Source organism: Physcomitrium patens, chromosome 2 (assembly GCF_059467195.1).
Source record: "Physcomitrium patens ecotype Gransden chromosome 2, ASM5946719v1, whole genome shotgun sequence".
Classification (NCBI taxonomy): domain Eukaryota; kingdom Viridiplantae; phylum Streptophyta; class Bryopsida; order Funariales; family Funariaceae; genus Physcomitrium; species Physcomitrium patens.
In genome coordinates, this window is record NC_143411.1 from 20,190,759 (window position 1) to 20,246,230 (window position 55,472).

The 55,472-nt window shown below is 32.6% G+C and overlaps 3 protein-coding genes across 5 annotated transcripts; 2 read left to right on the forward strand and 1 right to left on the reverse strand.

The window, feature by feature from the left end:
• Positions 1-24,528: 24,528 nt before the first annotated feature.
• On the reverse strand, positions 24,529-26,933 carry LOC112295511 (uncharacterized). 2 transcript variants are annotated; one of them, XM_024547239.2, is made up of 3 exons: positions 26,547-26,933; positions 26,162-26,393; positions 24,529-25,953 (listed from the first exon to the last, which is right to left on the reverse strand). In XM_024547239.2, the coding sequence occupies exon 3, from the start codon at positions 25,858-25,860 to the stop codon at positions 25,297-25,299; it is 564 nt and encodes a 187-aa protein (XP_024403007.1). In that variant the 5' UTR covers positions 25,861-25,953; positions 26,162-26,393; positions 26,547-26,933; the 3' UTR covers positions 24,529-25,296. The 2 variants fall into 2 exon arrangements, with proteins under 2 accessions (XP_024403007.1, XP_090104406.1); XM_090248280.1 differs by having other exon boundaries at positions 26,162-26,405; positions 26,547-26,766.
• Positions 26,934-30,430: 3,497 nt separating this feature from the next.
• Positions 30,431-35,023, forward strand: LOC112276168 (uncharacterized). 2 transcript variants are annotated; one of them, XM_024507281.3, is made up of 13 exons: positions 30,431-30,611; positions 30,832-30,937; positions 31,113-31,205; positions 31,364-31,428; positions 31,726-31,780; positions 32,016-32,096; positions 32,462-32,546; positions 32,793-32,888; positions 33,171-33,355; positions 33,454-33,542; positions 33,746-33,959; positions 34,233-34,573; positions 34,804-35,023. In XM_024507281.3, the coding sequence occupies exons 2-11, from the start codon at positions 30,887-30,889 to the stop codon at positions 33,753-33,755; spliced, it is 810 nt and encodes a 269-aa protein (XP_024363049.1). In that variant the 5' UTR covers positions 30,431-30,611; positions 30,832-30,886; the 3' UTR covers positions 33,756-33,959; positions 34,233-34,573; positions 34,804-35,023. The 2 variants fall into 2 exon arrangements, with proteins under 2 accessions (XP_024363049.1, XP_024363024.1); XM_024507256.3 differs by having other exon boundaries at positions 33,860-33,959.
• Positions 35,024-38,942: 3,919 nt separating this feature from the next.
• On the forward strand, positions 38,943-42,355 carry LOC112276163 (phospho-2-dehydro-3-deoxyheptonate aldolase 2, chloroplastic). Its single transcript, XM_024507243.3, has 4 exons — positions 38,943-39,071; positions 40,201-40,438; positions 40,587-41,716; positions 41,839-42,355. The coding sequence occupies exons 2-4, from the start codon at positions 40,246-40,248 to the stop codon at positions 42,127-42,129; spliced, it is 1,614 nt and encodes a 537-aa protein (XP_024363011.1). The 5' UTR covers positions 38,943-39,071; positions 40,201-40,245; the 3' UTR covers positions 42,130-42,355.
• Positions 42,356-55,472: the final 13,117 nt, after the last annotated feature.

Consider the following 55,472-nt stretch of genomic DNA (forward strand, 5'->3'; position numbering starts at 1 on the left):
ACAAACATTTTTAGTTTGGATGGTTGTAATTTTTTGATTAATATGGACAATACAAAAGCCTCCATCATTTAATGATTCATCCACTTGCAAAGTATATCTACCACACGGCCATAGTATGATTCTACTGCCTCTCTTGGACTCATTTTGCTATTCATTAATCTTTCTCAAAGTCGATCTTCAAAACCAATTGGGCAAAAATAGATTAAAAATATATTCTTTAATTCTTTCCAATTAGAAAACTGATCCACCAATTGGCAGTTATACTATTCCAACATCGTATCTTTTAAAGTCACCGGCAGCTATTACAACCAAATATCTTCAATTCTACTATTATTTGCTACACATGCAATCAGGAATTGAGACTAGTGTTGATCTAGATCTGCACTTGGCAAGCCCCTAAAAGTAGGTAATGGAACCACCCTAATTGTGCAATCATCCACGTCACCCGTTTGGACTACTATTGGAATTGTTGGACCACTCATCGTCATTGAAGAGGACAATGTGCCACTTAATCTCTTATTTAAATAACCACTACCTTCTCCAAATATTTTTTCAAACTTTCCAACCTCTTCAATTGAGTATTATTATCCTTGAATAAGTTTATTGATTGAATTAGAAGTGAAAATGATAGATTTTGAAACACACTAAATTGGCCTTTAGTAGTAAGCAATTTATACCATTCTAAGGTACTAGGTTTGATAGAATCATCAGTTTCTGCTATTGAAAAGGTATCCAATGGAATATCCAATTCTTTTGTATTTCTTCCACTTGCAGTTAACGAGCTCAAGAAATACATTGGACTATTGATAAAATTTTCTCCGAATACTCTTGGTAATTTTTTTAACAGTATATATGTTTAAAATATTAGAAGTCAGTCAGCTTCTAGGTATGCTTGGATATGTTGACATGCATGCAACCATGGCTTAATCCAACTTTATTGACACTTCTTTTTTAACTTACATTCTTGCTTATTTTAAAAAAAAAATCTTACTTATGCTCTTTCTTGTCTTTCTTTTGACTAGCGTATTTTCTTTATTAAAATGTTTTCATTCTTAATAACCATAATCTTTCATTATATACTACTGAATTTACTTCATATCTCCCATCTAACTACACATTTTTCTTTACTTTGGAATCAATTTCAATTTTATAACCTCTTCGTGCAACATCCAAAACTTACTCAATTGGCAATTAATTCCTAACACTCAATATTATTATTAATTCTTGGCAATGGCGCCAAAATATAATTATAATTTTACTTATTTTATAAATTTTTTTTAGAATAAATCTGTAGACGTAGATTTGAATGTAAGGAAAGACTAACCACATGAGCTTATATGTTAGGATCACATAATTAACTATATTTCAAACTACTAAAAATACGATTGAATACTACAATACTTTTTTCTATTAATAATACTCCTTCATCAACCAATAACAACAAAGTACAATCCTACACTCTCAAAATTCCACTCAAAATACATAAATCCCATCCAACACTGGAAATAATAGACTTCCATTCCAACTAATTTAGCTTCACACAATTTTTGTAATCACAAACTTATTCTATTGAAATATACACAACTCTCAATAAACAATCATAATCTTCCATCCATAAACCATCTCCGATACAATCTGATAACAAACTCTCAATATCTTCTCATAATAATTCATTCCTACATTACTTCAATTACATTCTCAATATCTTATAAATCAATCTTTGATTTATTCCTTAAATTCACTTCATAGTGATCAAAACCTAAAACAACAAATAAATAAGAAACAAGAGATAGCACCAAGTTTATCCCAACTCATGACTATCACAGTCTGGCCCCTCCAATATCTTCTTAAACTACTATATACTTATCCCTGAAATTCTAGATTCTAATTGTCATTCCCTACTTAACTGTTTTTCATAACTAATTCAATCATCCGACCTACTGAATTGACTATCTTAAGAATGATTAATCTACTTTATCAATATCTTATAAAAGCAAATTACTATCCATTCTACAGTGGACTTTACTTTTGCATCAATTATCGAGGTCTCAATAAGCAGATTGTTAAGAATGCGTATCCACTTCCACACGTAGATGATCTTCTTAACCAACTTTGAGGTGTGACCATGTATAATAAATTGGATTGTTAAAGTGTCTATTGACAAATACCTATTGAAAGAGAAGATGCAAAAAAAGATGGTATTTTGTATGCGCTATAGATATTTTTAAATAGTTGGTTTTACCTTTGGACCTCACCAATGCTCTAGCTATCACGGACATACTTATATAAGTTAGTAATTACATATACAAGTAGGTAAAAGTAATTTAATTCTATAGTATTTAATATAAAAGCTTCTTAGAAGCTTCATAGATGCTGCTTTGACTTCATAGGTGTCTTTAATTGACTTCTTGGATTAGAAACGTGGTCAACAAGTTGGCCATGTGCCACACATGTTGTTAGCTTGAAGAACAAGCTAACTATAACGCCTACACGTAGAAAAACTTGCCTTGTAAGTTAAGGCATGTGTCTTGTAAAGTCAACACATATTGGAGGTCCTATAGAATGTCGCCATGTAGTCCCTAGTTTGATAGTATATATAGAGACAAGAATGAAGCCTTCTTCACTCTTGTCAACTCCTTTCTTACTTCGAGTCTAGTTTCAAGGGTCTCTAGTTTTCTTGTCTTTTGGCAATAGCCATTCTAGTTTCTCTTTCAATATACATACTTGTTTATTTATATTTTGTTATCTTTCTTTGAGTAGAGGCTCACTTGTCTGAATTATTTTTCATCGAGTTCTTGTCCTTGACAGATTGACAAAGATACACCTACAATATGAGAGCTTTGTCTAATCTTGATTAATAGTGGATTACCCTTTTTTCTTGATAAGATATAAGCATATTAGAAATTGCGGATTACCCTCTTCTAAACTGATATTGTTTTTAGTATTTTTTTTGTTCTCAACTCCTCTCTTCTATTTGTCTTGAGTGATATTAGACATCTTTTCTTTTCTAAGTATTATCATGGCAAAACTTGTTGAAATGAAGAATGCAATGGTACAAATGCAAGAGCAATTGAGGGAATTAATGCTTGCGATGCATCAACTCAATTTACTACCACAAGGAGCAACAAGATTGGTAGGAAGTGAAGATATAGAAATGGTTGGAGCTTCTTCAACATCTGTACCAAACCATGTCCTTTCTCCTATGGTGGAACGGCCTTCTAGTGTTAGAGAACCAAGAATTGCCCTATCCAAGAAGTTTGATGGCACCAGATTTAAGTTTCGAGGATTTATCAATCAAGTGCAACTTGTGATTAAATTTCAATCCCAAAGCTACCCAACTCCAGGATCGCAAGTTAGATTCATTGGTACGCTTCTTTCAGGTTCAGCACTATCGTGGTTTTCATCTTTTCTTAAACAACGAGATCTAATATTGGATAATCTAGAGGTTTTTTTGACGAAGTTTCGATCCATGTATAGAGAACATGATGCAATTCGTGTTGCAATCAATAAGATCCGTATTTTATGACAAGGCAATCGATCAGTAACATTGTATGCTTCACAATTTTAACAACTTCTAACTGATATCAAGTGGGATGATGCTGCTTTTATTAGCAAATTTCTCTATGAATTACAATATGAGGTATAAAAATTAATGCTCAACTTACCTGATCCTCAAACATTGAGTCAAGCAATTAACTTTGCTGTGAAGTGTGACAATCGCCTTTTTGAATTTCGATCTGAGAATCGTACAAGTAGACCTCGACGTTACTATAATTCAATGGCAACACCAACACCTCTTCAACACATACCTTCGGAAGTAGAGAATATGCAAATTGATGCAGTACGTTTCAAACCTCTTACTGAGCAAGAAAAGACTCGTCGTCGTCAAGAAGGATTATGTTTATATTGTGGAGAACCAAAGCACAGTGCTCAACATTGCCCAAAGAAATGATGCAATTACAAAATGAGGAGTATGGCTGTAAAAGAAGACAATATGTCGGAAAACGAGTTTGTCCAGCTTCAATATGGACCGTGCGGCTGGAACCTTGCACAACATCTAATAAAGGTCCTATTCTTTCCTCAGAGCCCTCTCCTTGTTTTACATTAAATGTTATTTTAGGACCTAAATATTACAAAGTCTCTACCTTGTTAGATTCAGGAGCGTCAACGTATTTTTTAGATGAAGAATTTACTAAAAGACATAGTATATCTTTAGTAAAGAAAACTAAACCTGTTCATGTAGAAGTCATAGATGGTCGTCCATTGTCTTCTGGAGATATTATTCACGAAACCCTTCTTATAGAAGTAATAATCAATGGTCATAATAGTTTTGGATTATTTAATATCATTAGATCTCTCCCTAATCCAGTTATTTTAGGTTTATCATGGTTAAAAAAATACAACCCTCAAATAGATTGGATTTCCCGAAGTCTTATTTTCTCTAAAAGTATAACTAACAGTGTATATAATCAAGTAGAGAGTCATAAGTCCAGTTCAATTAAATCCATATTTATAGATATAAAAGCTTTCTTGCATGCAGCTATGAAAGAATCATCATATATTATTTATGCCACACTTGTTTCTACTGGTGAAAAGACTTCAAGTGGCATTTCAAGCCAATATGAAGAATTTCAAGATGTATTTGAAAAAAAGAATGTGGATACACTCCCGAAACATCGTTCCTATGATTGCTCAATTGACCTTCAAGAAGGAGCACAACTGCCATTTGGACCAATCTATAGTTTATCACAAAATGAATTGACTGAACTCAAGGAGTATATTGAAGAAAATCTAGCCAAGAATTTCATACGCCATTCTAAATCTCCGGCATGAGCTCCAATTCTATTTGTGAAGAAAAAAGATGGATCATTGTGGATGTGTGTTGATTATCGAGGACTCAACAAGTTTACTACCAAGAACAGGTATCCACTACCTTTAATATCTGGACTTCTTAATCAGCTGAATCAAGCTAAGATCTATACAAAAATAGATCTCCGGAGAGCATACAATTTAGTACGCATCAAAGAAGGGGATGAATGGAAGACTGCATTTCGAACTAGGTATGGATATTTTGAATACAACGTCATGCCTTTTGGACTTATAAATACACCAGTAGCTTTTCAACATCTAATGAATGATGTTTTTTGAGAGTTTTTGGACAATTTTGTGGTCTGTTATCTAGACGACATCTTGATCTATTCTAAGAATCCAGAAAAACATGAACTTCATGTTCGTCGTGTATTACAAAAATTAAGAGATGTAGGACTCTATGCCAAGATAAAAAAAAGTATATATTCCACCCTACTCAAGTCCATTTTTTAGGTTACATCATTTCAAATGATGGACTTATGATGGATCCAAAAAAAATTCAAACTATTATAGATTGGAAGATCTCAAAAATAGTAAGAGATGTCCAATGTTTTTTGAGATTTTTCAACTACTATCGAATCTTCATCAAGGACTTCTCTCGAGTTGCAGCTCCACTTACATATTTGACTTGTAAAGACAAACTTCAATGGAATCAAGAAGCGGAAGTTACTTTTGAATCTTTGAAGACAGTGTTTGTTTTTGCACCAATCTTGTATCGTGTTGATTTTTCCAAAGCATTCTTTATAAAAACAGATGCATCAGACTTTGCTCTGGGTGCGGTTTTATCACAAATGGGAACAAATGACAAACTTCATCCAGTAGCCTTTCATTCAAGAAAATTCTCAGCAGCAAAAATCAATTATGAGATCCACGACAAAGAACTTCTTACAATCGTGGATTCTTTTCAAGAATGGCATCATTATCTAGAAGGCGCTTCCAGTCCAGTCACCGTATATACGAATCACAAGAACCTCAAGTATTTTATGTCAGCACGCGTATTAAATCGTCGTCAAGCTCGTTGGAGCATGTCTTTATCAAGATTCGAGTTCATCATCACTTATCAGCCAGGAAAATAACAAGGTTTGTCCGATACCTTGTCTAGACATTCTTATCTTGCACCAAAAGAAGGAGATGCATCTTTTGAGCAACAAAGAACTGTTCTCTTGAAGCTGGAGTAATTTCATCTTCGAGCAATAAAATCAACATTGACTGTTGATTTAACTTTTTTTAAGCAAGTCCAATTAAGTATGTCTTCAGACCCTCTTGTTCGTGATATGAAGAATAATTCTTCTAAATCTCATAATCCCTCTAAATTTGAATTCAATAACAACCTACTCTATTTCAAAGGACGCCTATATGTTCCAGAAGGAGAAGCACGTTTACGTATCCTTCAAGCTCATCACGACTTTCCAGCAGCAAGACATTTTGGATATAATAAGACTTTGGAGCTGATATCTAGGGATTTTTGGTGGTCTCAAATGTAGAAGGCAATCAAAGATTTCATACAATCATGTGATATTTGCTCAAGATCAAAAATTCCTCGTCATCAACCTTTTGGACTTCTTCAGCCATTATCCATTCCAGAACAACCATGGTCTTTTGTTTCTATGAACTGCATCACGGATCTTCCAATCTCAGGTTCTTATGACTCTATATTCGTGATAGTAGATTATTTTACCAAGATGGTACATTTTGTACCATGTAAAAAATCTATCACAAGTAAAGAAACAGCTAAGCTCTTTCTTGACAATATCTATCGCTATCATGGATTATCCAAGGATATTATATCAGATAGGGGAACTCAATTTGTATCAAGATTTTGGCGGACTCTTTTCAAGATTCTTAAAGTGGATATAAAACTATCTTCGACATTCCATCCTCAAATTGATGGACAAACGGAGCATGTTAATCAAGTTTTGTAGCAATATTTAAGATGTACCATTAACTATCAACAAGATGATTGGACAACTCTTTTGCCATTAGCAGAATTTGCTTACAATAACACAGTATATTCTTCTACAAAACAAACACCTTTCTTTGCTAATCATGGTTATCATCTACGACTTGATACTTTTGACTTTTCAAAAGTTGATAATCTTGCTGCAAAAGATTTGACGATTCATTTATCAGAGCTACATGCAACGATGAAGGCGCAGTTAAAAGAGGCTCAAGAATAACAAAAGATCAATGCGGATGTCTATCGAAAGGAACAACCACCATTCCTCTTAGGTGATAAGGTATGGCTACTTCGTCACAATATCAAAACCACTCGTCCTTGTGATAAATTGGACTGTCGAAGACTTGGACCATTTTCTATTTCTATACAAATCAATCCAGTTGTATATCGTTTACATCTATCGGAGTTAATGAAAATCCATCAAGTATTCCACGTATCTCTTTTTGAACTATATAAGATAGTGGACATACCAAGAAGATGACAAGCTCCACCTCCTCTTATAGAAGTGGACAATAATGAAGAGTTTGAAGTAGAAGAAGTCTTAGATTCAAGGCGGTGTCGAAATAAATTGAAATATCTTGTCCATTGGTGCAGATATGATATTAGTGAATGCGCATGAGAGCCAATAAAGAATCTTGTAAATGCAACAAAGACGGTGGAGGCTTTTCATCGATGACATCTATCAAAATCAAAATAAAAATCTTCTTTATAAAAGACACAACATCTAGGTAAGATAACATTCTACTTTCAATCCTTGTTTGTAGCTTCTTTGTAGTAGTGATGCTCAGGAGATGGAGAACCAACAACCAATGGATTCGACTCAAGAGCCTTTATTTGCTGACCTGTTGGATGAGACATTACGATTGTCACAACCTTCAAGACGATGCAATCAAGATGAAGATCTTCAAGAACGACATGTTCTTCCTTGAATAGATGGCGAGATACAACGCGTTTGGTATCACAATTTGGGAAGGGACTCTCGATGTTTGGTGATTGTGCTAGAGGTAGAAACAACTCCTGATGGTATTCCAAATGTTCTATTCGAAGGAAGTTATGAAGGCCTCAACAATGATCAAATAACTGGGTTGTCTTCCCGCCCTGGTATGGAACACTACCGATGGTTGAGAGGCCTTATCAAACATCTTCGAAGAAAACAAAGATCAGAATATGTGGCAAATACAATTCGTCGCATCATAGATTTCCTCAACATATGATGACCGCTCTTCATGAAATTCTTCCTTAGAAGGGGGGGGTAATGTCACGGACATACTTATATAAGTTAGTAATTATATAAACAAGTAGGTAAAAGTAATTTAATTCTATAGTATTTAATATGAAAGCTTCCTAGAAGCTTCATAGATGCTATTTTGACTTCATAGGTGTCTTTAATTGACTTTTTGGATAAGAAACGTGGTCAATAGGTTGGCAATGTGCCACACATGTTGTTAGCTTGAAGATCAAGCTAACTATGTGGCCTACTTGTAGAAAAACTTGCCTTGTAAGTCAAGGCATGTGTCCTGTAAAGTCAACACATATTGGAGGTCCTATAGAACGTCGCCATGTAGTCCTTAGTTTGATAGTATATATAGAGACAAGAATGAAGCCTTCTTCACTCTTGTCAACTCCTTTCTTGCTTCCAGTCTAGTTTCAAGGGTCTCTAGTTTTCTTGTCTTTTGGCAATAGCCATTCCAGTTTCTCTTTCAATATATATATTTGTTTATTTATATTTTGTTACCTTTCTTTGAGTGGAGGCTCACTTGTCTGAATTATTTTTCATCGAGTTTTGGCTTTAACACTAGCCTCTTTCATCGATCATATGAAAAAATTATTTTAGAATCTTTTAGACAAGTATATAATTATCTTTATTAATGATATTTTGTATATAATAATCTTGTTGCTTACCGTAATCTTGTAATTAACTACTTTTAATAACTAAATCAATCATCCGTCTTCCTGAACTGATTATTCTATAGACTATTAGTCTATTTTATCAATATCTTATAGAAACAAACTAATATCTATTCTACAACAAGCAAAGGCAACAACATACTATACCAAACAACTTATTGTGGAGACTTGATTTGAAGAACAAATTAAAAGACAAGGCAAAAATCGCTACCATTAGTAGTGTCATTTCAAATCTAACTAAAGAAATAAAATTTAAAAGAGCTACGTATCAAGATATTTATTTCAAGATGGTTAGTGATTGACCAAAGATAGGCTATATATAATATGAAAATTATAGTCTTAGTAATGGCTTGCTCTATTTTAAAAAGTGGATTCATATACTTGACAATGCTATACTCCGAATGCACATACTTTAAGAAAGACATGATATTTTTATATCTTAACATCTAAAGCAAGACAAGACTTTAAAAAAAATCTCAAGAATATGATTTTGGATAAGTTTGGATTATGATGTTTAAGCTTTTGTATACTCCTACAAATCATATTAACATAATAAAGCATACAAAACAGCCTCTTATAGACTATTGCAGCCAATTTTGCTACTTACAATACATTGGAAGCAGGTGACTATAGATCTCACTATGTATTTATTATAGAAACCTCATAATCATACTGCCATTGCTATCTTCGTAGATCAATCCTTGAAGCAACTTTACTTGGCTATAATATGCTCAGATATTGATGCCTCAACACTTTTACGAGTCTTCTTTGATATTATCTTTCATTACTATAGATCACTTCATGTCATCATTTTAAATCAAGATCTACACTTCACCGAAAGTTTTTAGCAAGCCTTGTTCAAGCTACTAGACATACAACTTGTCATATCTCTAGTCTTCTATCTCCGAACAAATAGGCAAATAAAGAGTACAAATTGGAGCTTCAAAGATATGCTACTGGTATTTGTGGTCGTTCATCATAATAATTGAGATGAATACTTGACACCCTTAGAATTTTCTTACAATGATAGTATTCAAGCAAGTACTAGTCATTCACTATTTTTCCTTAACATTAATGAGCATACAATTATGCTAACAACTTTCCATTGTCCCGTCGATACCAACAATCTAACAACGGAAGAATTCATACAATGGCTTGTAATAAACTTACAAGAGGCATGGCACTCCCTTTTTATTACACAAAATTATTAAAAGTAGTATGTAGATAACTATTAATAGCACAAGACTTTCTGGAAGGGTGATCAGGTGTTACTCTCCAATGCCAACTTGCTACTTGCTACATTAACCCAAATCCTTAAATGAGTACTTTGATGGCTTAGACCTTTCTACATTTCTGTACTGATTTTTGATGTTACATACCACTATTGTATTATATGGCATTTGGCTTGAAAATGCACTGAGTACTTAGTTGTGGAAGATAAAAGGAAAATTGCAACAATCTTTGAAGCTCTAATAACCCTAATAGATTCTTAAATAAATTATAATTAAAGATTAGCAAATATAATAAAATATCAATCAAATTCAATTAAAATTTCAAACGAATTATACAAGAAAGACAAAGAATTCTTAGAGACCTTTTAAGGAAATTATAAAAGAATAACATAAAAATTTAAAAAATATATATATTAAAATAGAAATCTTAATAAAATATTAAAATAAAAACCTTAATTAAATTCCAATCAAAATCTAGTCAAACCTTGATCAAACCTCAATCAAATCTTCATCAAATTCTTGTCAAATCTTAGTCAATCCCTAAATAATTCCTGACCAAATCTTAGACAAATTCTAGTCAAATCCTAGTTAAATTCTAGTCAAATCCTAATCAAACCTTAATCAAATTCTAAAAAAATCCTAATAAAATTTTAATCAAATCCTAAATAAATCCTAGTCAAATCTTAAATAAATCCTAGTCAAATCCTACACAAATCCTAAATAAATTCTAATTGAATCCTAATCAAATCCTAGTCAAATCCTAAATAAATTCTAATCAAATCCTAAAAAAGTCTTAATTAAATTCTAATCAAATCTTAATCAAATCCTAAATAAATCTTAAATAAGTCCTAATTAAATCTCAATAAATCTTAGTCAAATCCTAGTCAAATCCTAATAAAATCCTAATCAAATTGTAAATAAATTCTAATAAAAGCTTAATCAAATTCTAAAGAAATTCTAAATAAGCCGTAACCAAATTCTAGACAAATCTTACTCAAACTCTAGTCAAATCCTAATCAAATCCTAAAAAAATCCTAATCAAATTCTAAATAAATCCTAATCAAATTCTAGATAAATCCTAAATAAGTTCTAATCAAATCCTAAACAAATCTTAGTCAAACTCTAAACAAATTCTAATCAAATCCTAACCAAATCCTAACCTAAAACAAATCTTAACTTTAACCAAACCTTAAATCAATCCAAAATCCTAACCCTAAACTTAAACCAAATCCTAATCAATCCCAAGTAATTCCTATAGCAGATTTAAATCTCAATAAGTAATGAATGAATTGTTGATTTTAACTCAAATTTTACACACTTCTTAACAATTAAGTTAACAACAAGCATTAAAAAAATTGAAATGGATCGGAATTACCAAATAGTTCATAACCTCAAAAATGTACTCGAGTATTGCTCGGCCTCTTTCTCTAACCTTAATGCCAATTTCTTAGAGCCAATTACTCCTAATTGAATTGTTATTTTGCTTTCAAAATTTAGATACTTGTTAAAAATCAAGCTAACTATCTTTATAAAAAAAATTGCCTTAATCTAATTGGTATATTAATAGATATCTAAAAAAACCTCATTGATCTTTAAAACCCTAAATTTGGAGATCATAATCCATAAAAATCTTTATGCCTTTCAATCTAAAAATTCAATCAAATCTAAATTCACACCATACATCAAGCACAACTATATCCACAAATCTAAAAATTTTCACTTGTAGATCTTTTGCCAAACTTACAAAATTCTCCAAAAAATATCACCTATTTTATTTCTCAAATTCAGAGTCATCCAAAACAAATTAAAACTTTGTAAAGCTCTTACAAATTCAATACATACTCAAATCACTCCAAATCAATGCTCAAAGACACTTCATTAAGTCAGCTCTTAGAACTTACTCTTTGATCTCCAAAAGAACCCCTAAACTGCTATAAGAGCTTCGTTTTGTACTATAGGATTTGATTTCAATCCAAGTTCATAACTAGTCCTCTCGGGGTATCATCTCTTAGGATTCTAAGATAATTTTTACTAAAAAATACTCTTTATTTATTTCCAAAAGTACCTATATTATTTATTTTTCTAATCTACATTATTTTGCTTTATTTGTGGTCCTACAAAGTAAGTAGAAGTCAATTTTGCAAAAAAAATAGCATTAGCACCTTTAATTTTTCTATCCCTTGACTATTTTCTATTTTTTTAAGATAATTTATTACAATATATTTAAAATAAGATTTTTAAAAATGTATTATTTTATTTACACTTTTATCTATTAGCCGTTTTACATCATAATATTGCCTTGAACTTCCATCACATATTTGGGTCTATTTAGTCTTTCATGTTTTATAACTCAAGGAATTTCATACCAAATTAAAGCGCTATTTGAATGGATACCAACCACCACCACCACTAGTTTTTGTTAATGAACAACAAGAATATGAAGTAAGTAATATTTTGGAGCATCGCTACCTTTGCCATGGCACTGGATGACTACAACTTCAATACAAAGTTCTTTAGAAAGGTTATTCCATCTATGATGCAACGTAGAAATGTACACAAAACTTCACCCATTACTAAGAGACAATTTGGAAATACCATTGGAAGTAAAACAAGGACATTCTCCATTAGTGGAGGAGGATTATTGATAACAAGGTATAGATAATATATTTGTATTATTGATACATAAGGATAAATAATTAGAACCATGTAAAATAATTTATGGAAGTTTCTAGAATTAGAATTAGGTTAGTCAACTAGATAGGATCCACTATAGAATATTTTAGAAAGATTTTAAGGTGGTTATTTAGGTAAGGCTTACCATAGAACCTTCTAGAAGAAGTTTAAGGTGGTTATCTAAGTGGAGTCCATTATCTAGAAACATTCAAAAAAGTCTAGGATAGTAGAATAAAGTATAAATAGGAATGGCCAAGGCCTTTTGCGACATCTAGTCAAGTATGGCTTTGGACCCTTTCTCTTAATATAATTGAGTTTTGTATCTTCTTATTTTTATTTTTATTTTTTTAATTCTAATTTCTCAATTTTTTCTTTTGTATTCTATTTTGTTTAATTCTATTTAGTTTTATTCTAGTTTGATTTATCCAACCTTGTGATGAGATTTTATATTGCGATAGATTAGAAGAATCTTGGACATTTGAGATAAATTGGTTAAGTTTCATCTTATCTCTTGTATGGCTCAAGAAGAGATATATAGAATATTAGATGGATCTTCATTGACTTCAAAAGATATAATCTATAAGCAAATAAATTGATTTATTTACAAATAGGAAAATATTCAAGCCTATAGTTATCCAACTTATCACATGTATAAATAGTCTTAATATTATAAAAAATTAACTATATTTTATCACCTACATTAAATTATGGTTGTTCTTTGTGATAGGCATTCACGTTGGGCTTTTATTATTTTTGAGCTTCTTTTAACTATGCCTTCATTATTATATGTAGCTCTACCAAATATTTTTTTTGAATCTTTTATCATAAGATAATCAAATTTTAAAAAATCAAAAGTATCAAGATGTGGATGATAACCATAATTGGTAAAAAAAAGATGTTTATTGAATAGAAAAATGTACCAAATTATTTTATACAAACTTTACTAATGGAAAAAAAATTGTTCAATTATCTTGATAATAATTGATGTTATATCTCAACTACTACTTTAGAACTTGATATATCCATTTTTTTGTCCATAAATTTGAATATGAAAGGTCAAAGATAATTTTATAACCACCTTTAATACTTTAAAAAGATTTCCAAAATCTTGATACAAATTATGTCTCTCTATTTGATATAATATCTTTTGGCAATCTATGATAACAATAGATGTTTTTAAAAAAAAAATTAGTTGTTTCTTCACCTAAAATAGATTTTATACATAATATAAAATATACCATTTTGATAAAACAATCTACTATCATAAGTATAAAATCATATGAATTTGAACTTAGAAGATCCATAATAAAATCCATAGCACCTCAAGATTATGGTTGTTTTAGTATAGATAATGGTTAAAAAAGTCCATAAGATCAATGATGAAGAATTTTTGACCTTAAGCAAATATCTCATGATTGTATAAAGTCTTTTACTACCTTCAATATTTATAGCTATTAAAAATCTCTAGAGATAAGTTCCAAAGTCTTGTTAGATCCAAAATATTCTTCTATTGTAAAGTCATGATAAGATTGAAGAATACATAAACATGCTTTTCATTCTAAAATATAGATGCAAACTTTGAAATAGAATATGTTTTTTTTGAACTGTAACTTAGAAGTATCATGAGACATAAAAGAAGTATTTTTGATATCATAAATAAAAAGATCAAAGAACATACTTAATTGAATTTTTTTTATAAAAGTTGAATCAAAAATCAATGTTGATTTAATTGCTTAAAGATGAAATTCCTTGAACTTCAAGATGACCATTCTTGTCAATCTAATGCTGCATTTCCTTCTTTTGTTACAAGATAAGAATATTTAGAAAGTACAATATACAAACCTTATTTTTTTCTAAATCAATATGTGATCTTAAAATCAAATCTTGATAATGACATACTCCAAGAAGTTTGGTAACAATTCAACATGTGTATTGATATAAAGTACTCAAGGTTTTTATAATTTACATACTTAGTGACTAAATTGGAAGCACCTTTTAAATAATGACACCATTTTTAGAATAAATCTACAATTGCAAAAAAACTTATTGTGAATTTTGTAGTCAATCTTTAATATTAAAAATTTTTTATAATAGAAAGCTATTTGATGAAGTTTCTCATCTACTCTTATTTGTGACAATATTATACTTAAGACAAAGTTTAATGTATATATTTCTATTAAAAATGCCTTAATAAAGTTGATGCAATATGATATTGGTATAAAAGTAAATTCTTTCTTTAAAGTATCAAATGATGATTCGGCTTTTTTATTCTACTCAAGCTTATCTTTATATGTCAAATATATAAATTGAGCTATAACTTGAAAAAAGTTCTTGATGAAGATCTAATAGTAATTGGAAAAGACCAAAAAATATTATACATCTCATATTGTTCTTGAGATCTTTTCCTCTATAATAATTTGGACCTTTTTGAAAGCTATCATAAGGACTTCACTAGAAATGTGTATCTTAGATAGTCAACTTAAATAGTGTAGAATACACATTTTTCCATCTTAGCATATAAACTTGCACTTCTAAATTTTTATAACATACAATAAACATGAAGTTCATATTTATTTATATTCTTAGAATAAATTAAAATATCTTCTAAATAACAAATAATAAAATCATCAAGAAATTTATAAAAAATATTATTTATAGGATATTAAAAAGTAGATGATATATTTGTGAGTCCAAAAAACATGACATTATATTCAAAATGTCTATACTTAGTTTTAAAAGTAATCTTCTATTCATCTCTTTCTTTGATGCAATCAAGTTATATGCTCTTTGTAGATCTATTTTTGAATAGATCTTTACTTGATTGAATTGGTTAAGAAGTTCTAAAATCAAAACTAAAAGTTATTTATTTTTAATAGTGATCTTATTAAGTCTTTGATAGTCTAAGTACATTTGAAAAGATCCATCTTTTTTCTTTACAAATAAGATAGAAGGTTTTATTAGAAATTTTGAATCCCTTATGAAGTTCTAAGTCAACTTCTTGTCAATGTATTCTTTTATTGCAATCAATTTGTTCTCTGATAAGCTATAGATTGGTCCAAATGGTGGTTGAATTATTTTTTGAAGATCAATTGAACAATCATAGGATCGATGATTTGGAAGAATATTTGTATTCTTTTTTTTAAAAATATCTTAGAAATCTTGATACTTGCTAGGGATACTACTTAACATCTTTTTACTATCAAAAATAATTGTGGCTTATATAATAAAAAATAAACTTTTTTTTGTATGCATGAAAATTCTCACACTTAGTAATAAAGATTTGAATGTAATAATGCATTTCTACTTGACTAATAGAATTTTGGATTAAACTATAAAAAAAATTAAAGTTATGAAAAATCCAATCTATTTAAAAGATTTTTTTTTAGCCTTGATAATACTAAAATAACTATGTTGGAGAAAGATCTTATTACATTAAATATTATTATACTATCATATCTTTAATTGCTACATCTATAAAAATAGTCTCATCAATAATATCTCCAAAAGATAACAAACCACCATCTATGACTTCTATATATATGGATTTAGCTTTTTTGACTAAAGATATTTCTTGTTTTTTGACAAAGTCTCGATTTGTAAAACAAACTTGTGCTTTTGAATTTAATAAGACAAAAACTTTGAGGTTTTTAGATCCTAAAAAGTTGATGGATTTGATAAAAATATAAGTTCTTTATAGGATATTGGACATGATTCTAGTCACATAATCTCTATTATAGTTAGAAAAACTTATTTTATGACACATTATCTTTTCTAACAACCATGCTTCTCATTTTATAATTATGTTGTTTTTTTAGACAATGTTGAGCAATGTGCTTAATTTTTCCACAATATAGGTATAAACCCCCTTGATATTGTTAAAAAAAATTTTGTTCAATGAAAGGTTTAAAATATATCATATAATTTGTATTGGTTCCAGCTTTGATGAATAAGTTTTTAAAAACTTAGGAATTGTCTTCATTACTTGATTTGTTTCTTTTCAGCTCAATCTTTATTTTTAGTACCTTTTAAATATTCAATTGTCATATACAATAGCTTGAATAATAAATTATTCTAAAGAATTTATTTTTGATATTATCAATAATAAATATTTGACATTATCCTTCAACTTATATCAAAATTGATTAATCAGGGCTTTATCATTCTAGTCTATGTCACAAACAAGGTTTTGGTATTCAAAAACATATATGGTGGCTAATTGTGATCTTTATTGTAGATATAAAAGCTTAATTTCTACTATTTTTTTTCAATCACTTTTTTCAAATGTAGCTATAAATATTCCTAATAATGAATTCAAATCATAAAAGAGCCATGAATTCTTTTCTATAAAAGGTGCAAATTAAAAGAGAGCACTTTAAGATATGAATTCACTTATAAATCCAACTTGAGTAAATCCATCAAGGTATTAGAAAGGATGCAATCTTAAATATAACTTAATTTTTTGCAAAAATTGTCAATTTTTTTTTATCTTATTCTATCAAATTTCTCAAGCATATTAAACATTGCTTCTCTTGTGCTTGTAAAAATAAGACTTTTTAGATTTGGTTGTAAAGTCAATCTACTTACTTCCCTCAACTATACAAATTCTTAGTGTAGACTTTGGACTTTATTTTTATAGGCATAGCAATAAAGCTTCCGTAGTTAGCATTTGTGATGTATGAATTTCCACCCTAAGAATGTTAGCAAGTTTGTGAAGATCTATGATAGTTGCAAATCTATTTTTACTTCTATTAAGTATAGCATCTATAATTTTTTCTTTCATTTCAAATAACTTAATCAATCCACAAGTCAAATTAGAAGAAGGTAATCCACAACCTTTAAAATCAAATACAAAGTTTTACAAAAAAGAGTAATTTACTCTCTTTAAGGAAAAAACTAGCATTAAAAAAATAAATTTTAATTTAAGGTGGATAGTCTACAACCTTCAAAATACAACAATAAAAATGGAATAATCTACTTATTTCTAAAAATAAGGCAAGAATAATAAATTATCATTTTTATCAATGTGTTAAAGATAAAAACTCAAAGAAGATACATAAACAAGTAAGAAATAAATCAAAAAAAGATGAAAAATTAGAAATAAGAAAATTAATATATTTAATAAAAAATTGAAATGACTATTGCCAAAAGCTAAAAATTGGAAACTCTTAAAACTAAAGTAGAAGGAAGAAAAGAATTAATAAGAGTAAAGTAGGCTTCATTCTTGCCTCCATATATACTATCTACCTAAGAGCTATGTGATAACATTCTATAGGATCTCTAAAATGTATTCAAATTACAAAACACATATCTTAACTTGCAAAGCAAGTTTCCTATATATATGCCACATTATTAGCTTATACTACAAGCTATCAATACGTGTCATATGTGACTAATTTATTGGCTAAGTTTCTAAACTATCAATCACCTAAAAAATATGTATAAAAGTAAAATTATATTTATAAAGCTTCTAAGAAGCTTTTCCATAAGTTATTATTGATTTAATCTATTTTTATTTACTTCTATCTATTCATATTATCTAAGTAATTATAGATATGTTCCTAATACTTAACACAAGAACAAAAGATTTTCAACTTTTATATTTGTTTTAAGGAACCATTGTCGTATCATGTAATTTGCTATCTAGGAATACAATGAGTATCTAGCTGTAGAGAATTTAGCTTAAAATTTTATATATATATCTTATCTTAGCTTCCAAAAATCCTTTATTTTGCATGAAATTCAAAATATAGCAAAATCCCTTCAAAACATATTTTTTCCGCGAAAGGTTTTTTGCTCCAAAACTTTAGAAATTTATAACTTTTGATCTAACTATTTAATTTTTCTCAAATTTCTAAGATAAGTAGAATTCACCTTTAAATCTTATCAAAAAAAAATCCAACTATAAATTCACTTTCAATCTTTTGGAATCTAAGAAATCCTAATAGATACTCTAAACCCTAATTTATAAGCACCCAAGTACAATTTTCTTAATATCTCAAGAATCTAATATTTAAATACTATTAAAATTATATGTAAAGTTTGTTAACATGAATATACACTTTCTCTGAAATTTTGAGCCAAAACCTTGTCAAATTGCTCAAGATAAAACTCAAAACACAACCACTAATAAATCAGGTCACTGACTACCTTTAGATTGCATGCACTGACTTCAAAATCCAATATCTCCTTCACCATAACTTGAAATCCAACAATTAGTATGCAAAAAGTGTAGTCACAAAAGTTCTCTCTCTAGTTGCAGTCACCAAACCTCATTTTCCTTCCATATGCGTAAGTTATGTCAAAAATAGTGACAATAGCTCCCAAATCAACACCTTAACTTTGAGCACCTATATCTCCTTCATATAAATTCCAAATCATTAAGGATTTGCACCAAAATCATAGCCAAAAACCTAAACTTGTTGATCCTAGCCTTCAAAGTTCGAATGGCTACAAAAAACTAACCCTAATTTCTAATATGGCCTCGGGCAGCCTCCTTGAAGCCCATTGGTCATGATTTTTGACCAATAGGAATGGAGATTTTCATCATCCATCTCCATTCATCTATATGGATATCCTAAACTCTCTTTTTGCTACCAAAACCCTTCTTTAATCCTTTTTTTTATAAGATTTACATAATTTATGCTCTAAACACCAAATAAAAGAACCAAAATAAGTTTTCAAAGGTCACCAATGTCTAACAAGATGACTCTAAATATTTAGAAGTTACTATCAACCAAAACCAATCTTAAAAGCCACTATCAAAAGAAATTAAAGTTATACAAATTCTATAGTAATCTTTTTAAACAACCTCTTTTTAAAGTAGTAATTTAACCACATTCTACAACTAAAATCCAGTAACATGGCTCTTACCATGTTGTTAAGTAAATTATATATTAAATACATAATCACATTATTTTCACATAGTAGCCTAACCACAACATAATACCGCTAAGTAGACATACTTCTTTTATTGTGTAGAAATCTTTTATGTCATGCATCCCTATATACACATAGTAAAACTCTTATTTATACTAAAAAAATTGAAGAGACCTTTATAGCAAAATATTTCTTAGATAAAATTAATAAGCTATTTAAAATAAATGAAAGAGTTGTATGAAATATGTATCGAAATTTTGTTAAATTTGACTTGCAAAAAACAATTGCTATATGTCATTGTATAAAAATCTTTTATTATAAATTTATTCTAAATATTTTTAGTCAAAATAAGGCTTTTATTGTGTATATGCAGAAGTGCATGATTCAAGATGATTTCCATTTATTAAATGTGAGATATTTACCTTGCAGTTTTTTTGATTTATTACTCGATTTTGATTTGATTTTTAAAATAATATGCTTCAACAAAGAACTTAACTATTATAATATTTTCTTATCTATTGTCTAAAACTTAATACTTTTAGTATTTTCTATACTATGTAATATCTTTTATTGCTAATGCTATTGCAATAATAACATATTGATATAAAAAAAGCCTTCTATAATCTCCAATATTTTTATCTATGCACAATTTTATTTATTTGTGATTTCACCAAATTTTTGCTTTGACATATTAATGGTTACTTCAAAAAGATGTGAAATAAAGAATTCAAATGAATTTAACTTCTAAATCATAAAATTCAAGTTCAACTTTATACTAATTTGATCAATAAATAAGTTAATTACTATTCTATAATGTCATATTAGTCATATAAAAATCATTTGTTTTCTATTCTTAATATTAAACCAAATATCCTTCTAATTACTTTAAAAATTAACATCTAGTTTATTCCCATATTTTTTTATATGTAGGTTCTAAAGTTGATAAATAATTTAAATTAATTATCTATTAAATTTTATTACATATATCATTAAGTTTGATCTCAAATTCTATTCATATATTTTTAGATCATATAAATAATATTTAATAGATTAATAGATAAAATTAATGTATATATATATATATATATATATATATATTCTTGGTATAATTTATTAATCAAGTTATTTTAGCATAAACCATCCATAAGATCTTTTTAAATTATTTTACATTATTTCTTTATTCTTAAGTATTTTAAAAAAAATTTATAAAATTTTATTATTTGTGATTAAATTTCAACGTTTTTTTCTTAACTTAAGTTGGTTTGATTTTTTTATTCTAAATAATATATTATATATCTAAAATAGTATGGAAATGATTTATCATATTAGCAAATCTAATTTAAAATAATTTAAAAAGATATATAAGAATAATAATGATATATTTTTTTAAATAATAGTCTTTCAATTTCATTTGAACTTGTAAAGTATCAATAACCTAGTTTCTATCTTACTTGAAATATCTAAAATTGATTTGTAATGTTTAGTATGTAATAATAGACTAAAATCTATCCTTAATATTTTATTTATTTCATTTTTATTTTCTCAATTCTAACTAAGCTTTATTTTTTTATGTAATTCAAGTATTTACTAAATTAGTAGTATTTGATTGGATTTATTTAAATTATATATAATTTCAAAAGTCTATTATCAATATAAGATAAATGAATGTGTCAGAAGCTTATTGATTTATCAACACGCTCATTTATTTTACATTGATAATAGGCCTAGAAAAATTTTAATATCAACAAAAGCTTTAATTTCTTTAATTTTTTGGACCAATTAATAATTTCTTAAATTATTACTTGGATTATTTTAGATAATATCTTGGTCAAAGTAGGCTACTTTTATAATTACAGTTTTTACTATACTACCTGCATATATATTTTATAACATTTTTTTAAAAATAATAATATTTTAAAAAATTACCTTAAAAACATTCTTTTGTATGTTTGTGTGTATATAAATATACATAATTATTATTATTTTATTATTATTTTAAAAAAATGTGCTCTTATTTTATCTAAGTTAAATAATTTTTTACTATCTGATTTTTTATTAATTGATATATCTCATTAGGAGCAAAGATTTGCTCGACAATAATTCATCTTCTTTGTAACTTTTTACATCGAAGTTTTAAAATAAATTGGTTGATTTCAAAAACTTTAGTAGAAAAGTTGCAGGAATATGTAACTTAGAATATAATTCAGTTTGAATTATATTCTTATGGTTTTTATATTAAAACTTAGATTATGAAATCCATTAAAAAAGAATTACCTTGCACTAAAAGAAGATCTTATTGATAGAATATGTTAAAGTTGGAGACAAAGTAACAACTCACATTTGGTTAATCAATCCAATGACCTAAAAATTATCTAAATTTTATTAATTGGGCTTGAATAATTTGATCGTTTTTTACATAAAACTATAATTTTATATTTTAAATTGGGCTAATTATTATTTTATTTTATATATTTTAAACAATTATAATTGTGGTGATATATTATTAATTTTCTAAGAAAATAAACTATTTTTTTTATAAATAATATATGAATTATATTATACTATGTAATTAGATAATATTCAAATAATAGCATTAATTTTATGTATTTAACTTGTTAATGTACTTAAAACCATGAGTAGTCTTTGTAAACAAGATATAAAATACCTTGTTGCTATTTCTATTAATCTTTTTTTATATTTTACTAATATACTATTTTTAATAATTTGGTGGTTCTTAATTATATGATTTTTAAATCAAGTATAAGAAAGATGACTCAATTGTTGCTATCAAATTACTATATCTAATAGTATTTTTTTTTTAATATTTCTAAAATTTAATAATTAGACAATATATGCTTAATAACTTTTTGATCTTTTTTAGAAAAAAATTAAAGCTATACCTTGATTTTAGATCTAAGTTATAATTTTATCTTTGTCTAAGTGTAAGTAGTTTGATTGCAATTGTAGATGTTGTTAGTTCTCAACTTAGTTTATATTTGTTATGTCATTCTATTTAAATGATTAGGTATCTTTTTTAATTTTTTTTCATAAAAGGTAAAATAATACATTTTATTGTTTTGTAATTTTCTATATAAAATTTATATAACTAACCTTAATTTTTGTCTTTTGATCTATTATTATAGTCTTACACTTAGACTCTATTAAAATATTTTATTTGTTTTTTTTTCTTAAATAAGTTTTAATATATATATATATATATATATATATATATATACATTATGAGATGATTAATTTTTATCTTAACTTGATTTATATTGCTTTATAGTTAGCTCTAGATAAAATCTAGATTTAAGATATAAACATCATCTTAATCTATATCTAAGATTTACTTAATATTAATTGCTATATATATAGTTACTTTAAAAAATTACTAAAAATAATTTTAGATATCATCTAAGTAGGATTTGATTGATTTTATACTATTTTTTTATTATTTTTTGGATTTCAAATGGTTTTAGAATCAAAATTAGAATGGCAATTTGTTTTCTTTCTTGCATCTTGTAACAATATAACAAAAGAAGAATACAAAAAAATGGCATAAAAATCATTATTATTAACATCTATTTTATGTCTTTTTATTTGCAATAATAAATTAATATAATTAAGTTAGTAACCAAAGATGAATGTCTCACTAGACTATTGTTTGGTTGAATGGAGCAGCTAACCACTTTATTGCAACTCACACACTTCTAGTTATTTCATTTTTATGTAAACAAAAAAATTGGTTGTTTTGCACCTTTGGCCTTAATTAACTACTTCATAGCAGAGAATCCATTCTTTTACTTATTTTTGTACAGATTAATTTTGGTAAAATCTAATTCAACTCTAAACATTTTATAAACAATCAATTTACAAATATACTATAATAACTCATACTAATACTATTATCTACACTACCATTTAAACAACTCTGATCTAACATAAAACTATTAATTTAACTTGACTCTGAACTTTCAGAAACAAACAATAATAATTCTTTATTCAGATACAACTTCTAATGAGGTACACTAAGACTATTGTGTATGCTACCAATCAAACAAAGCTAACTAGTATTACTTTATCTTATTAAACACTTTGGGTGCCCAGTTTACTTCATTAATGGACCAACATCAAGCTACCGTAAAAGTGGAAGCTCGACACCCTTTTTCATCTAGATTTTCTCACTAGCATTCATTTATATTCAAGCTGGCCGAGCCATCTTGATACAAATTCATCTTCCTCTCTAGTACTGGGTCTTCATTTGACTGCGACTTAACGGTGATCATAGCTGGTGCTTGATGCGGACCTTTGTTGCATTGCTCACATCGACAAATTTAAAGCTGTGCGTTTTTTTCGTCCTTTTCCACTCAATATGTCCCTCTCATACAAGCAAAGTCGAATGGGATTTCACCGTCAATGGAAAACAAAGCTTGAATATGATTGCGGTTAATTCGCTCCATGCAGATACCTACGGACATAGTTCATTTTTATTGCTGGCTGAGCCTGAATGAATGCAGATGCTATTTGTCGAAGTCTGCACAATGAGGGTGATAATGGCATACTACCAGAGAACCAGCTCAGCTTCACATCAATTCAGAGGCTTGAGATGGATTGTTGGGGTACGTTTTCCTTGGAAGCAGTAATGTTCATTTCAATTAGATACGTCCAGAATGAACAGCTACGCCAGCTAAAAAGTGATCAGATAAGAGCGTTCCACTTTACTGCCAAATCTGCGAGGGACCCAAATTAACCAGGTTGCGTACCGAAGCAAAATGCATTGAACTAATTGCTCGCGTGATAAAGTTGAGTCTCACATGGCTTTTACAAGGCTAGGGGATCCCATGCTCTCGAAACTGGGACAGATGCTCTGCTTCTTACAGTTGAGAAATTGAGATGGGAAGTTTTTTCACAGTATCTTGAAAGCGATGCAATTTCCAAGTTCAACTGATTTTCAGTGCAAAAAAAAATGTGTCGAGGAAAGACTTCAGCAGGAGGAGCGAAATGCAAGAAAGATGATTCAACCTACAATCCAAAAGCTCTTTACAATGATCTAATTTACAATTTCGAACTGCGATCTATATACCGAGTATTGTTAATTCAGAAGTCAAAAGAATGTGCATCTAATAGCCTGTATGGTTTACATGTATCAAGCTCTAAGGAAAACTTCTCCCTTTGGCACTTAACTAGACTGCAGAGACTAGGGGAAACGAGCAGCACAAGGAAGCAGCTGCTTAGGTGAACGTAACCAAGATTCCTTCTTAGCAACAGCGCATTGATGTAATTGACATCATGTTGCAGAGCCAGCATTCTGCAAGCGGGCTTTTGAAACCAGTTCAAACCCACTACAGAAAGGGCGGTTTTCTTATCGGCTGAAGCCACTGTTGGTAGACTCAGCCTGAAAGCAACATGGTCACATGCAGCGTCGTTGAAGAGCTCAAATCTAATCAGTGCTCGATCAGCTACATTTCTTGTGTACAGAAGCTGATTGATACCACTCACTGCATTGGCGGTAATAATTGGCATTCGAAATGCTGAACCACTTCGTGACTGCCTTAGCTTGGTTTTCTTGGGCCCGAAATATCACAAGTTGAATTAGGAGATGCGACGCACTCCATTTTGAGCTTCTCCTTCTTCTTATCGTCAAAAATGAGAACAGTTCAATGGTCTTTTCAGAGTCCGATCACTGGAGAAGGCCGTGTAATATTCTCAAACAATGAGAAAGATGTGGGTACAGAAATTCGTGTACATTTAGTTCATGCACGGCAAACTTTTGCATGTCTCTCAGCTATGGAATGTCTCACTACGAGAGAGCCCAGCGCGCGACCACAGCCGACCCCTGGGCCTTAGAGGCGCTCCACTGTCAATGCTCCTCAAAATCTGACACATAGCCTGAGCCAAGTGCGCGGCGGGGTCTTGCCGTGTGAAGGAGTTGTAATTGAGGCAAATCTTCATGTGGGCACAAACAGCGTCGTCCATGGAGGTCTCAGGTCCCATACGCAGCCTCTCTTCCTTGACAGCCTCCCCGCAGAGCCCACACACTAGACGGCCGCAGAAGGTTTCTTTCATGCGCGCGACGTACCCTGGAGTGCACTCCTCGATGAGTCCACAGCACTCGCATTTGGCCATGTACTCCTGCTCCTCCTCAGCCTCATCCACGGCGGGCACCGCGAACGTGAACTTGGACAGGCTCTCAACAATGTCGGCTATGTCATCCGACTCCGGTTGGGAGAGTGTCTGCCGCAGCAGGTGGTGGTGGTGCTCCTGGAAGCTCTGTGATTTGACAAACCCATCCGCCCTGACGATGTTTCCCACAGGGGTCATCAACTCTGCTTGAGCAGAATTCATAGCAGCCTTCGTCTTCCGCCTCGTCACAAGCCTTGACACCCCAATTGGAGATGCCTCGAAGTCCACTTCACGAGTCAAAAAAGGCAGATGTCTCTGTGAAATAGCAACAAAAGCCTTTAAAAAACCTCCAATAGAAGCAACAATAAAAAATCAGTAAGTCCCCCCACCCCAAACCCAAAGTAGCACTTGCCGACAATTTCCTTGTTAGTGGACACGTAACGCCAATGCAACAAATGTGAGATGGTCCATAACAGAAAATCGTCACGTAAAGCAATCAGACTGAACTAGACAAGCCTCTTACATGAACCAACCCGATTCTTGCGTCAAACCGACGGAACTCGGTTAAAAAAGGCGTGTGAAGGGGCCGAGGCTGATGGAACTACACGCAAAAGTCTGGCCACGATTCTCTCAACCTTCGCGTCTGTAGGCGCATGCGCTCAATCAGCGACTCATCTCCGCAACATCGACTGACATCAGCCGTGAGGTTCAGCAACACTCATCCACAATGTCGCGAAAACATGTCCATTCCTCACCTGCAAAACCCTCTACATCATCACCAACCTCAATTCATACACCTTTATCACAAAAACTCACGAACACAGAATTTTTACAAACCAGAATCACGACTTAGTCTCATACAAAAACAATAACAAAAAAAATGGTACAGAAAGCTTCACTACACGTACTCCATCGGGAGTCAGAAACCCGCCACCACCGTAAGTGAAACTCCAGTCGGTGATGTGAAGCGCGACCCTCGACGCCAGCACGAGCACATGGCGCCACGCAACTCAATCCGCGAGAGCTTAAACTCGCGCTACCCACCCAACCCCCAAGTGTTCCAAGCGTTGATCAGATGTGGAATCGCAAGCCAACTAGAGAATCTGATCACGTGGGGGCGGATCGCCTAGGATCAAGGGCTAAACGCAGCCATTGCTGCGACAAATCATTTGGCTTTGCAGCAGCGTTGATGCCGCTGCGCCGCGCCAGTCCCGACGGTCCGTGGCCTGGCCTAGCCTGGGCTGCAGAGCGAGGCAGAGCGGGGCCCGAGGGCGTCACGCAGGCCACGGGCTTTTGGCGTCGCGGCCTCGCATCGCGCGGATCATCCACGCTGCGGGAGCTATCCTTTTGTCTTTTTCATTCACTTTTTCACTTTTTCACTTTTCATTTTTTATATGACTTTGTGGGTGCTCTGCCATGTCAGATTTTTGCTGCGTGGCTTCGGGCTTTTGTCCAAAGGGGAGAAGATCCTGCACTGCACTGACTGCGGGGGAGGGGGGGGGGCCTGGTTTAATGGGGCCCTGCATCATGGCATGCTGCTTGTCTTCTCTGTGGAAATTTTGAGTGCCGCAATCAATATCATATTCTCAGAATTTGTGCATTTTGAATCATTTGTTTCTTTTTCTCTTGCACTTTTATTATTAGTCTCTTAATTTTTTAATAATAAAAATTGAGTCAGTCTGTTGCTGTGAGTGTATAGATTTGGTGTCTGCTTCGCTATTTACTGTATTTTTCCATGGAACTGATTGGCAAAATATTGTTTTGCAAAATATGTTTTGTATGCAAATTTCCTTTTTTTTCTGGTTTTACATGTAAAAAAAAAACCTTGCGTTATGTTCATTTGGATTGACTTGAAATTCAAAAATTCAGGCCTGGAATACATGCAAGATTCTAAATATTGGTTCTTTAATACGGGATTTAAAACAACATAATCATTTTCTTACATCATGAATTCATTATTGAAATATAACCAAGTTTTTTCGATGTAATGGGATTTTTGAAGAAATTAATGCACCGACAAAAGAAAACCCTCGAATGGGCTTTTGAGATTTTTCCAAATATTTGAGTTTTTAAGTTTCCTTTTTTACTGTTGTTTTTGGAAAAAAGTTGATGAGAACAAACAAGGGATTTGTAACTATTTCTGGGTTTATGTATGATAACAGAGTGTTTTTTTTATGTCCAATTACAATATAGTATAAAAAGAAGTTACATTTTTTGAATTTTTGGCAATCTTGAAGACTTTATTGCACTTCACCACTTTTCTCTTTGTTATCCATGACTTTTGGGCTCCATCTCCACATATAATATTTCATAGTTTATATTATATAAAAATATACCATATGTCTTACTATATAAAAGGCTCCACAAGTGTTGGACATCTTCTTGAGTGTTTTTTCTGGTGCATTGTGGTTGCTCGATTATTTCAAACAATAACTTTAAGATGTTCCAAAACAAAGTTAAATACATTCTTAGGAGAATCTTGCCTACTTTTTCAAAAATCTTTTGTCTGATGTGGAATCTAATGGCAAATTGCACCAAAAAATATCTCTTAAAGGTTGATAGTTTGAATACCACTTGAAAATTTCTTATCTAGTGTAATAGATTTCAGCACAAAGAGGTGATGTTTTGTTATGTTAAAAAAATTGTAATAAGAATTGTAGATTTAAACATAATTTCTAGACATCAAAAATGAAAAATGAATAAGGAATAAGGAATTATCCCATGTTTTTCTTGAGATGAATAGAATTATAATTTTTTAATATATTCAAAATTTATGCTAACTATTTTTAATATTATATAATTTTAATTATTGGATAATATAATATATCCTTACTTAAAATATAATTAAGATATTGAAAACATTTACTGACTTATGTAAGACACTCCAAAAGGCACATATCCTTATTTACGTATTCACATGAACACAAGGCACAAAGCATGCTTTTGGATGCTTTAGAATCTAGTAAATATTAATCTTGCACTACTGGTTGAAGAGAAGGAATAGGATTATGAGGGCTCAAGGTGAGAGAAAAAGAAGAATCCAAAGACTCAAAATGGTGAAGGAAAGGGAGAAAGATGAAGGTTAAGAATGGAAGAAGTAGCTTTGGACATGGAGGGAGTGAGGATTGGAAATAAAGGAGGTCAGGATGAAAGCTGAGAATAGAGAAAGCAAAGGTTAAGAACAAGGGATTGAATGAAGGCCATGATTTTAATGATAGTTTTTAGACACGATCCATTTTTCTAATAATGATTATGATAGGATGGATTGATTTAGTAAATGGGTAGATCACTTTTATATTTTTTTATATATGTTTATTGTATATATATATATATATATATATAAGAATTAAATAAATTTATAGTTTTTTACTATAAAAATATACGAATAGAGATATTTAAAATTTGAGATGTTGAATTATTTTTAAAATTTTTAACTTTGATTAATCTTAATATTTAATAAATATTATATTATAAAAATGATTATTGTAATATGTAAGTAGTCTTTATTTATACAATTGAATAATAATCACAAATATAATTATTGGGGTCCAACAAGTCTTAAATAGAGTATATATAAAAAAAATAACCGAATTTTAAAAATAATTGATTTAAAATTTTAATTTAAATTATGTCATCTTAAAAAAGAAATATGTACAATTAAATGGCTTACAAGACCAAATTATATATATATATATATATATATATATATATATATTAAATAAAAAATTCACAAAATAAAAACTAGACTTTAATTAGGCAACATTGTTATAGAGTCTTAGGCCAATATAACATCTATCTTTAGCTATAATTCAGCTAGCTAAAACATTTAGGAGTTGAATGGTATATAAATCAGAAGAAAAATATAAATGTTGATTATTGAATGGCTGCAATGCATGTCTGTTGTATATAACTTTTGTGGTGAAATACTATTGATAAAATTCTTTTTTACATATAAAAGTAACTCATTTTATTATGTATATATATAATCTTTAAAAAAAATCAATTTTTATTATCCTCCTTTACATTTTTAGATATCTTATTTTAATGTAGAATTCTTCTTCCAATGAGTAATCAAATAGTCTTCTTTTATATTTATTAAAGTTCAAAAGAAGCTGTTATTAATTAAAAATATTTCTTTCCTTAAAAGATGTCACACGACTTTCTATCTTTATTTTGTTTAGTAAAAAAATTATTAAAACTTTCACTAGTATTATTAATTTTCCTCTTGTTTTTTAAAAAGAAAATATATGAAGTTTCTATAATATATGCTTTTAAAACCCAACCCAAAGTGTTTCCACCAAAATCACCAAACTTGTATATTTACATAATCAACCATGATTCATAAGTTACTGTCTTCACAGAATGTATAATCTCGCACACTTGTTCTTTATGAAACGTGCTATATGTCATAAAATGCATTTAACGTTTTTAGGTCAATTGCAATCACTCAGTTATTTTATTTTATTTTATTAATCTTTATCTCATATCTAAAAGAAATATCAAAAACACACACACACAAAAAAAAGGTATTATGTATAATATTTTAAAACTAAAATTTAATTATATGATTATGTCAAGACATATATTGAAACATTAGAATCAGTAAGATTAAAGGCCAAAAATAGAATCATGCGAAGGCAATGTCACGAAGGGACCAAAGGGCAGCAGCTGGGGCAGCCCAAAAACGCTAACACCCGGTCACCCATTCCCGGGAATGAGTCTGTTTACCGTGGAATTTGATCACGGTCGTAGGCGGCGGCCGTGAGCCCAAACTGTTCGTTGTCCCACCAGCTCCAAGTCTTCAACTCTTGTGCTCTCCGCCAAGTCGAGTTTGTGCTCATTCTGGCTCTCTCTCAGATTCAGCCACTTTTCGCTTACAGATTCAGGAGATTCGTCTTGTGCAATCCATTCTCGACATTCAACTCATCGTCCTGGGAATTGCGACTATTGTGAGGTCTTTTCCGTTGTTGAATGTGAGTGCTCTCGTCTCCGATGACCTAAATTGTAGTTCTGGAAAGCTTGGTTCTCGTTGTCAGTTCCGAATTTGTCGAGGGTTGACTTGTGTGTTCTTTCTGTTTCCAATCAGTGAATTCTGTTTTTCTGTATTTTTTTCTGCACCCACGTCGGGATTGTATCTGGTTTGAACGCCCCAGGTTTTAACGGGATGTGCATGTTTGGTTTGATGTAATGCAGAAAGCTTTGGGATGGCTGAAGGAAGTTAGCGTGGTGAAAAACAGGAATCGCGAACATGTCTGTGAAGATCAAACTTCACCGAATGGACCGCGTTTACAGACCTCCGGTTTGTGCACTTATTCATTGTCGCGAAAGGATATGCTTTTAATTTCTCACTTGCCGTTGTGCAGTAGCACTCAACCTTATGATTCCTCACCTCAGTAGCCACAATGTGAGAAAATTTTCGAATTTTGCAGCTCAAGGTGTCAATTCTTCTCCTGGATTTATGAATTTTCTTGCAGGATGTAATTGATGGAGTGATAATTATTGATACGCCTTCAAGTGTTTCTCATCAAGGCGTTCGTCTGACTGCTGTAGGAACCATCGTGTTCCAAGTAAATCACGTTCTCTCACTCTCAGTCTTGTAATTGGTCACTTGAACGGCTGTATCTAGTTATTTTTCCAATGCAAGATGTTAAGTGGCTTGCTGATATATGAAGGTCAGAAACCACATTTCTCTGATAACGTGCATGGATTTTGTTCATATGTGTAGCTGAGTGCCAGACAGGTGGGAGTTTTTGAGGCACTTTATAAATCTGTGAAACCGATTGAGCTCATGTGAGTATCAAACCACTACATTCCCCTGAAATTACAGGAGTCTAGGTGCGTAATGTATAGTTTCTGCTAGGAAGTGAGTAAAGGAACTCGAAGAGCTGTTAGTGCTGTGTTGAAAATCATGCATAATAAACTTCAGCTTTCTTCCAGCGTTGCAGCAATTTCAATTCCTTTAGATGCCTTTCATAATTCTTTTAAAGATGTTTCAAGCAGCCATGCACATTGGCAGCATCCCCGTTCCTTGTATTGGCTCATCTGCTAGGTAAATTATATCTGCGTAAAGTTTCTTTCTGTCTACAGGCATAAAGTTGTGGATATTCAAGCTCCTGGGAAATTTCCTCGAGGAAAAACGGAGGTGAGTTTCGGGTAATTGCTTCAGGTGATAGTGCTGCTTTGCTGATTTCTTTCAATGATGCAAATGTTGATCAAACTATTTCATGTGAATCTGATCTGGTTTCACGTAGCTGTTGTCTTGGGCATCGCGTACTGGAAAAATTTCTTTTTGTCAGCGTTTTGTAACTCATTCCCACGTTACCAAAGCTTTCTTTTGCACCCATCAACTTTTATCTTGTGCATTGTGTTTGTGACAGATCCCTTTCGCCATTTCCTTGGATACACCCAAAGAAGGCAAGCTGTTCGAGTCCTTTCATGGAGCTTATGTTAATATCCAGGTTCGTCTTTTATATCTTTATCAAGGACTCTGATTCCTATGCGTTCTGTATGAATGTTTTTATCAGGATATACTACAGGGGCCAACCACAGCTGCATATCTCTCAAAGTTATCAATGTTTTTGGTTTGAAATGCTGTTGAACTTGCTGCTAAACAATGCGAACAATCGCAATGTTATCTACATGGTCCTTACCATGACGCAAAGTTTTTGTATGAAGATCGTCCTAACAGTCAAACAGGTTGCTTTCAGAAATGACCCAATGAGACTATTGGACTAGCCTGAGAGTTCCGTGGGGTTTAGCAGTGTGTTTGCGTTGAAATCATGAGCACGACTCGCTAACATTATAATTTCTGAATTTGTAACAGTACTTACTTACAGCTGAACTTATCAGAGGATATCTACAAAAACAAATGTTAGAAATCGTTGAATTTATGGTGGAAGAACGAAAAGGTATAAGTACTTCATCAGCCTTCAGTTAGCTGCTTTGCAAATTTTCTGAACAGCCCTGACCATTACTTTAAATTGGATCTAAACTGGTTCTCCAGAATATTGCCCTCATTTTTTGGTTACATTTATATGTAACGGTGATTTGTGCCGGTGAATGACTAAGATTGGCTGGCTTCAAAACTGAGAACCGAATTAGTAAAATCTCCTTGAGTTATTATTTTTTCTTAGAAAGTGCTCAAACGGTTGCAGAGCAAATGCCAAGAAGGCTCTTAGAGTCAACACCAGTGAATTTCTACATCACTCAAGATACCCAGAAACACGTGATTGCTCCAGCGCTGCGGTCAGGTGAATCTCGTCGTTGTGTCTTTACTCTTCTGTCTTACTCGTTCATATACAGATAACTTCTATATGAGCTTATGGCCCCACATCAGTGTGGTTTATTGCATTTTATACCGTCGTATTTTTTTTGGCGTAGCTAAGGGACTAAGCAGACATCTATCATTCGTGTCTCAAAGTTTGAGGATGGCATTTACTTTTCTGATGCCTTCAAGATTTATTCCTTACTGTTTACCACGTTGCTCACTCTATAAGCTGTAATGACCTATTTGCTGAACACTGCAACTTTAGGTGGCTTCAAGATCACTGGACGTGTTGTTACTCAGTGTCCTTTATCCGAATATGTGATGGGTGAGTTGACAGTTGAACATTCAGCTATTCCTATAAGCTCAATTGACCTTCAGCTTCTACGGGTGGAATCAATCGTTGCTGGTGATAGAATGGCAACGGAGGCTTCAGAGATTCAGCGTACTCAGGCACGTCCCATGTGGTGATTTACTGCAGATTGGAAACAATTCATACCATCGTGTTAACTGTGAAGTTTCTAACTTTTTATATTGGTGGTTGACACTAGGTGGTAGATGGTGATGTTTGTAGGGGACTTGTAGTGCCCATCTACATGGTTCTTCCTCGCCTTTTAACGTGTCCCACGCTGGCTGCCGGGTATGTGATCTACTGCATATGTTTTAAAAATAATTTTAGGAAGGGTGGGGCTGTGGCAATTTGTTCTTACTGGTCTGGCAATTTTAGATAATGGTATACACACTTCGTCTATAAAAGACCCAGGTTTACCTCAAACATAGGGCAGAATTTATTGTTCTTACTTGTAGATTATGCTCATGTAAGGTAGACTCGCTCTGCCCCAGGTATTGTTGAGAATTGGTCCACACCTGTGCTCGAGCGCCACCTTGTATTGCAATAGCATAAGGTTGGCAATGGAGCAAGTAAGTGATTAAGTTATTCTTCGGACTCTCTTCCAGGGCGTTCTCTTTGGAGTTTGAGTTGTCAATCGTTGTCACTTTCGAAGCACTATCGTCAAGGCATACTCTCCTGTACGATCCAGATTCGACTAAGATGACGGTACTTATCTTCCTCTCTGTCCTTGAGCAGAAACAATCATTCATGCATTTAGGCAGGCTTCTTGGCTTGCATCAATTACTCTTTCGCTGTGAGTATATTGAATGTTTATCTTGTAACACTTAGAATGATTGCATTCTTATGATTGTATTAACCAGTACGAGAATTAGCAATATTGCGAGAGTTGTTCGACACTATCGTTTTCTCAAAATTATGGCAATGCACGGGAAGCATTGTACTGGCACTGATCCGATTCTTACTTTGTTTTTATCTCAGACGGCACATGAGACTCTGCCCTTGAGGCTTTTTCGACTTTGATCCACAATCTCTGCTCGTCCAGAAAACTCTGAAGTTACAGTATTCAGTTACTGCAAATAGTATTAATGACCAGTTTAGTTTGTGATTGGATTTGATCGATTTTTGTAATCGCGAAAGCAATACTATACATCAAATTTGCATGCGTCGACAATCTGGTGCTTGGGATTATTCGCCTGTATGTACCTGGACTGAAGTTTGCGGCTGATGTTGGAGGAAGCTGGCAGTTGGTGTTGGTGAGACATGAATTGGGTTTGTGTCAAGCGCTAGGATCCGAACCTGATGTGGCAATTACTTAGCAGGTATGATGAATTTGAGTATGCTGACTAGGTTGAGGATTAAGCTGGTTGCGTTTCATGTTAAACTTAGGTCACTGTTCTGTCGTCTAAACTTGCAAAGTCGATAAGTATTGAGGAACCAAGAGAGACCAAATCCTGGTGAGTTGGAAGGATTTTATGGTAAGAAAGTAAATCTAGTTCTTGCCGAAACGAAACTGACCAGATTTTTCCTTTGGACTGCTATGTTGGTGCAGGGCTTTGTAGACAGATTCAGAATTTAAACAAGGATCAGGTACAGTATACAGTGCTCATTAATGTTGATTCATCCATTACGATAGCAATTTAAAAAAAATTGGAATAGGACTAAAGCATGATCCCATTGTATTAGATGTAGTTCAACATCTGAATTAAATTTCCGAGTATGCGTTTGTGCAATGTTTTAACGAATGTAATCATTATTTTCCCCGTTGTTTATACCGGCTTTCAATACCCACCATCTACCGTTATATCCATCCATCAATCCGTCTGTCTAGTTTATTCATCAATTAATTTGTCTATATGTGAGATGGTGATTATTGAACTTCTCAGACAGGTAACGCGTTGATATCCACTTGATGCCTTTTGAAAGTAAAGCGGGTACGTGCACTTGTTACTACGTATTTAGCCTCATAATAGAATGATACCTTGAGATACACTACTAATGATTTGGCACGAGTGGTCATCGTGCAATGGTCCTTCAGTGCCTATTACCTGATGGAGTACTTTGTCTTACTGTATATTGTAGCTTGGCAATTGAGCCTAATCCTTCAATCTGTAACTCACTATTAAGAGATATTGCCCAGTGGGTTTTATTTTTGCTGCTGTACTACTTTACAGATCTGACTTAACAGTATCGTCAACTTTTCAAAAGTTCCATCTTTTTCATTTTTGAAAAAAATAAAAGATGGTTGTAGATGCTGGGCGTAGAAAGTTCCATCTTTTTCATTTTTGAAGAACAGTTTTTGTTTTTTTGTTTCTCTTCCGAGGGAGGTGGAGCGAATTCAGTACAGGAATATATGAATTGGTGCAGCCGAGGGAGTACAGAATCACATGGATGGCACGTGTTATACCTGCAGTAGAAGAAATCTGTCACATCTTATGTGGGTGTTAAACTGGTTTCCACATGCGTGTATTAACAACACTTCTGCTTTACAAGATAGCCATTACTATACCTCAATGTACGTTCATACGTGTATTAACAATACTTTACAGTAGTTCCACTCTGGACTCGGGAACATATACCTCATCCATTCGTACGATGCTTCATTTCTGTAAAACTTATGGTAGAACGCAGGACCAATTTAACCCAGGATGTCACTCATTTGAAATGGATATTTGACCAGAGCCTGTACAGATGTTAGTTAGATGTGTCTCCACCTTCAAATATGATCGAGACTGCTTCTCCATGAGTCTTTTCCTGCAATGTAGAAATGCGAAAAGGGTCAAAAGAGAACGTAATGACAGGTGCAGATCTTCCAACACCAGGGTTCACATTAGTCACCGGCTTTGGACACGTCTCTCTTGGAGTCACGTCTCCAGCTTGATCCCCTACGTCTGCGAGCAACCGTGGTCGACGTTTTCGAGAGCAACAGGTTACTCAACTGATCACTGTCAATTCCAGAGATCAATTCTCGTGTGGCTTTTGTCCATTTGGTATTTCTCGTAAGTGTCCCACTTCGAACCCTTATTTTGTGATGCTCTTTTCTGAGACCTATTTCCTTCTAAAATCATTTGCTGACATCGTGCTGCTGCATCAAATGCAAGAGATACGGAAGTGAGCACAAAGCTCATAGCTGTAAATGATAGTGGAAACCCTAAATGCCTGAGCAACTCAGTTTGTGCTTTGGTGAGCTCAATGTTAGTATTAGAGGTTGCCCAGGAATTGATCTCTTTTGAGTGAAGATTTCAATTCAAGGTAAGCAAAAGAGTTGGTCAAGGTTAACTTTTGCCAAATTTTTCGAAGTGAGAAACGCTTTTAATGGTGAATTTTGAACTGTAACATACTTCCTCACGTATTGAGAATCTAAACGTAATAAGAAAGTGAATTCTGTGTTCAACTTACATTTTTTTTCTTTAAGTGACTTATGTGATTGATAATATATGTGCAAGTAGGTACATATATCACTAAAACCACATGAAATCTCTTTTCTCTGTGTTGGTTAACATCACTGCTGTGACGTCATACAAATGTCACAGATAAAAGGTTCAGTAGATAAGAAGGCATTATCAAAATTTCATAGATTACATCTTCTCACATCAGTATTGAACTTTCAAAGATTAATAAGAACAGTGATTTCAATTATACTCAAAATTTTAACATGATAAAGCTAATTAATATGTCCCATTCTAATTAATTGAATAATTAGAAATTAATTGTTTGTATCTCACTTCTGGTTAGATTTAATATATTTGAAATATTTGACATTTGTTAGTAGTAATTTGACATAGTTATGATTACAGAAACATGGTTGATTATTTTAAAAATTACATTTATTGATTTCTAATTTTAAAAAAAAAATTATATCATATTAGCTTTTGAGGATTTGCAGAGATCTATTTTGAAATTTTTACACATAAAAAATAGTCTTATAAACACTATTCAAATAAATTTTAGTTAAACACATTCTTGCTTACAAATGCTACCAAATAACAATGAGTGGTTAATTTTTAGTTTTTCATTCAAATACAAAATAAATAAAGACAAATCTTTTGGTCTAATATTTGAAATTTAAATAACTAATCTCCAGAGCCATTTTCATACATGTTTTTAAAATCTTTCAATATTTCTCAAACAATTAAAAATGAGGTTAGTATTTTACAATCTCAAAACCATTGATGAAAATATTTTTATCCTAAATAAATTTGGTAAAACTACATATAGTATTAGATTCATGATGGATTGGGCTAGCCTTCAAAGATGGGACATATGGTAGATAAGTATATGCACACATATTCAACATATATTTTTTACGAAGGCCTAAAACTTATAAAGAGGTAGAATGGCTACCAATGCATTGCAGTATTTTATGGAAGCTTTTCAACCAAGCTTCGAAAATAGTCATCCCAAAGTTTGGCTCCATTGAGTTGAAATGTTCAAAATGCTTCCAACCCCACATACTCAAACCTCGGATCTCATGAACTAAAAGATATTTTTCTTCTTCTTCTTTTTTAGTGGGACCATTTTCTTGAGAATAATTGTGGGACAATTGTACCAAAGGTCAACCATTGTAGAACACAAAATCTAGTGTGATGACTCAAAAGCCAACAAGATAAAGATAATAAAAGAAACTAAGATAACACTTTATTTATTTATTTATGTGAATAGAGGCATTTATAGTAGAAGAAAGTGAGAGAAGGGAAATGAAAAAATAAAAAAATATCAAAATATATGAGATTATGCAATAGAAAAAAATTAATATCTTAATAGCAGAAAGAAAGAAAGAAAGAAAAGTATAATATTCTACTCAATAAATACTTTTGGGGTTTGTTTGCAATAGACTATCTTTCTCTAATATTTTGAAGGTTGGATATTTTGATGTGGTGTGGGGAGTATGCAAATATTACTTGTGGTTTTATACTACAGGAAATGCTTTCTTATTCAAGATTAAAACATCCTTGATAAATCATTCCAAGAAGTGTGTATTCATAAACTCTTCAAAATTCAGAGCACAGAAATTTTAATAATAGGCAATGAAATTTTTTCAAAACTAATAAATAAATAAATAAATAAATAAATAAATAAATTTATTTTTTTGTGTGTGTATATATATGTATATATAAATTTAAAATGCATAGTTTTAAAAATCAGATTGCAACTAAAAACTCTTGCATTTGAGTATTTATATAAACAAGGATTTTTTTTTTCAATTTTAATAGTAGTGTATGAAAGAAAATTCTAATGATACTTGTTTATTTTGATAGAATATGAATTTTTATTTTTATTTTTATTTTAAAGAAGAGGGTATACCAAGTCATGTACAAATCTGTAATCCGATATTTTAGCCCCACCCAACCAACCATGACTTTGTCCAGAATAATACCAATAGTAATCTCACACGAGTGACCTAACAGACAAGTTTCGTCTCCGACATCGACGAGACGGACTGCGAGTCGTAAAGAGCTCGTCGAGAAAGTTCGTGGATGTCGACGGAGTCCGGGTTCAATCGCGGTAGGCTGGAAAAAGGTGTTGACGATGACGACGACTTCAGCCCCATTGCCTGATTTAATTCTTTGGATGCGCGGTCAATGCCGGAAAGAGAATTCTCTGCAGTTGAAACTCGTTTACTCTTTTCAAGGCGTTGAATGGCTGGTTTTAAGCACACTATGGCCAGCATCTTACTTGTAAAAGCCACTGGTTGAGAGCTGGGAAGCAAGAAGTTCTCCTGCGTCCCGTTCTCGTCGAGGGAGCTGCGTGTTGAGGTGATATTGCGGTGATCTTAGTGGGAGTTTGTTGCAACCAGCTCAGGCCTTCGTATTGCGGAAGGTAACAATGGCTTAGTGTCGAACATTGTTTGGTTTTGTGTGAGACTCGGCATTTATTATCGTACTGTCACCGACGCTGGATGGTGGTGTCTAGCAAAGTGGAAATGGTTTGTTTGCCAAATGTGGTATGAGGCTCGAGTGATGGTGCGGTGCCGGGGTGGCGTCACTGACCAACGTCGTTGTGTATGGGTGCTCGTAAGAGGATTAGGATGCCTGGTTTTCGGTAGGAAGATGGGAACTTGGTGTTTCTGGTTCTCTGCATTGCGGCAGGTTTTAGTTTGATGCTCGAGTCGTTTGGGTACTTGCTGTAGTGAAATGGCGATTGTGGTAATGGTGTCCATCGCTTGGATTAGGTGCATTGCAAATAGGGACGGGAGGGTTTTTGGGTTAGGCTTCTGCAGGGCAATCGTAAGAACGCAAAGAGCAGATTAACATGCTATCCCGGTGAGAATATAGATCTGCGACTGAAGGATAGTCGCTGCTGATTTTTTCAATTAAATCTTTTAGAGTAAAAAAATGATTTCCCACAGCTGATTGATTTTGCGACGCCGACTTTTCTAATCAATTTTCTTCCCACAACTTTCTGCTTCAGAACTTTTTTTTTTTTTTTTTTTTTTTTTTTTCTTTTTCCTTTGCAGTACTTTTCTGTCCTTGGTTTTTTCAACCATCACATTAATATTGTCGGTAAAAATTTGTTTAATCCTTTACAACGTTTTCTTGCATGTTTCTGTTGTTTGATTGAGGAAAAAGAGCCCCTCATTTTGTGTCAGTTTAGGCTAGTCAGCTATGCAGTCAGAGCGTGTAGAAAGTTGCCAATCGTTCTTTTAAATTTGTTGTTACTTGTGTGAGGATACAGTTTTCTTCTTTCAACTGCAGTCTAGCGTGGTCCCGAAATAGATTGATACGAATGGATTGTTTTTCTCTGAGTTCCTGTACTTTTTCTTTCTAGTACATGATGTGAGAATGATAGTTGCAAGGGTAATTATTGAGTGTCGAACTTGGGATTTGGGCACAATCTCGCACACTTCAATATCTGCAACAGTGAAACTTCTGATTGCTTATTTCTCCAGTTTTCTTGAGCAGGTTGAGTTAAGTTGTTTCTGAACGATCTTTCAATTGTAAATGTGCAGGTTGTCGTGCAATTTAGATAGTCTCAGTCTACTTTGGGCTTCACCATGGCTCTCGTGAGCCGAACTCTCCTTACCCCACGGGTCGAGACGTTCTCCACCCTACCCAGAGGTGGCAACAAGACCACTTCCTTGAAGAGGCAATTGCAAATCAGTGACACGCTCTCCAATAATATTGTCAATTCCAGCTCCGCAAAGGCTGTGCAACCCGTGGACCTCCTGAAAGCAACTACAACCCAAGGTGACTCTTACGAAAATCCCACTTGCGAATCTTTCTAATTCTGATTTCATGTGTGTTAAAAGGAGCAACCACCCCCTCCCTATTCTCTAAGCAAGTGACGTGTTACCAGCGATTACTAAATCATATTGCCGTGATCCCGTTTTTGCAGTAGAGTTGCCAGGACTCCAGAAGAATTGGTCTGTAAACAGCTGGAGGAACAAGGTAGCCTTACAGCAGCCGAAGTATCCAGACGCTGAGAAGTTCGCAGAGGTGGAGAAGGTCCTCGGTGACTTTCCCCCGCTCGTGTTCGCAGGTGAGGCTCGCAGCTTGGAGGAGCGCCTTGCGGACGCAGCTCTCGGAAATGCCTTCTTACTCCAAGGGGGAGACTGTGCTGAGAGCTTTAAGGAGTTCAATGCCAACAACATCAGGGACACTTTCCGAGTGCTCCTGCAGATGGGTGCTGTGTTAATGTTCGGTGGCCAAATGCCAGTCGTCAAAGTGGGTAGAATGGCGGGCCAGTTTGCAAAACCTCGTTCCACCAACACTCAAACTGTGAATGGGGTGGAGCTTCCCATTTATCGAGGCGACATCATCAACGCTGACCTCCCCACCCTGGAGGCTCGCACCCCCGATCCCGACCGTATGGTGCGAGCATACTCCCAAGCCGCTGCAACGCTCAACTTACTGCGCGCTTTCGCGACTGGAGGTTTCGCAGCCATGCAGCGCGTCACGCATTGGAACCTTGACTTCGCGACGAACACCGAGCAGGGCGAACAGTACCGGGAGCTTGCGAACCGCGTCGACGAAGCCCTGGGCTTTATGGCTGCTTGTGGCCTTACCCTCGACCACCCTGTGATGACCTCCACCCAGTTCTGGACTTCCCATGAGTGTCTCCTTTTGCCTTACGAGCAAGCTCTCACACGAGAAGACTCAACTACTGGGTTATGGTATGACTGCTCTGCGCACATGCTCTGGATCGGCGAGCGCACCCGTCAGCTCGACGGCGCTCACATTGAGTTCCTGCGCGGCGTTGCTAACCCCTTGGGCGTCAAGGTGAGCGATAAGATGAACCCAGAAGACTTGGTCACTCTATGCAACATCTTGAATCCCGATAACAAGCCTGGCAGGCTCACTGTGATCGTTCGTATGGGCGCCGCCAAGCTCAGGGAGAAGTTCCCTGCCTTGGTGCGCGCTGTTCGTCAAGCTGGATGCACCGTTACCTGGGTGAGCGATCCCATGCACGGGAACACTGTCAAGGCGCCCTCGGGCCTCAAGACGCGCCCCTTCGACGCTATCCTGGTACGATTCTAGATCCATTTCGTAATACTTTTCTGACCCTCATGTTGTCCATATCCATATGGTTTGCATCAAGTGACCAACGTATCCTTACATGCCTACTTGGGGTGTTGCGAACTCATCAGGATGAAGTAAGGGCCTTCTTCGACGTCCACGAGCAGGAGGGTACGCACGCCGGGGGTGTCCACCTCGAAATGACGGGTCAAAACGTAACAGAATGCGTCGGTGGAGGGAAAAACTTGACATATGAGGACCTGAGCTCACGCTACCACACCCACTGTGATCCTCGCCTGAATGCATCCCAGGCTCTGGAACTGAGCTTCATCATTGCTGAGCGCCTTCGAAGACGACGACTTGCAGGCGGCAGCAACACCTTCTTCCAAAGCATCTCATCTCAACTCAGTGGCATGTTTTAGAAATCAATTTTACTTTAATTCTTTTACATAAAGAGAGTTTGACATAGAGTGAGTTTAATGAGCTGAGGTAAAATATCGTCTCTGTAATTATAGGTCTCGCAGGCGCTGACAATGTGGGATTTTTTGTGCCCCTGAGCGCTATTTGAGTTGCCATGCCATTTCTTATATCATCAGATGACATGTCGCACTCTTTGAGCGTCCAATAAATTCAACTTCTTACCACGAATCTCTAGCACTGGCTCCACAAACAGAACCAAACATTATCTTTTGAAAGCAGTAGACAAATCCACACATGAGCTACAAAACCACGTAGATCTCTCTTCACGCATTAATACTTTTTTGCTGGGGGAGGCGGCGAGAGAGGGAGGTTAGGGTTAGACTGCTGGGATAACAGGCGCAAATTTTGTGTCCTGCCCAGTCTTGGTTTCAAGACTTCAGGATTTTGTTTAGGGTTTTGAGATGTTGACGTATGTGGAATATATTAGAGGTGGTAGAACTTAGAGAACAATGGAACCAATGCAATTTTGAATGGGAATGACAATGGAAGCAACAATTGAGGGAAATGGAGTACACAATCAGAGTAATTGACTTCATCCAACAAAAAAACAAAATAAAATAAAACACAATAAGATTTCTACCTCCTCATTTTGCATAAAGATATATAATAAAATTATAAAAAAAAATTAAAAACATAAATTGAAATGATTGAGGTGGATTAGGATGTAGTACAAAGAAAGATAGAATTTCTACTAATGTATGTAATAATACATTAAGCAACAATTACATACATTAACATTATTTTAATTATTAGTTATTAAAATTGAATTAATATATGTATATGTATATGTATATATATAATATTGGATGTATCAAAAAAAATAATTAAAATAAAAAACTAAAAAATACATATTAAGTGAATGGTGGTTTATGGTGGTAGTAGGAAAAATTGTGGTGGCATTAACAAAATCTATTTGTAAAATCAAATTAGATAGGGTATTGATGACCATATCATTGTTGGAGAAAAAATAGTAAAGGATACTTTTATTTAAATGAAATATTTTAAAAAAATCATAATCAATATTAAGTGCATATTATATGGTCTAAGGGAAGACATGGAAGAATTTATATTTAAATCAAATTCTTCGAAATTTCAAGCATTGCATAGAATTATAATTCACTATATGAATTTTTACACTACTTAGGTAAATAGAAATAATTAGAAGTAAGTAGAAATAGATATAAACATACTAGTTATACGATGTAATATTTAAGAAACATCATAAAAGTTTTCTAAACTTAGATTAAATATGTGGATTCTTCTAGATATATGGCATGGTTAAGAAATTTTTTCTAAAATTTCTTTATTATTATATAGCTTAGAGTTAAAACATAACTTAGATCTTAGAAATAACATATAACTTGGATATTTGCCTAAAAGATTTGTGGTTCTCAATAAACATCCACATGACTTTTCTATTAGTCAGTATACATGATGCAAGATTGTAATTGTCTTCAAGTTTGTCAATTTATTTTTTTGTTTTTTATTCTCCAAATCTTAATTCAAGATTTTATAGATTCTTAGTATTTGATTAGATCTATTATTTTTTATTTCTACCATATATATATATATATATATATATATATATATATATACATGTGTATATCTATGTGTGTGGGTGTTTATATTTCTAATGATATATAATAAGGATTTTTTAAAAAGAATTTATCTAAATTTATACAATATACAATCAAAATTATAAAAGAAATAAAAAAATCGATTAAATTAATAACATATTGATATTCAATAAATTATTAATAAAAATATTATTTAAAAATTATAATAAATATAATTAAAGAATAATAATTTGAGTAAAACTTATATAGATAATTTATTGAGATATTTATTCTAAATTATTTTCTAAAACTAGACAATAAAGATATTTTATTTTAAAATTTAAAAAAATACAAGGATTCAAAAAAGAGATTTAATTTAATTAAAGATAATATAATATGATTTTTATTTCTCTTTGTGTAGGTGATAAAGGAAGTCATTTGAAGTTTTAGAAGCTATAAACTTTCTATTAAATAATTTAGTAAAAACTTACAAATCAAGTAAACAAGGAATTAATAAAATCTTTAATTATGGATATATTTGAACTTTGTAGACATGAATGAAACAATTAAAAAAACTTTTACTTGATAGGATAGGAGTAAATGTATTTTTAAAACAAAAATGTTATTAAAAAAACCATCTTAGAATAGTCAATTCATGATTAGAAATATGATATTTTTTTGAAAATATAATAAGATAAACTATAATATTTCTTTATATAGGTAATTTTTTTTAAGTAATTAAACATATATTATCATATTCAATATTTCATATGTATTCTTTAATAATAAAAATATTTCAAAAAATATTTTGAAAAAATTATAACTATTGCTTATAAAAGTAATATACTTTTATAAAAAAATATCATTATTTTCCTGAAGTTATACTAGATATTGTTCTAATATTTTTTATAAAAAGAAAAAATACTAATTTAATTTAATTTTTAATTTTTTAATATTTTTATAATTCAAATTAAAACTTTTGAAATAAAATAATATTATTTCTTTGAAATTTTTAATTTTTTCTTTAGAAAATCATAGATTTGATTTCTAATTTTTAAATATAAAAAATTTCACAATTATGAAATAGTAGCAACAATTCTTTTAAGAAATTTTTTCATTAAATATTTTTTTAAAAAAAACATTAAATACATATTTTTTGCTTATTTATTATTGATAAATATTTTAGATAGTATCTTAAAAGCTATTAAAAATCTTTACATTTGTAGTAATACAATTCCAAAGAATATAAACCAACATATTTTTTACTATGTTATATAAACAAAGATCGTTACATACAATACATAGTTGCTACAAACTAATTACTAAGTATGTAACTTAAACTAAATACAAATGTACATGCAACACACTTTCAAGTACCTCCCCTAGTTGACTAGGAGTCCCTCAAGTCAATTAGGACTACAAAACATACATTACTAAAGATAAATCCTACAATTATGTTATTGCCAAATTGTACTCCTTCAAACTAGTGTTGTAGCAATTAGTCCACCAAAGTGTATAACAAGCACAATAGAAGAAATCTTCAATCCTTATCAAGAGATAAAGTATGGCTAGAAGACTTCTTATAATGAGGGCAAATCCAATCTCCTAAAAAGAGAGTCAAAAGAAGTAATGTCAAACATGTCATATGTCACCCACATTGCCATTGATCATACAAAAGCTTGGTAGAAATTCTTTTCTTTTCACCACATATAAAAAAAAAGATCAATTGGCATAATTTCTAAATTAAGATGTATACAATCATTAATAGGAAGATAACAAGGAGCACAATTCTTTGAATGCTACTGATACTCTTGTCCATCCTTGCCTTCCAACAACAAAATACTACTAAGCAATACATTCTTTATATGTAGAATTATGTACCTTGCCTTAATATCAAGTGTTGTAGGTACTTCACATTGCAAATATAGACAATCTCCTTTAAAGAATCTTTACAATTGAGGTCAATAAGCTCTACTACTTGTGAGCTCTCAATTATACTCTAAACTTTAAATTTTTATTATTTAGTTATATTATGATAATTGAGCACGTTAGATTAGGATTTATATAAGTAGAATTTAGTTTTATTGAATTTTTAGGATTGTAATCTTTGATGGTATAAATCATAGCCTAATTTCTTGAATTAAACTAATTAGGATCAAAGTGATAAGAATTAAAAAATTAGAATAGTAATTTAGTTAGTTTTAATAATTTAGAGGTCATTTATTATTAATATGAGGGTTGACTAAGAGCCTATGAGTTTACCTATAATCATCTCATATGATTTAGAGTGAATTAGAATTATAATTTTCTATAAGATCTAGTAAACTTTAATAATGACGATTTTGAAGATTTTTTCTAAATTTAACAAATCCAAGGGGCAAAGTGGTTCTTTTGATTAATGGAAGCCATTCAAATGCAATGGCACCATTAGATTCAACCCATGGAGTGAAGAAAACAAGATCAGTATCCTCTCCTTCAAAATACAAGTAGAGTAATGAAATTCTCATTTTTGAAGAATTTTACAAGAATTGCCAAAATCCTTGTAGGTAAGAACTTTCATAAAAATTAAAAATGAGCATGGATTGAGGCATGTGAGTAGATGATCTTACCATAAAAAGATATTTTGAAAACAATGGTGAAGTTATATTTACCAAAAAATGTTTTTTTAACCACTTACAAGAGCCATCAGCCTTAGTAACGAAATTAGTTCTTGGATGAATGAAGGCCATAGATCTATATTGGAGATCTTAGAAATCAAGGGTGGAGATGTGGCCGCCCTCCTACAAGCCACCACTCAATTTTATAAGAATGACTTGTTTTTCTAAGCCCTCTCTCTCTTCTCTTTGGTGAAAGATAAAGCCATACCAAATTTTGGCCTTAAATCTTAATCTTAATTTCAATTTTTATTTTGAATCTCATTGTAAACTTTGTGGGTGTATGTGCATGTACCTTGAGTTGTAAATGATGGTTATTGGGTTTTAAAACATATTTCATTGTGGTGGATAGCACCCTTGGCCTCCCAAATACTCCAAGGGTTCTAAGAGCCTTCGATTTCCTTCAATTAGTCATGCAATTTTTAAAATTTTGATGTCATTCAATTTTTTTATTTTTTGTGTGATTTATTTTTGTGATTTTAGCTTTTAGTATTGGCTTTCTAATAAGATAAGGCTCTCTTCATTCAAATTAAGAACAATTTTTTGGAGAAATTTTGAATGCGAGGGATTGGTTGCCTTAGCAATTTAAATCAATCACATTTAAAAAGATATTTCTCAATATATTTTAATTGGATTATTCTGAATTTTAAGAAAAAAGTGTATCTTTAAGCTGAGCTTTTAATGGCATAAATTTCACTAAATTTAAAGATAAAATGAATTTTTGATGAATTTCCAAGTAGAAGAAGGTTGCCTTCTTTAGTAGTCTTGGTCACTTTGAAGGAGTATTTCTCAACTTTTAGATACTGCATTGAATTGAAAATCATTGGAATAGGAGCGCCTTCAAGTTTACTTTAGGAAAATATAAAAATCATTCACTTTGGAGCTAATGAAGATTTTTGGAAAACTTTGGAGTGGAAGGAGATTTGTTGCCTTCAATTCTTGGCTGTTATTAAGGTACCTTTGCTTTTATCTCTCTTTAGTTCTATTTTTACTTTTATTCTTTCAATAATTTATAACTTTTATATTTTACTTTTGATTTTTAATTTCTAATCTTTAACTTTTAATCTTTAATCTCTTCTCTTTTATTTTTAATTTAAACTTTAAGATTTTATTTTTATTATGGATTAATAGTAATAACTTGATTAATTACTTTTACTATCAATTATTAAGGAATAATAATTTATAAGTTTTAATTAATTAATTAATTAATTAATTATTTTAATTAATTATAATTTTTTAATTATATAAAATTTAATAATTAAGTAAAGACCATATAAATGATCATGAACAAACCATTGATATTTAAGTGTAGATTATGCAAATAGCCTTGAAATACCATATTAAATTTCATAAAATCTTATTATTAATATTGGTAATCATTTTTTGGAGGTCTTAAAATTAATTGAACTACAAAAATCAAGATTTAAATTAATTTAATAATTACACAATTAAGAATTCTCTCATTCCACCTCCTGAACTTATTGTGCGACATTAATTTCATTGAGTGGTGAAATTTGGGCTCACACTATTAATGCAAGTATATCATAAAGTATTGCAATGTTGAACAATAGATAAGTTCTTCATAGCCATAAGTATGGCTTACATAAAATAATTCTTGATTGTGTAGAAATTGACTCTAAACATCAAGATCATTCATGTCTATAATTGAAGCTAGCTTTTCACATACTAAATTAGGTAGAATTGGCTCTTGTCTATATAACAACTAGTAATGATTATAAGATGCCAAAGATGCTTATGTATTGAAGTAATAATCTTTTACAATCTATGATAACATCAAGTTTCAATCACAATAGTTGCTATGAAGTAATCTATACTTCCATAAACTACGTTTGATAGTCTGAACAACTTGCTCAGCTAGGCCAATTGTATCAAGATGATTTCTAGATGTGGTATAATAATCTATTAAAGATTTAATACATAAAGCTTCAAAGCTCTTAAAAAACTCTCTTCTATGATTTGTTAAGACTTCAATAGGTGCTTCAAAATATACTAGTATTTGTTGAAGAAAAGCCATAACTGCCAATTTTCAAGCATTTTGTGATAAAGCCACAAGTTCAATCTACTTGCTAGAATGCACTACCATCACTAATATGTATTTAGCTCTACGTGAGATAATAAAAAGTGGTCTAGCAAAGTCCAAAGACCAATAATAATACAAATTCATATTAAGTAAGAACTTCAATTGAGGTGATAAGGTGTTAAAGCTTGATCTAACTTAATCATATACTTCATACCAAGAAACATATGTGGTCACTTCTTGATATATATCACTCCATCAATATTCATTATATAACATCGAATATATCTTGTGTACCTCAAAATATCCAAGTTCTTCATATACTTATCATATTATGGAGGCTATTTGATTTGGCATTGAAACTATGAGCCTAGCTCTATTAAGCCATACACAAAATAATAAATTGTTCTTCCAAAAAAATCTTGTTATTTGGTGACTAATCCTATTTCTTTCCATATTAAAAATAATTGAAAGAAATGTTCCTTATTGAAGCTTGTGCAAGATTGCAAAATCTTCTTACACATTGCTATTTACTTATTTCTTGTCAAATTTTTTATTTGAATTTTGGTCGAGAACCATGGTTGTAGAAATTGAAATTAAAGTCAAGTATGTTATTACATGTCATTCAAGGAATACCTCTTGATGATAATATTTATGCTATTAAGCACTGATTAAGTCTTCTTTTGAAGGACATGGATTACAAAAAAGTCCATCAGCATCCAAATTAATAATGCATATTCAATGCACAACCTCAAAGTCATATTCTTGAAGCAATAAAGTCCCTCTCGCAAGCTTATGAATAAGATTGAATCTATAAGCCACTTCAAAAGTTGATGGTCAATTATCAATATAAAGCATTGACTATACAAATAAGATCAAAAGTGAGTAATGGCCCAAACTATTGCCAAAGTTTCTCTTTTATAAGATGAATATTTTCACTTCACATTATTATTACATCTAGAGAAAATGTGATAACATATTTTTGTTTCATATTATCCTTTTATGTCAAGACTACTTCCAATCCTACTGCACTCCAATTTTTATGGAATTGAAAAGATCTATTAGCATCCAAATATTAAAGCACTAGAGTTGAACTCAACTTTTGATTCAATGTATCAAATGCATATTTTTGGTCATGATCCTAAGTCTATGGTTGATTTTTATCCATTATTATATTAAAAAGTAGTATATTATATAAAAAATAATATAAAATATTATAAAAGTTTGAATTTTAATTAAAAATAAATATAAATATAAATAAATAAAATAAAATACTTTTTAAAATTATTTAAGTTTATAATTTAAGTTTTATAATTAAAGATAGAAGTTGTAAGATTTATAAGTAAAATTTTTAGAGAGGCTTTAGTATCAAAAGTATAATGTTTTGACTCTTAGGCCATCTCATGTGAGTTAATAAGATAAGTGACAAAGAACTTCATTTTTATTGGTTGAAAGTCATGCCTAATGGACTTTGAGATGTTGTTTGAAACCACATTGGAGTTTGAAACCACTTTAGGGCGATCCATTTGAGGCAAGGCAGACCATTTGAAATAAAGAAATTTATTTAAAGTTTAGATGTTGGACTTAAAAAGCTTGTATTTTGGACTAGAATTTGGTTAGAAGAAATGTGTAAATTGGAATTGTAATGAGAAAGATATGATTGTTTGAAATTAGAGTATGAATTTGGTATCTACTATTACTCTTTTAAGTATATAGAGAGTTATAAAAAAGCATTTAGGAATCAAAAAAATATGTTAGAAATTTGACTTAAAGAACTACATATTGTCAAGGACAAGAACTCGATGAAAGCTAAAGAGTAAGTGAGACTTTTCTCAAAAAGAAATAGGACAAAATAGAAATATGTATATTAAGAAAGAAACTGGAATGGCTATTGCCAAAATACAAGAAAACTAGAGACCCTTGAAACTAGACTAGAAGCAAGAAAGGAGTTGACAAGAGTGAAGAGGGCTTCACTCTTGCCTCTATATATACTATCTAACTAGAAGCCACGTGGCGATGTTCTGTAAGACCTCCAATATATGTTGACTTTCTAGGCCACATGCCTTTGCTTGCAAGGCAAGTTTTCTATGGATGGACCACGTAGTTAGCTTGTTCTTTAAGCTTCCAACATGCGTGGCACATGGCTAACTTGTTGACCAAGTTTCTAACCTAAAAGTCAACTATAGACTCCTATAAAGTCAAAGCAGCGTCTATGAAGCTTCTAAGAAGCTTCTCTAGAAGATATTACACAATTAACCTACTTTTACATACTTTTATCTATTCATATAGGTAATTATATGTATGTCCGTGACATTACCCCCCCTTCTAGGGACGAGTTCCACGAGGAGCGGTGATTATATATTGAGAAAATCTAATATGCGGCGAATTGTATTTGCTACATACTCTGATCTTTGTTCTCTTCGAAGATAGTTGATGGGTCCTCTTAGCCATCGATAGTGTCCCATTCCAGGGCGAGAAGACCACCCTGTTATTTGATCACTGTTGAGGCCTTCATAACTTCCTCAATCTTGTCTCTTTTATAAGAGAGGTTTTCATCTTGGTTTTGATGGATGTCGTTGATGAAAAACTTTGACTTTACCTGATGCATTTGCTAGATTCCTGGATGGCTCCCATGTGCGCTCACTAATATCATATCCGTGCCAATGAACAAGATATTCCAGCTTATTTCGGCGCCGCCTTGAGTCTAATATCTCTTCCACCTCAAATTCTTCATTATTATCTACTTCTATAGGAGGCGGTGGCATTTGTCTTCTTCCTTGTATATCCACTGTCTTATATGGTTCAAGAAGAGACACGTGGAATACAGGATGGATCTTCATTGACTCCGGTAGATGTAACCGATATGCAACTGGGTTGATCTGTTCAGAAACAGAAAAGGGGCCAAGCCTACGATAGTCCAATTTGTCACAAGGTCGAGTGGTCTTGATATTGCGACGAAGTAGCCATACCTTATCACCCACGTTGAGTTGTGGTTGCTCTTTACGATATACATCTGCATTTATCTTTTGTCGTTCTTGAGCTTTCTTCAACTGCACCTTCATTATTGCATGTAACTCTGACAACCGATTTGCCATATCTTCTGCTGCAGGATTATCAACTTTTGAAAAATCAAAAGTATCAAGTCGTGGATGATAGCCATAATTGGCAAAGAAAGGTGTTTGTTGCATGGAAGAATGTACCGTATTATTATAAGCAAACTCTGCCAATGGCAGAAGGTTTGTCCAATCATCTTGTTGGTAGTTGATGGTACACCTTAAATACTGTTCCAAGACTTGGTTTACGCGCTCTGTTTGTCCATCAGTTTGAGGATGGAAAGCTGAAGATAGCTTTATGTCCACTTTTAAAATCTTGAAAAGAGTCCTCCAAAATCTCGACACAAATTGAGTTCACCTATCCGATATGATATCTTTAGGCAATCCATGATAGCGATAGATATTATCAATGAAAAGCTTAGCTGTTTCTTCACCTGTGATAGATTTTGTACATGGCATAAAATGTGCCATCTTGGTGAAACGATCTACTATCACAAATATAGAATCATAAGATCTTGAGTTTGGAAGATCTGTGATGAAATCCATAGAAACAGAAGACCATGGTTGTTCTGGTATAGGTAATGGCTGAAGAAGTCCGTAAGGTCGATGTCGAGGAATTTTTGATCTTGAACAAATATCACATGATTGTACAAAGTCTTTGACTGGCTTCCACATTTGTGGCCACCAAAAATCTCTTGATATGAGTTCCAGAGTCTTATTATATCCAAAGTGCCCTGCTGCTGGAAAGTCATGACGTGCTTGAAGAACACGCAAACGTGCTTTTCCTTCTGGAACATATAGGCGTCCTTCAAAATATAATAGATTATTCTTGAACTCGAACTTAGAAGAATCATGAGACTTGGAAGAATTATTCTCGATATCATGAACAAGAGGGTCTGAGGACATACTGGACTGGATTTGCTTGAGAAAAGTTGAATCAACAGTCAATGTTGATTTCACTGCTCGGAGATGAAATTGCTCCGGTTTCAAGAGGACCGTTCTTTGTTGCTCAAAAGCTGCATCTCCTTCTTTTGGTGCAAAATAAGAACGTCTAGACAGGGCATCGGACAAACCTTGTTGTTTTCCTGGCCGATAAGTGATAATGAAGTCGAATCTTGACAAAGACATACTCCAACGAGCTTGACGACGATTCAACACGCATGCTGACATGAAATACTCGAGGTTCTTGTGATCTGTATACACAGTGACTGGACTAGAAGCACCTTCTAGATAATGACGCCATTCTTGAAAGGAATCCACGATTGCAAGAAGTTCTTTATCGTGGATCTCATAATTGATCTCGGCTGCTGAGAATTTTCTTGAATGAAAAGCTATCGGATGAAGTTTGTCATCTGTTCCCATTTGTGATAAAACTGCACCCAAGGCAAAATCCGATGCGTCTGTTTCCATAAAAAATGCCTTGAAAAAGTCAACACGATATAAGACTGGTGCAGAGACAAACGATGTCTTCAAGGCTTCAAATGCTGCTTCCGCTTCTTGATTCCATTGGAATTTATCTTTACTAGTCAAGCGTGTAAGTGGAGCTGCAACTCGTGAGAAGTCTTTGATGAAGATCCGATAGTAATTGGCAAATCCCAAGAAACATTGGACATCTCTTACAATCTTTGGAATCTCCCAATCCATGATTGTTTGGACTTTCTTAGAATCCATCATAAGACCATCATTTGAAATGATGTATCCTAAAAAGTCAACTTGAGTAGTGTGAAATACACACTTTTCCATCTTGGCGTACAATCCTGCATCTCTGAGTTTTTGTAATACTTGACGAACATGTGTTTCATGTTCTTCAACATTCTTAGAATAAATCAGGATATCGTCTAGGTAGCAGACGACAAAATTGTCTAAGAATTCACGAAATACATCATTCATGAGATGTTGAAAAGCAGCTGGTGCATTCGTGAGTCCAAAAGGCATGACATTATATTCAAAATGCCCGTACTTGGTTCGAAACGCAGTCTTCCATTCATCTCCTTCTTTGATCCGTACTAGATTATATGCTCCTCTTAGATCTATTTTTGTATAGATCTTAGCTTGATTTAACTGGTCAAGGAGTCCTGATATCAAAGGTAATGGATACCTGTTCTTGATTGTGATCTTGTTGAGTCCTCGATAGTCAACACACATTCGTAAAGATCCATCTTTTTTCTTTACGAATAGAATTGGAGCTCCTGCTGGAGATTTTGAATGGCGTATGAAATTCTTCGCTAAATTCTCGTCAATATATGTCTTGAGTTCAGCCAACTCATCTTGCGATAAACTGTAAATTGGTCCAAATGGTGGCTGAGTTCCTTCCTTGAGATCGATTGAACAATCGTATGGGCGATGCTCAGGAAGAATATCTGCATTCTTTTTCTCAAAAACGTCTTGATAATCCTGATATTGACTTGGAATGCCACTTGAAGTCTTTACGCTTTCAGAAATAGGTGCAGCATAAATAGCAAAAGTTGATCCTTCTTTTGTTGCGTGTATAAATGCTTTTGCACCTATAGGTGCGAGTTTTACTATACTAGATTCATGGTTTTTTACTTGGTTAATAGAACTGTTACTAATGCTCTGAGGAAAATCAAGTTTACGAGAAATCCAATCTATTCGAGGATTATACTTTTCTAACCATGATAAGCCTAAAATTACTGGATTAGAGGGAGATCTAATTATATTAAAAATTACGCAACTACTATGACCATTTATTACTACATCTACAGGAAGTGTTTCGTGAGTTACATCTCCAGAAGACAACGGACGACCATCTATGACTTCTACGTGTACATGTTTAGTTTTTTGTATTAATGATATTCTATGACATCTAGCAAATTCTTCATCTAAAAAACAAGATGAGGCTCCTGAATCTACCAAGGCAGAGGCTTTGTAATTATTAGGTCCTAAACGCACATCTATTATAAAACAAGGAGATGGTTCTGAGGAGAGGATAGGACCTTTATTAGAAGTTGTACAAGATTCCAGCTGCACGGTCCCTATTGTAGCTGGACGTACTCGTTTTCCGATATACTGTCTTCTTTGACAGCCGTACTCCTCATTTTGTAGTTACGTCGCTTCTTTGGACAATGTTGAGCAGTGTGCTTAGGTTCTCCACAATATAAGCACAATCCTTCTTGTCGACGACGAGACTTTTCTTGCTCAGTAAGAGGTTTGAAACGTACCGCATCAATTTGCATATCCTCTACTTCTGAAGGTATGTGTTGAGGAGACGTCGGTGTTGCCATTGAATTGTAGTAACGTTGAGGCCCACTTGTGCGACTCTCGGATCGAAATTCAAAAAGTCGATTGTCGCACTTCACAGCAAAGTCAATTGCTTGACTCAATGTTTGAGGATCAGGTAAATTAAGCATCAATTTCTTTACCTCATATTGTAATCCGTAGAGAAATTGACTCACAAGTGCGGCATCATCCCACTTGATATCAGTTGCAAGTTGTCGAAATTACGAAGCATATAATGTTACTGATCGATTGCCTTGTCGCAAAATACGGATCTTGTTGGTTGCAACACGAATTGCATCATGTTCTCCAAACATGGATCGAAACTCCGCCAAAAAAGCCTCCAGATTATCCAATATTGGATCTCGTCGTTCAAGAAAAGATGAAAACCATGACAATGCTGAACCTGAAAGAAGTGTACCAATGAATCTTACTTGTGACCCTGGAGTTGGATAGCTCTGGGGTTGAAGTTCAATTACTAGTTGGACCTGATTGATGAATCCTCGAAACTTGGATCTGGTACCATCAAACTTCTCGGGCAAGGCAACTCTCGGTTCTCTAACACTCGAAGGGTGTTCCATTCTGGGAGAAGGGACATGGTTTGGTGCAGATGTTGAAGCAGCCCCAATCATCTCTATATCTTCACTTCCTACCATTCTTGTTGCTCCTTGTGGTGGTAAATTGAGTTGATGCATCGCAAGCATTAACTCCCTCAATTGTTCTTGCATCTGTGCCATTGCACTCTTCATT

Bases quoted from the DNA above. Each gene is read 5' to 3' on its own strand.
- LOC112295511 (XM_024547239.2), bottom strand. From the start codon at position 25,860: ATGAATTCTGCTCAAGCAGAGTTGATGACCCCTGTGGGAAACATCGTC.
- LOC112276168 (XM_024507256.3), top strand. From the start codon at position 30,887: ATGTCTGTGAAGATCAAACTTCACCGAATGGACCGCGTTTACAGACCT. The intron at 32,097-32,461 runs GTTCGTCTTTTA...AATTTGTAACAG, and splicing joins GAGCTTATGTTAATATCCAG to TACTTACTTACAGCTGAACT. The intron at 32,547-32,792 runs GTATAAGTACTT...AAACGGTTGCAG, and splicing joins TATGGTGGAAGAACGAAAAG to AGCAAATGCCAAGAAGGCTC.
- LOC112276163 (XM_024507243.3), top strand. From the start codon at position 40,246: ATGGCTCTCGTGAGCCGAACTCTCCTTACCCCACGGGTCGAGACGTTC. The intron at 40,439-40,586 runs GTGACTCTTACG...CCGTTTTTGCAG, and splicing joins GAAAGCAACTACAACCCAAG to TAGAGTTGCCAGGACTCCAG. The intron at 41,717-41,838 runs GTACGATTCTAG...CGAACTCATCAG, and splicing joins GCCCCTTCGACGCTATCCTG to GATGAAGTAAGGGCCTTCTT.